Here is a 72,089-nt window from a genome sequence, read left to right on the forward strand (position 1 = left end):
CATCCTCAAGTCAAGCATCAAGAAAAGGTGATGAGAGTTAGGGAGGCTCCCCTGACATTTGGTGCACTGGCATCAGCCTATGCAATTATGGGCCACCTTTCTAGCAGACGGTAATTGAAAAGTGTGAACCACATGGGCTCTAGTCAATAATGGCGTCAGCATACAAATGACACTCTGAGCTTTCTGTGTTCCCCATCCACTATTTTTGCTTTTCACCTTTTATCCTTCTCAGCATCATGACTTAATCCACTCTAATGAGGTGAGCTCTATTGCCAAAAACCAGCTGCAACAGAACTCTCTTTTGGCATTGCTTGAGATTTGTAAGGAGTCAAAAAAGAAGTGACTTTGTCAGCCTTCCAGAAAAGAGGACAATGCACCCTTTGAAAAGTTTTCAGCTTTTCAGAACTGCCTTTTCAAGTGCAGATTTCCTCCATACCTGCCTAGGAATGCGTATAAGCTTGGTAAAACTTGTTCGCCATTGAGGTAGTACAAACCCGAAGTAGCCAGAACATTTAAATTATTGTAGCTCATGCTTCTCCCTGTTTGAAGGTCATTATTGGTGACCACATGTCACTGTTTACAAACAGCAGGTGACTGCCAACAGTAGCGAGTATGTGAATTTCCTTAGCTTTCTTTTTCTTACCCATATGTCCTTGTTTCTTGAGTCATAAGTACATACTTGTATAGAAATATATATATTATATTATATATATATCTATATATATCTATATAGATATATATAAACAATTTGTAGAGAAAATAAAATAGTCTACTTCCAGGTAACTGAAAAACAATAAGAAAGAATTTAAAAGAAAAATGTTTCATTTTATAGACACACATTTTATTTTCTGTCATATGGTGATTTTAATTTAAGTTCATAGGAGAATTCATCACCCATAGAGCATTTACAAATGTCCTATTATATGCTTATGAGGCAATGATCTGTAATTAATTACAATCAAGTTGCAGCGAGTATGGGCCCAATCCTGTTTTGAAGTGTTTCTATTGGCAACAATGGAAGCAGAATCAGGCCCTATTTATGCATCAGTTTTAAATAAACCTCAGATTCACAGATCTTGCATAAGTAAATCAGTGTATTTCAAAATTAAAGCACCTTTAAAAAGAAATAGTGTTATTATTTAACAGCTGTATGGTTTATTTATTAATAATTTTAAACTGCCATGACAGTTTCAGTTTTTAAAAGCAGAAAAGCAGTGGGGAAGAAAAAAAAGAGAAATACAATGGAAAGATTTCCATGGGATTAGACCACATGGCCTTAGTACATGTATACACAACCAAGAGAGGTAGAGGGATTTTGCCTCTTACACTCATTGCACCTCTCTCCTCTTTCTTCAGCACTAATCTGATTTTTGCCAGTTCCTTTTGATCTACCAGGGGCAGGCAAATCAGGTCCACAAGTACAGATGGAGTAAATATGGAGATTAGCCTCTTCTCGTACTGCATTAGCTCCTAATACCTGATTAAGTCCGGAATCATGCAATTGTCTCTGTGTTGGCTATCAGAGTGGCAGAGCACAGAAGGGGGCAGGATGAAGGCTGATTTTGTAATGGATACTTATTTTATCCCAGTGCTCTAAGAAGATTAGGCCTGGGGGTGTCACATTAGCCATGATCTCTAGGCCTTTGGTAGTCTCTTGCAGTTTTCAAACACCCCTGCTTCAGCCTTAGAACAAACAGGCAGCTTGGACTCTGTGGCCCCATGTTGTGGCATGAATAATTGCACACTGCAAACTGTTTGAAGATCACAAAGTGCTGTGTAAATTACCCAGTTTGGGCTTAGTAGAAGTGATTTGTGGTGACTTACTGAATCTTTTCATAGTTCAGAATTAAACTTTCTACATTTCTTACTATCACTGAGATAGAATGAAAGTTGAGTTGTTTCAGCCAGTATTCTGATCAGATCAATCTTTATAAAAGCCAGTTGGTATAAACAGTTGTACTGTATACAGACCCTGCGTGCAGCACCTTGCCTTTGATAAATGTTCAGTTATATTTAGCTGAAACACCAAAAGATGCCTACTCAGCATAAATCCTCAATCAGTTCATGTGAAAAATTAAAGGACGTGCTCAAAATCATACACATAAGATGTACCAGAATGGTACATATAGAAACCTGTGATTTTATTATAAAATTCTGTTTTTACCTGGAAATAAGTTTAAACAATGAAAGAAGGCAACATTGAGGAAAGAAAATTGGCTTTGTGATAGTTTGAATGAATATAAAATTAACAGAATTCAACTAGGGAATGGTCAACACAAAAGTTTTATTTTGGCATCTGAGCCATGCTAGCTCACAGAAATACTTGCAGTACTTGTGCCTCTGACTTGAAAGGCAGCTCAAGCCTTTGCTATGAGCCAACACAGATAAGTACAGTGGTTAAAATTATATAGATACTTTATATTAAAATGTTAGCTAGCAATATTTCTGCTGGCAGATAGCTGACCTCGTAAATCTACAAAGCCTTACAGTAATGAGATTAACTCTATACAAATTAGTTACTTTTTTTGAATATTTGTCTGTTGCAAAATGATTTATGAAATGCTTCAGGAATACATTCAAAATATTGGGAGTCAGTAAACAGCATCACCTTTCAATGAGCCAGTCCATACATTTCAAAGCATTGCAAAATAAGATGCCACCATAACATGTAATTATGAATAGATACTCTCTTAGGGCCAGATTACAAACCCCTACTCACATTAGTGAGTAGTTGCTAACATGAGTAGTCCCAATAGAAATTACTTATGTGAGTAATTGCTTACGAATGTGAGTAAGACATTCACAATCTACCCTTTAATATTGGTCTCTTTCGTAAAAAAACTGCAGTCAGTGCGGTTTTTTGCACATGCATATTTGTTTGGTGTAGCTGTTTGGGACTTTTGCAAAGTGGGCAATTCATTTCAAAAGCTTTAGTTCCAACTTGAAGAAATTCTACCGGAATATTTGCAAATGCTCTAAAGCAATGTAATATAAAGAAGTCAGGAAAATTGGCAGGTAGAATATAAAGGGGAAAGCATAAGTCTGACAATAAAGAGAAAAGCAGATTAATATATAGATTTTCATTTGTATTTTTGCATTGCTGATTATAATCAATGTAGTAATCAATTTTACCACAACTTAAATTGTAATAATTTGGGCTGGTGGTAGGGGTGGGTGGGTTCTGAGTACCTTCCTTCAGAAAAAGTGTGATAATCAAAACAATCCAACCAAAAACATGTTTATTCCATTCAGCATAGCTATTTCTTCCTATATGAGTGCATTAATATTTATTCACTTTACCAGTGAGGAGTAGGCAAGCTAAAAATACACCATCCCCCCCAAAAAACACATGAAATGGATGTGAAATGAATGTGCTTTGTTTTAAAACAGCAAGAAATTACTTAAATAGGAAGAAAAAATCTCTAAAACAATCCCCTAAACTGTAGTTGAAAGAGAAGATTGAAACTGTTGTTGTTTTCTAGTGCCAGTTCAAATCCTACAGGATTTAGCTCAAGTGTTTACTAAAGTATTTTAAAAAAAGCAACATTTGCAAGTTCAATCCATAGCTAAGATAAGTAAGCTAAGTGTGAGATATGATACATCTATAAGCAATGTGTTGTTGTTTTTTTTTACATCAGATAGGTATGTTTTAAAGGAAACAAATGCTGCAAAATAAGCTTTACTGAATTATTAATGCTTTTTTCCAGCTGTTTTATGTATCACAGAAGCAACATTTTCTCTTTTCTTTCTATTTTTCCAAACTAAAGAGAATATAAAAGTTCACCAGGAAAATTGTGGAGCAGCTACAGTAAAAGACATTTTGTAGTTGAATTTTGAATATCAAAATAGTTTGCATTACATAGGAGAATGCCTAAATCTAACATATATATTGCATCAATGCACAAGAAAAGGCCACATGAACATTATTTCTGATTGTGGAAGAGCAAAAGAAATATTTTTTTCTTTCTCAAAGAATCTAACAATGTTGCTGGTCCTATGCAAATAAATGAAATATATAACAAAAACTTTGTAGTGCATAAATACACTTAAAAGTTCTATTAATTTCTTTAGGCAAAATTCATTCTCAGTTTAAATCTGCTAACTATGTCAAGAATTCTACAGATATTCTAATAGGGATGGAACAAATCTAAGTTTCCATTTTCTGTCAACATCTTCTGTCCTTGGACAGACATGACCACATTTTGAAAAATTTCACTGCTGCCCAATTTGCCTGCATGCACATTTGCACAGGCAAAATCTGAACTTGTTCACATGTACATTTGTTCATGCAAATTCCAGCTACCTAACTGAGTTCATAAATACCTATCAATCCCACAATCGTACAATTGAGGATGAAAGCTGCACTAGTAAACAAAACAACCTGGTTTAGAAGGCAGCTATAAAAGTGAAGGCAGCTATAAAAATAGAAAAAAAAAAAGTACAACAAATGGAAGAAAGGAGAAATATAATGAATATAAATCATAAGTTAGAAATTGCAGCAAATTGATAAGAGAAGCAAACAGTCAGAAGAAGAAAACAGTGGCAAGCAGCGCTGAGACCAATAACAAGAAGCTTTTAAAAAATATATTAGGAACCAAAAGAATCCTGGCAATGGTATTGGACTATTACTAGATGGAAGTGGTAGAACTATTAATAATAAGGCAGAAAAGGCAGAAGTATTTAATAAAAATTTCTGTCTAGTATTTGGGGGGGGGGATAGTGATAGAGTGGCATCAGATGGTGATAATAACACTCTTTCCTCTTCCTAGTATCTCTGTAGAATGTTAAACAGAAGCTATTAAAGTTAAACATTTTTAAATCAGCATCCAAGAATTTTAAAATTTAAAAAGCTGATTTAGGAGGTTTCTGTACCGTTAATGTTGATTTTCAATAAGTCTTAGAGCACTGTGGAACTTTTAAAACACTGGAAGAAAGCAAATGTTGTGTTAATTTTTTAAAAGGGAAACAGGATGACCTGGGTAATTGCCTGACACCAGTCTCTGCAAGATAATGGAGCAGTTGATACGGGACTCAATTAATAAAGAATTAAAGGAGGGTAATCTAACTAATGCAAATCAACATTGATTTATAGAAACAGTTTCTGTCAAACTAACTTGATATCTTTTTTGATGAGATTATAAATTTGGTTGACAAAGGGAATAGTGTTGTCATAATTTACTTTGATTTGGTACCACATGACATTTTGATTAAAAATCTAGAAAGATATAAAATTAAGATGGCAAACATTAAATGGATTAAAAACTGGCTAACTAATAGGTCTCAAAATATAATTGTAAATGGGGAATCATCATCCACAGGGTGTCTTTCCAGTGGGATCCTGCAAAGATTGGTTTGTGGCCCTACTCTATTTAACATTCTTATCAATGACATGTAAGAAAACAAAATCATCACTGATAAAGGTTTCAAATGACATAAAAATTTGGGAATTGGTAAACAATGAGGGGGAGAGGTCACCAATACAGAGCGATCTGGATCACTTGGCAAGTAAGAGTGTTGTCACATGATATGACTACATATAGATACAAATGTATACCAAAATTGTCTACACTTGAATCTTTGTGACATCTAAACATGAACTAAATGTGATTGTATATTAATTCATATATATTACTTCATTACTGTGTATTAATTAATCAATATTATTTATGCCCTTTGACCTTGCAGTCCCTTCTAAACTTATAATTCTATGACAGGAAGGAATCCAAGCTATGACAGTTGTACAAGAATATAGTAAATCTTTCCTAACAGAGATATTATTTGTAAATTACTTAAATGGATGTTAGAACTTAACAGCTCTCAAGTTAAAGATTAATACTTTCAATAAATTCCTGGCACTACAGGGATATTACAGTATCACTCACTTTTGTGAGCTTTTTCATGGTGGAACTAGAATACAAATTTCTCAGAAAAGCAACTAAAACCTGTTCAGGGAGAGAGAGCTAGATAACATAAATTCAGTGAATAATCTTTGCCATACTTTGGCAGTTAGCTATCATGATGCTGACTTTTTGTATGAGCTGTTCTGTCCAAAAATTATACTAATACATAGTAAGTACAATTTTTAATTTCCATTAAGATTGAAGACTGCAGTTGCTTGGAAAGTCTGGAAGCACTTGATGCTCTTTTTTTCCAGCTCATTTTCTAATGTTATGTTCTGCTTTTCTAAGAGTCCTTAGCTTGTGTATTTGTTTTGTGTATCAGTTTGATGGTCACCCCATGCATCACAAGGCTACCGCATCTTTAAATGTGACCATGATATCCTGCATCTTTAGTAACTCATCGGTTTAGGAACTAGCCCTGGGCAATAGGAGCTCTGAATTTTATCCCTATATCTGTAATTAAGGCTACTGTCTTTTTTCTTTCCACACATTCAACCTTCTCAGTGATTCTTCCTAGCACATGACCTTACCACAAGGAAGAAAAACATGTGGGTAGCTGCCATAACCAATACAATTCTTAGATCTGTTAGCAGGTGGCATGAGCAAGCAGAGTAAGGAAATTACTAGGGACAAAGCACAGTAAGTCTGACTTTGCTCCCACTGGCTACTTTTGCCATTGATTTCAGTGGAGAAAGGATTGGGCCCATCATTTTCACAATGCTATTCATCCTCTGTCACTGGAGCCTGGGAGATCCATTTCAAGGCTCAAGCCCTAATCTTCTAGATGACAGCACAGTGGCTCTGCCTGATTACACCAAAGGGTCGCCTTATACTTCATTTATCTTTGCTTTTGTAAACCTTTTGTTTGGAAAACCCACTGGTTTTTAAGCTTGTTTCCAGCTGATTGTGAGCATCTTCTTAGGTGGCAAGTGATCAGTTAACATTTGCTGGGATTTGGAAACTATGGAGTACACTGGTCAGGGTAGAATGGGTGTCACATCATTAGCATACTGATAAGCAGACCTGAAATGACAATCACTGAAGGAATGTAAAGACAACCCAGTTTTAAATAATTCCTACTTGATATGTTAAAGTAAATTGAGTATAATATTGTCTCATGGTGTAATAATAACTATTAGTCACATGTTAATTACTCAACTCAAAATAAGGGTTCCATTTCAATTTCATAAAAACAATTATTGCATATTAAATGTCCACTTATAATTAAAACCATATATTGTGGTTTTAAAACTGTGTAACAACAGAATCCATGTATCTATCACTTAGCTGATAATAAATATTTTTAATAGTTTGTTGATACAAATATATAAAATATAATGTAAATACACAGATAAGCATCATTAGGATTTACACTGTAATTAAGATATATTTTAATAGCTCAGTATTTTTGAGGAATTAAATAATTTATTAAATTTATGAGACTGTAGCTACTGTTTAATTTCCTTGCGTTTGAAACCTCACAATTTGGAAATCCCAGTATGGTAGAGTCCCAGAAGTAGGACTAATCAGTTAATTCAGTTTCTTAGTACCACATGTTAATCCCAGTCTAAGGACAAATAAAACGTAAGAAGGGAAATTATAATAAAATAAGGAAATATAATGGCCCAAATTCAGCCCTGGAGTTACTGTCTTGAAGTCAAGACTTAAATGCAGTCTTTAGTTTAGCCCAATATCTTTCACTCTGTGAAGTCTGATGACTCTTTCTATTCAGGTACTTACCATAATATCTATTTAAGATCGCAAATGTATTTCTTCTGCTGCTATGATAATTGATTTATTTCATCTCAGGACATAAAAAAAATAGTTAATACCAAATTTAAAATAAGAGTATAAACATTTTGGGAGAATAGTCATAGGAACATAGACACTGCCATACTTGATCAGACCAACGGTCCATCTAGTCCAATTCCAACAGTGGACAGAACCAGATGCTTCAGAGGAAGCTGCAAGAACCCCATAGTGGACAAATAAGGAATAATGTCCATACAAGGCAACTTTCTTACCTACCCCTATTAGTTAGGAGCTGTTTTATACACTGAAGCATGATCAGCTATATCCTTTCTAAACATTTTAAAATATTGCACTATGTAACTATGTTGTCATAATTTATATTAATTACATTAACGTCCCATGTTAAACACGTTTATGTGCGATCTATGATCACATTAAATTATTAGATATTATTTTTTCCACAAGCCCCTGCCTCATTCAGTGCACAGGATGGATACTACTCAGGGAATGAGTCAGGGCTGTGTAGTGAATGAGATTGTTGTCTGTGAAACCTTGGCCTCATTTCCTCTAGTAGCTGGAAGGAGTGTAGGGAATGAGCCACTGCTTGCCTCAATATCAAGGGCTAATAATAAATATTCTTACTGATTCTATATATAAGGAATCAAGGAAGTGGTAGGAATTCCAATGATACCAACTGTCCTATCATAACCTCCTCATTAACATTAGAGGCCAGGTGATAAGCAGAAAGATTCATGCTAAGGTCATGAGATGATTTCCTGAGCAAGAGTCTTACAATCAGTGAGTTGAGAGAAGCTGATGTTTTCCCTTATGCAGAGAGCAATAGATAATTTCCACCAAGAAAAAGCCAAACATCTCCTTGCAAGGTATTTACATACAAGGTGTATATCATACACATTGTAAGGAGAGTGATCACTTTAGATAAGCTATTACCAGCAGGAGAGTGGGGTGGGAGGAGGTATTGTTTCATGGTCTCTGTGTATATAATGTCTTCTGCAGTTTCCACAGTATGCATCCGATGAAGTGAGCTGTAGCTCACGAAAGCTTATGCTCAAATAAATTGGTTAGTCTCTAAGGTGCCACAAGTACTCCTTTTCTTTTTAAGGGCACAGTTGTAATTCACAGATTGTCATTTTGTTTCATCTCTTTCACAGCAAACTTAATTCTTCTATGATACATCTGGACCTCGAGACACTTGTCACTCCCCCTCAATTGAAGAAATCCAGATTCTCAAAAGTATTTAGGCACCTACCTCCTATTGATTACAATGGATGAAGGCACCTAAATAGCTTAGAGGAACTGGGCCAGAGGCTCATTTCAAAACTCCTTCCATGAACATCTGGCCCCATCTTCTCCTGCCTCCTTTGGGGTGGCTTACACCTACAGTGGTGCAAGAAGAGACTGAAATTATGACCTAACTTTAAGAGTGGTGCATGAGTGTGGACTACTCCTTGTGCCCTTCCTCCCCATCCCATGCACACCCGCAGGTGCAAGCTATGCTGAATTTGTCTTTTAACCAGGTAGCTCCTCCTACAGTATATCAACCTTGTAAAACTGTTCTTCAGGAGGCTGAAGGAGAGCCAAAGTAAGGTGTCTATCTAATAAACCTCCTCTGTTACGTGCTCACCAGGCTTCAGGCATCAGGTGTGTGTTTAGGAAAAGTTTGTGTCTTTTCAGTTTTGTACAATGTAAAGAAAATATGGACTTCTCATTCCTAACCGCATCCGCCCGCACAAACACACACCCTGCCACCCTTATGTAAAACAATTCATGTGTTCCGCCCCTTCTAACATAATGTGAGCTCATTAGACAAGTGATTTGCATTATCAGTTCCCACCTTTCCCCTAGCCTTCTTCATGAACAGAAAAAAAGTACTGCCATATGAATAGAGACACCGAGATGATTAGTCCCATTAGTGGTTTCTTTGTAATATGTAGCCACTGACCTAAATGGAGTTCTGTGACAGTATCCTTTGTCAGTATCAGCCAGTACGAGCCAGGCCCTCCAGTGACAGGAAATACCAAGCTTTCAAGGGGCTGAACCTCTGAAGCAAGAGGAATTTTCTTGTGTTACCATGGGCATCCTCTAAAGAACAAACCTGACAACAGGGACAAATCAGAGCCAGCACATAACCATTTAGATGTATCCTGGACTGGCATTAACTTTTCAGCCCTTAAATCACACTAGATTTACTTTATTTTTATTTAGATTTATATTTACTTTGAAACTGGGAGCATAACCCATTACCCCCGTGTGAACAGAAGACTAACATGTCCTCACATCAGCCTTTTGAAAATTCTTTATGCACCTATTAAGTCTCTGATTAAGTCTTGTCTTCCATTTAGGAACATGGTAGGCACTAAAAACTCCAGTTCTGGAACAGATCTTTGAAATCCTAGCTAAACTGAGTGCAGAATGCATTTGCCTTTTTCATGTATTACAAAATCACCATGCAATGAGATGAAAAGACTCTAATGTACTTCCTACGTGTACAAAGAATCAATCCCATAAAAACAACTGAACATTTTAAATTCAGGAACCTCTTTATGAGGCTAATTTTAAAGACTTATTTTTTCATTAATAATTTGTTACTTTGGTCTGATTCTTCATTTCTTTTCTACCCAAAACTCCCACTGATTTTATTAGGAGTTTTGGTTTTACAAAGAGAGATAGAACCTAGGTCCTTACACAGTTTCTAGTTAGTTCTAACTATAGCAAATCTCCCATTTTAGTTAATGGACTGAATCCTGTGGTCATTTTTCCATTTTTACACGTCTGCTTGTGTAAAGACTGTAAAAGCTAAATAAGGACCTCAGGGTTTGTCCCATAATACAGCATCAGGCCATGTCTTATTCTAAAATCACAAAGCTGATGAACTTAAAAAATGTTTCACAAGATCCACAGCTCTAGTTATGAAAATGAAATGCCCACAAATACACAAGAATAGAGAGAATGCAAATTCAAAAGTCAGGTACAGTTCTGAAGTGAAAGGAGATATTGTTAGGACTGGCACAGTAAGTTCAAAGCTGATTTACTTTTTTTCCATGTTTATAATTTTCAGATACACTTTTTTTTTGTTTCCAAATGCTCCAATGCTCTTTTGTCTAAAATAGCCAAACACTAAAATCCTAGCATCAGCATCCTCCCACTTACAAGAATATTATGTATACATGATGGATGGAAAAGTGCAGATTTTAGTTTCAGAACTACTAAGAAATACTATAAACAACTTTTACTAAAAAAAATTATGAAACAAAATGTGTCTGCATCAAAAATATCTCTACTACAATCAGCACTAATTAGCACCCTGGTTGATACTGTCAGTAGAGAGGCAAAGACAATGAAGACAGAACAACCCTTTCAATCCAGGTGCTCCCTCCAGGGCAGGATTGAAACATGCTGGCAGAGGAGTGTGAGGAAGCTTGCCCTAGCACTGTCTGGGCTGTGCCTAAGGATGTCACTTTTCATGTGCACTAAATTTACTCAAAATGTTATAAAAAGAAAAAAAATGATGAAACATTTTGACAGTCACCTTTTAAGTTTCTCAAAGATTTAATAAACCACTGGAAGTGCAGTGAGCCTGTCAAGGTATGGATGGCTGCATGCCTGGAAACTCTTATGCACTGTCCATTACTGTTGCTAATCCAGCCCCAGGCTGGATTAATTTGTGTGATGTTAAAAAACCCTTCCAGCAAAGTGAGAGTATCCAAGCAGGGGATTGAGAATAGCACAGACAGAATGCTTGGAAGTGAGCTATAGCACCAGGGAAAACAAGCAGGTGTTCACTCTCTTAATCCTATACAGTAGTTTTTCTACAATATTAGGGCCCAATCCTGGTCTCTTGTGCAAAGACAGGGTAAACAAAGATGGAGGGGAAAACATACTGCAACCTTTCAGCAAAGCAAGGAACACCTGTACAGCTAGTGTACATCATCCATAATTTCAGAGAGTCCAGGACTCACTCCATATGCAAGGAAAACTCCTGCTAATTTCAACAAGAATAAAGTGTGTCCCTGGGGTCTTGAGGGAGAAAACTTGTAAGTTAAAGTAACATTGTATTTTAGGCTATTGCCCCCACTTTTTTCCCTCTCCAAATTCCAATAAATCTTCACAAGTATCTGATTACTAATTGTGCTGAAGAAAGTAGGAAAATAGTTAGTCTAGAGTTACTTCTGATAGAAAAATATTTATGTGATCATCCCCATAAATGCCTGTGATTAGTGCAATTTTCATTAATTTAAGGATGATTATCATGTGCTTAAAGTGTGAAACAAGAGGAGACCGGAGAGCTGGTACTGCAGGGGGTGCATGAGTAGGTGGGGAGTGCATGCCTCGGGTGTGTTGTGAGGCATGATGCCAATGGGCAAGGATTTTCCACCACCCAAAAAGTTCACCAGTCATTTGCATATGCAGTGGCATATGCTATTATAACACAGATAATTAATTTTTACATTTCTTTTTTATTTTCTTTTTTATTCTTCTGCTATGAAAAATGTTCCTAGTGAAATGATGAACAAATAATAGGAGAAAGGTTCTAAATACCTTTTCTCTATTATTTTGCAATACCATTAACCTCAAGTTCAAAATCATAAGTCCAGCTACAAAATTGACTTAAAAGTCATGAGTCTTTTTAACAATAATAAATGTTGGTTCTTTTTTCTTTGCCTTCTGGTCTCTGACCCTTCAAGGTGCACTCATTTCACATTTTCAAGATTCTCTTTGCAACTATGAGGGCTAAAAACTTACTTTTAAAAAAATGAAAGCTGGGGTTCTCATGCAATCTCTTCACTGAAGAAGCTGGACCTTTAAGAATAACACCAAATATATATCACAAGACTCATAATGAAATCATGATACTTGGTGACACTATTTTTGATTATCTTTATTGTTATTTTTTCCAAACATGCCCTATCTTCTCTTAAAGATTACCACATGATTTGGACTCCTTTCTTTGTGTCCTCTTACCAGAAGGCTAGTTACCCTTACAATAGTAGTTTGCTACACAGCTGCCAATTTTAACTCAATTTCTTTAATGGAAATTAAATGTGGAACATTGAATAGTTCTCCATTTTTCTTTTATATTAAAAAATATTTTAAAAGTGGCTGGAGGAGACACATGCTACACACCAGCACAGTGTTAGTAGCTGACAATTTAGAATGGTCATTTTATCTCCTTCAGTGCCTCCCTCCTGACATCTGCTTCTCTTCACCATGATACCAACGTGGGGCTTTATTTGTAAATGGTATCTTGGAAATCTTCATTTGTGCTGTCAATGTCTTGAGTCTTTTCCATACTGTTTCCCATGAAAATAACAAAGGTAATTTGTGGGAGACTATCCATGCTTGTAGCTGTGCTGAGAAGCTGAATACATTATTGGAGATGTGCTAGCTATTCTTTAGAGGCTGCTAGAAAGGAGAAGGGGAAGCCTGCAAGGTGGCTCAGTGCAGATGCTGAAAGGGAACCCCACTAAATTCCACTAAGCTGTCATGCTGGATATATGATTTTTCAGCAGGGCTATGGGGGGCCTCAGGGTGAGCAGGGAAGGGAAATAAAAGTCACAGAAAAGCAGTGACAGGTATGAAGAAACATTGGTTTCAGGGACCATATGTCAGGAATTGGGTCTGCGGCACAGCCAGAGTCTGGACAACCTCATTAGTGCAGCTGGCTTGTAGTAGGTTGCCTAATAAGCTATACCACCTGATTGACTGGAAGAGCCAGGAGTCCAGCTCTTAAGCCCAGTAGCAGCAGCCGTTGAGCGGCTGTTCAAAGCATGTGGCTGTGGCAGCTCTTGCACCTGCTTGTTCCCAGCCTTATTCCTGCCCCTGCCCCTGCCCCTGCCCCTGCCTTGCCTCACTTCAGGTAACCTGGTTCTGACCCTTGGCTCTGGCACCTCGCCTCTCAATCTGGTTCTAACCCTGGGCTCCAATGCCTGGCTCCTGACTCTGGCTGTGACCCTTGGTTCTGAATCCTGCTGCTGGTGCCTGTACTAACCAGTAGGCATGACCACCCATGTCCTGGTCACTGACACTGTGCATCCCATGGGGCTGGTGAGGTGTTTGGATTAGTGAATAAGGGATTAGAGGGAAAGAACTGGAGAAGTTGAGATGTTGAAAGAAAGAGAAGAAAAAATTAGGGTTATGAGGACAATGATGAGAAAAGAGGCCTTGGCTATATTCCTGCCGGCTATATACTTCCTCTGTGACCTTTGACATGACATTTCCTCACTCTGAGCCTTGATTTTTTATCTCTAAAATGTGATAAATGCAACAGAAAAAGCCTATTAAATAAATAGTATGTAATATAGAAGAAAGGTAAAGAAAAATAGGAGAAAGAGAAGGCACTAAATACCAAAGGAGGTTTAGAAAGTTACATTATTTTATCTGATTAAAAATGCCACAGTAAAATGTACCTGTTTAAAATACATAGATTTCTATAAAATATTTTGTTCACCATCCTCACTGACTACCTGACCTTCTTATTAATTAAAAAAATAAGTTCCTACCACTGAGAAGGCCCCAGGATATTTTGGATCCAGAAATATAGGATATGAATTGCTTCTAAGCAAAAAATATTTCTGAATACTGCTACAATGCTTTGTCAAGAAAAGTTAGTTGAAATGTGGACAACTCATGAGCTAACTGATGTCTAATTTAGAAATTTACAAAAGGCTGAGGAATTCTTTAAAGATATTGAGACTCACTCACCAATTTGTTCTCCTTCTGTCTTCCCTTCTGCTTTGTCCCCATCATCCTGTAGAATTTAGATGTCTCTTGCACTTCTAGTTAGTAAAGCATTCTTGGACTCCTGTAAACTATCAAAATAAAGTGGTATAAACAAATAACAAACAGGAAAAGCCTCTATTGTTACAGGCAATCATTTTATATATGGCATATCATGGTACTTATTCCAGTACTGAATGAATTAGCTATCCCTGACAAATTAATACACTAACATCATAAAGATTTATGACTGTTCCATTGTCTAGCTAATTCTGTCAATTGTTAGTCATATGGTGCCGTAAAAAGAGTATGTTTGACTATTTCCCACTTGTGTTTTAATACACAACGAATTAAAGTTGCCTGTAAAGACATAGACCCTGATCCTCAACTGAGGGAACAGCACAATTCAGGAAGGGGGCTGCAAACGTGGCCATCACCTAGCCCCAGCATCATGCCTTCACTGTTCCTTTCAATGGTCCCAGCTCCAGCAGTGGCGGGAGTCCTGGGTGCTGGATCAGGAGGGAAATGGTATTTTGCATTGTCCCATTCAAAGTTAACCAATGGGCAACATTAATTTAACAAAACAAACAAATAAGCCTTATTCAAAAGAGATGAAAAATCCTTCAAAGATTTAGCCATAGCAAATAAGTAAAATCAAATGCACTTTGGGAACTTGCCTCGGGAAGTTATTTTGTCTGATTGTGGTCTGAAGATTATGTAAAATGCCAGATAAATTTCTCATTTCTGCTCTTTCCTAGTGTTATCAACTCTTTCAATAAGGGTTTTCAATTAGTATTTCATTAAAATTGGCATAGGAATAGATGCTAAATAGTGCAGGCCATATCCTCTGAACTCTCTCACCATACAACAGTTAGAGGCCATGCTGAGAAAAGGAATTAAAGTCCCAACTTCCAGTCCCCAGCTCTAACCAAAATACAATACAGCTTCTTCCTTCAAAGAAGACTGATTTCATTCAAGAAGGAAGCAACATATTTAGGTTCAGATTATGCCTTGCTCCACACAGGTAACCCAGGAGCATAGAGAGTGCCAAGACCATTTCCAATTACGTTTCCACCCAGGGACCAGAAATGAACAGTATTTGTGCTCTTCTCATTGCAAGGACTGAGGAAGCTTCTACAATGGCATGAGAGGTGTTGGATGGAACCACAGTGGAGCTGACTGGATGCTCTCTGACTGGGTTATACAGTGGCCATGATTCTCCTGTGAGCACCAGAGCTCTGGGAACATTCTTCTTGCCTGATGCAAAATATCTGACTGAGATAAAGTGCTTCCAAACTTCGCCCAATATACTCCTGTGCCTTGAAAACCCAATCAATCCTTTGACACTGGAATATTTAGTGATAGTTGGAAATCACATGCAGCTCCTCTGCTCATAATAGGAGTGTTTGAAGGCATGTGCACACGCACATGGGCTATTTAATAAAGTTACATTTTCCTTTTAAAATTGTATTTTGAGGAATCTTTCTATGGTCTTATCTGGCAAACCCAACTTATTTTGATGCCAATGGAAGGAGAATGAAAACAAAGCACATTATTTCTATTTACTTTGCTGGATTGTCTGTCCAAACCAACGCATGGCATTAAACACATATGATGTACAATAGCTAAATCTGTGTTTGTGCCCCAAAAAGTGAAAATAAGAAAGGAAAATGGAAAATGGATATAAAAGAGGATAATCTCAGCATTCAAAGCACAAGAGAATTGCCTTTACTGCAACAACCAAAGAAAAGTGGAAAAACTGAATCTGAAAGCAATGTACTGTAGCCAGAGGTGTCAGCAATAATATCATTTGACTCAAGCTTGACAATTTAGTGCAATGGTAAGTCTCCTATAAACTTACTGCCTTCATAGATTTCTCTGTGCAATCCTGTTCTCCTGTTGTATTACACAGACTGCATGTGCAGTTGTATGTGCCTCCTTCTCTTTAGTTACTTTTATGGTTATGACCAGCGTGTAATGCATTTTTTCTCAATGTTCCCCACGTAATGATCCTTGTCTCCCACCAAGTCAACAGTGTAAATGAGATGTGACATTACTGTAGTGCAGTAGTGTTTAAATTGAAATATCATAGGAAGAGCAACACACTTCAGACTTTTGATGTTACAATACAGTACTCAAGAGTTATGTATACAACATACATTGTTTACTACTTAATAGGGAGCTAGTGTTCAAGCAAAAGAAAGTGGGCAAGGGTGCATGATAGCTAATAAAAGCCTCTAAGGTTTGTTATTGTGATGAACGGGGAAATCTCAAATTATGGCCTTGATACTGCAATGTAAATTTCTTTGCAAAACACTCTACAATAAAAATGTATTAGTAATAAATAGATTTAGCACACTTCTGTCTTGTTTAATGAGTAAATATATGATGATAGAGTTTAAGGACAGAAGGGACCACCAGATCAGCTAGTCCAACCTCCTGTATATCACAGACCACTAACACCACGCAGCACCCACACACTAAACCTAACAACCAACCTTAGACCAAAGTATCACAGCCCACAGGAGACTAGACTATTATGTGCCACAGGCAAAGAATAGGAAGGACTGTGGTGCACCAGTACCCAAGGCCCCTGCAATGGAAGAGAAATAAGTAAGTGAAATATACCCAGATAATCCTGGCAAGTGACTCACACCCACACCCCAAAAGTCACTGCCAATGTGACCTCAGGGAAAATTTCTTCCTGACCCCCTCATATGGGCAATCAGTTAGACCCAAAGCATGTATACAAGAACTAGAGAGCCAAGCACCTGAGACAGAGAATGACCAGTATCATTTCAGAGCCCTGGCCCTCCTTATCCAATATCCCATCTCCAGGCGTGGCCATCTCCTGATGCTTAGAGGAAAGTTCTCTTAATTCCATTCCCTACAAAAAGTTTAAAAATAAGAGAGGCTTAAATGAACTGGAACAATATTTAGATATATAAACAAAAGGAACATCCTGATTATAGTTAGCACAGACATTTTATTAGGGAGGCATCGGTAGCGATTGCATAGGTAAGAACACATTCAGTTTTTCAGCTAGGGAAGATTCATTCTACCCACATAAAGCCCATACATTCAAGCTTTATGTGGGTGGAGTGTGGGGAGGCTGGGAAGTGTAATTCATCTCACAACCCAAATTTGAGGTGTGGTGCTACAGTGCAGCCCTGCCCCCACATCCCTCCACCCAAAGTGCTGTGGGCTAGTGTGCCTGTCACAATCCTTTCATATTGGTTGAGTGAGTCACTAGGTCTAATGGACACTTATAAACATGGATCTGTGAACACTCCCCTTTCTTACCCTAGCCTGATTCACCCCCAAAGTGACTTTCCTCTCTAGCCCCATAGGGTATATCAACACAGCGAATGGCAGCCTTTGGCAGTGAGTCTCAGACCTGGCTTGACAGACTCATGCTCACGGGGCTAGAACTGTAATGCTAAAAATAGGTGTGCAGACATTTAGGCTTGTGCTCTGAAGCCTAGCGATGGGGGTGGGCTTCAAGGCCCAAGCTCCAGCCCAAGCCACAACATCTACACAGCCGTTTTTAGTGCCATAGCATGAGTCCCACAAGCTGGAGTCTGACAACCCAGGCTCTGAGACTGGCTGCCATGGGCTATGTAGAGGTACCCACACAAGCCAGCATGGAAGCCAGTTTTGCAGTGCACAGGGGGTATAAAAACTCCCCTGTATAGCTGTTCAGATTGCAGATCCCTGGCACAATCACTGTATGCAGCTTAATTGGTGCAAAGGGCCCTCCTCATGACAAGCAAATTTCACTCTGAACAAAGTTTTCAATCCATTTGCTAGGCAATGAAAAATAAGTAAAATTACACCACTGACTCTTAGGAAATACATTTAATTCTGGAAAGCTGAAGGGAAAGGAGTAAAATGGGTCCCGCTGGGGCTGTGCCTTGCCCCTGGATTCCCGCAGACCCAGAACTGTGCAGGGGAGACCTGGAGCATTAGGACTCAAGTGATGTGTTCCCTCCCCAGACCAGGTGGCACAAGGGAAAAACTGCATAGAGGAATCAGCCAGTGACTCCAGCTTGTGGTAGAAGCAGCCAAAGCAGAGACCTTCAGACATTCAGAGAACTTTCTGCAGTTTTGACTGGACTCTTTCTGCTCTGTATTGATTGGCAGTTTGCTCCAACCCTCTTCCTCCCTCTCCCTCACACTCTCTTCCCCTCATCTTCTCACCTGTCCTTCAACCCTCTTCTCCCCTACTCTGTCCCCTCCCTGCCATGTTCCCCTTCCTTCCCTTTTCTTTTAATTTAGCTTATCCTCTCCTGACTAATCACACACAGATAAACAAACAAAACCACAATGTGCAACCAACATGCTATTTTCAGCCATCACATTGTTCACTCCGATTGGGGGTCAGACCCCTTCCATGTTTCTGTCCTATCTATTTAGATTGTAAGCTCTTTGGGGCAGGCACTGTCTGCTACTCTGTGTTTGTATAGTGCCTAACACAATGGGGCCCCATTTTTGGTTGGCCCTTAGGCACTACCATAATAAAAATGATTAATAACAATAAGTCTATTCAATGGATTAGAAGAATGAAAGAGTTAAAATAACTAAGTCTGGAAATACAGGGCACATACCTAACTTTTATGGACACCTCTAACTTCAAAATAGCTCTCTTCCAACACTTCCCATTTTAGGTACACATGGAGCTAAACAAAATATTGTGCATCAGCTAATTCAAAAATTATTAGGAGTTACACGCACCCACTCTTGAAGGGGTTAACATGTTAATTTTTGAGTTAGGTAGGAGAGCTTGTATAGTTCCCAGCGAGCCGACATTATAGATTCCAAAGCCAGAAGGGACCATTGCGATCAGATAAATATGTTCTGCCTGAGTCTCTACTTTTAGTCTTCCCCCATTTCCTTCATACTCCTCTTTATATTCTTTTGCCCAACCTTATTTTAAACCTCTTGTTTAGTTATGTAATATTATTGTTGTTGTTTAAAAAAAACAACAACCTTGCTATTGTCTTTAACCTCAGAACTGATATCTTTTGTAAAATTTCCCAACTCCCAAGTTTAGAGAAGTGTCAGATCTGGAAGATCGGAATTTTATTTACCTTGAGCTATAATGTTTTGCCAACTGCCTTACCTTCTTTCATTATACTATCTTGTTGCTGAAAATAGTTCAGTCTGGCTATTATGTTTCTGGCATGGTTACCACTTGCAGCAGGAGGAGTTAAAGTTCTGTGTCCTGTTCACTGAGATTTACATCTAGATTTGTTACTAGTTTCTTTTCTCTCTGTTCTGATCATACCTGAGATAGCACCAATTCCAGTTTCCACCTTTGTTACCCTCTCCTGTAACAGTGTTACCTTCTTCTATATAGCACTGGATATTAATTATATGTCAATTCTCATTTTCTTAAATGCCCTTAGAAGTTCATTAATGGATGTTCCTAGAAGTTTCTTAATGCCTTTGTAGCTAGCATTGTTCTTTCTTTTTCACCTTTAGAGGCTTTCTGCACAGTCTTCTTTGTTTCCTTAGACAGGCGGAATTGTCTTGTAGCTATGAGCCTGCATTTTTGACCAATATTTTGCTTTACATTTTGAAATATTTTTGGGGTAGTCATTTAACATGGGGGGGAGGGGAGGAGAAGCGAATTCAGCAGGGTGCCCAGAGAGTACCCAGTGAAGACTGATATTATAGTTGCCTTCTCAGATCAAATCTCCTGCATGTCCATCTGAGGAGGAACAATCTGGGCTAAGAAGAGAATTGCCATGAATTCTCTTACTTCACAATGTTATTGCCTAGCAGGCACAAATGAAGAAAATGTCTTACACAGCCTGGAGGACCTTTCTTCTAAAGAGGTCATTCATTTATCCTAGAATAGGAAACCACAATCTTTTGTAGCTTCCAAGGTGTGGAAGGCTGAGAATCATTGCATCTGGGCAGTGCCTATGTTTACCAGATTGAAGGTTTGCCAGATGCCTACAATATCTGGTCAGGAAAGGGTGAATTAGCAACAGTCTACTATTTCTTCACAGAACAGAAGTACTGGCAACAGCAATGCAGGATTTCCCACATTGAATCACCAAAATGCCTCAACCTGGTGCAGAAGGACTATTTCTAATGATGAAAGAGAGTTCACTTTCAGACTGTTCTTGACTTCTCTGAGGCCGGATTAGTGAAACAGGCACTTGTCTACTATGATCTAGAGAGAAAGCACTCATCTTTTTTTTTTTGCCATGCAATAATCCTTTTGACTATAATCTCTATTAGAACAATCATTTTACATACTGTTGTTTTTGTTTGGGAGGCAGACCGATTCAACAAACTCACAGTGCTGTATTTAGATAGCAAGTAGGGGTAACTGAAACTGCAGTAAGATAAGTTAGACAATTCCCAGGGTAAATATTTATTATAAATACCAGTAAGAGGCACTATAGTGTTATTGTACACTCAATGACCTTTCTCATATTCAAGCTGCTATCGAAGACTCATCAGCTCTGAAATAGCAAAAATAATCCTGTTAAAAATAGAACCATAAAGAATTATTTTAATAACAATAAGAAAAGGAGTACTCGTGGCACCTTAGAGACTAACCAATTTATTTGAGCATAAGCTTTCATGAGCTACAGCTCACTTCATCGGACGTATACTGTGGAAAGTGTAGAAGATCGTATTTTTTCATGCTTTTTGGGTGTATATAATAAGATCTTCTACACTTTCCACAGTATGCATCCGATGAAGTGAGCTGTAGCTCACGAAAGCTTATGCTCAAATAAATTGGTTAGTCTCTAAGGTGCCACAAGTACTCCTTTTCTTTTTGCGAATACAGACTAACACGGCTGTTACTCTGAAACCTTTAATAACAATGGAGTTTTATCATCTGAATATTTGGTCTGTGCAAGGCATGTTTATGAGAACATTTCAATATTAGTGTTTTAGAAACATGGGCCCTGATGCCGCAAGCTAATTCGTGCAGGGTGACCTTACAACCACAGAGGTCAATGGGGCTTTGTACATGCAGAATATCCATCTGCACAGATCAGCTTGCAGGATCAGGGCCTTGATTTTTAATTGGTAATTATGCCATCATAGCACCGCATGGCATCTATTTTCAAAGCTGCACTGACACACCTGCACATAGAGGTATAACAGCTGCACATTCAGAAAAAGTTTATTCTATTACTATCCAAGAAGAAAATGTAAAAATGTAAAGGCCCCACTCCTACAAACACTTATACGTACACTCTGAGAGTGGCACTGGCCACTTTGGGGCTCAGTGAGGAATTAAGGTTCCTTCTTGAATCAACCTGCAGCCTCAGGGCCCAAGTTTCTAATACTGACATCCTCATAAACATGCCTTCCAAAGGCCAAAATATTTTTTTAGATGGCAAAACACTTCTCCTATTACAATTTTTTATGTTTCTACTTTTTAATAGATTATTGAAGTCAATGGGACTACTCCCAGTATGTAAAGTTAAGCATTTAAATAAGTGTTTGCAGGATTGGGACCATAGATACAATAGCTCTAGAAATTCACTATATTCTGGCATGGATATGCAGGAATTTTTTTCATCTATTGTCCCATATGAAATGTAATCAGATTTTCAACAATAAAAATGTATTTTGAGGATGTTTTAGTTTAGGTACTGTGTATTCTCTACACCCTATAAACTGAATAGGTTTGGAAAAGTAACTGTTAGTTTTTTATACTAATGTATACAGTTCTGCAGAGCACTATTGTATCAGTTTCCTGATTGAGAATAGTAATGTATAAAATCTGATGCCAAACAGTGAACTAGCAATCTAAAAGGTGAAGGACTCATTGATCATGATATTAAACACTGTGTTAGCAAATGAACTGTTGTGCTTTCAAAGTTTTACTTTAAAAGTTAATATGCTTAAGCTAATCAATCTCAGCTGCACTAGACCTTCAGTAATTTTGTTCCCTTCATCAAAAAAGCCTTATGGGGTTGAATATAGTGATAGTTCATAATGAAGCACTTCATATAGAAGCAGCTGTCTCCTCACCTGTTTCCCAGCCCACAGAGAGGCCTGAAGAAATTCTTCAATTTAGCAAGCAAACTTAAGTCATTATTAGAAATGACAGGGAAACCTGATGAAATTGTACTTTCAATTGGAAAACAAAATTGCAATCAGACCAACATGATTTCCTCATGGTCTGACCATGCTAATGCCAAGTTGAGACATGGGCAAATGTATTTAAAAGTCATAATGGAGTATTACCATGCAATCTCCTTTTACTGGCCCTTATTAATATAAAACTTCAATTTGCATGTAAATGCGGTCAACTTTCATATCATCAAAATACATGAGGCCTGGGAAAGTAATGAATTGAAGTTTGATGCGGCAATTACTGACGTTTATAAAGAATTTTAAAGAGGTCATTCTAGCCTTGGCTGAGAAAATGAGGAAATCAACAGGGAATATTGTCAATATAGCAACAGTGGGAGTTGGAGTCAGTCCCAGGTGTTAGAAGGCCAGATGATGATTAATAGAGAGGGAGTATGAAGCCTCTCACCCAGAAGGACTGGGCTGGACCTAAGGCTCAATAACAGAGCTCTCATGAAAAGGTTCTTGCTGGGTTCCCACTTTAGCTGCCTCGAAATGTGTTCCAGAGGGAATAAAGTAGCAAGTGTTTATGAGACAGAGCAGTGCTGAAGGTTTAATTGGGCTCCACATCCTTTCAGCTCCCTTCAGTACTTGATATGCAGTTTAACCTTTTTTTCCCCACCTCCAATACCCCAGTGCCAGTGGGATTTTAATAAGGCACTAGCTTGATAGCTTGGCAAAACATTGACTTAGTTGCTAAATTGAGTTAAACTCCCTTATTGCATTGTAATGAAAATTTATAATTCTCTTCCTTTTTAAAAAAAAAATATTTATTCTGCTGGCATATTTTATAAATCTACAAAAATAGTCAGTGATTTTTTGCATTTTCTTTCTCTGCTCATTAAAATAATTTAACATGGAACACAAATTCATAACTTTAAACATGGATGGATAAATCAATGCAAAAATGAAAATAGTTTTATGCAGTTGTTTTATTGCATTTAAAAGACCATTAGCCTTCAATAAGGAGAAAAACTAACTTAAAATTATTTTACTTGAGTTATTTTGTCTGATATTTAGTGTCACTACATTTGGAACAGGAGCGAGACGTGGTCTGGTAGTCAAAGTACTGGGATAAGAGTCAGGAGATCTGGGGTTTGATTCTTCATTTCCACACACTTTGTGTAATAATTTATACCTGTGCAAAGTGAGTACAAATGTGTTTGTAAAATGCTACCCTTCAGATCTAGTAGCGCTTTACAATCACTCTGCGCAGGAGTAAATGACTATACAAGGAGCAGGGCAACGGCGAACCAGGTGCCTGAGTTCTATGTCTGGTTCTGCTTCAGACAGTTGTATGTGCTCTTGGGCAAGTCATTGGATCACTCCAGGCCTCAGTTTTCCCATCTATAAAACAGAACCCATCTATTTCCACTGTGGTGATCTGAGACTTAATTAATAAATATTTGTAAAGTGATTTGAAATCTTAAATTAGAAAGCAATAAAGATGTTTCTAATTTCTTTCAGGGATTTTGTTTTTCTTTTCTCACAAAAGTAATGCCATATAGTGCTGAAACCGCTAAGCTGTTTATTCTGCACAAATATAATCAAGGTCACTGTTAAGGATCAAATAAGAGTAAATAATGGAACAAAAATCAATTCATCTAGACAAAATTAATTTGAAGATTATTGGGTTTTCTTATTTCTTTCTACTTCTGTTTCTTGCTTTTGATTTTTTAAACCTAATTTTCAGTTACACTATTTCAAACAAATCTCCAAATTATTTAAACGTTATAGGTTACATTAATTAAAGTAAGCAGATAAGCAATTACATTCAAGATGCATTCTGTGTTACTCTGTATTATTTTGAGATTATATGTAGTGTAGAGTAATATTCTTCAGTGAAGTTTAAGAATCAGAGAGCAAGCAACCTGGCCTGCATTTGAAATATTAGTATGAAAAGTATTTATTATTGTCACTTTCATTTTTCACAGGTATGTGTCTCAGGTTCTATAGCTTGAGTAGACATTTGTAAATCCTCACACCAGCTAAAATCCTCAGAGCTGAGCATCCCTCCCTCTATTACTTTACCAGGCCTATAAGACAGACTACCCCCTTAGGGGATGGCACGGTAAATCAATGTTTATATTTCTCTAACCCCTGAGACTCCTTGACCTAAACATTTGCAATTTTCACTAATCTGGATGGTGAGTGATAAAAGGAATGTTGTTTTTGTAAGAGGCAAGCTTGAATGGTTAAGGGACCAAATTTAAGGTGCTTTACACTATTCTTGCTTTCTGATCACCTGGTATATTTTAAAATGTTTTTTTTTTAATGGCCCAGAGGGGGAGGGGAGAAAAGGTATGATTTTCAGAAAAACAAAAGAGTCCTGAGTAAAGAAAAAGAAATATGAGAAATTCTACAACATTCTATCATTTTAAATAACCAGAGTAACATAGACAAGCTGCAAGGCCTGTTCTGAAGTTTTACACACAGATTTTAGATTTTTTTTTTTTGGCACTGGCATTTATTGAATATATATTCAAGAATGAACAATAACTAATAATAAATAATATAAGATTTATTCTGCTTTACTCGCAGAATTAAAAAATACTAACACCAGAAACAATTAAGAATAGATTACATTTATTCCAAAAGTGGAAAATTCTGCTTTGTAGAAGAGAATACTACAACATTATTTTTCTATGTAATGACTCTTCAATGGCACCTTTAAGAGCTATCAGCTGAGGCACAGAAGATCGTGTGTGCTGAAAGTCTGAATTCCCCTCTTCGTATTTAAAGGGCTTTTCTCCAATAACAGATGATTTTAAAAAGAGATACATGCACAAAACAATTGCTAAGGAGCCAGTAAAACACAAGATGAATGGCTCCAACCGGAAAGAAAATTCCTTTAACATGGTACAAAAGAGAAGAAATATAAACTCTGTAGACATAGGAACATAGGTTTTGAGAGTGAAATAACATTTGTAAGAGAGACTACTTCTCTTCCACACATAAAAATATGGATAACAGGGAATATTGTGTCCAATGAGACTTAGCTGACTACAGATACCACAGTTCAATAGGGTCAAGAAACTGTATCCACAGAGTCCAGGAAATATCATGCAAGGACTTTTTCAACCAACTGCTACTCTTCTGTGAGAAACATTCATCTACCCATTTTAAGGATTATTTGTTAGTTAAATAACTTAGATTGCACTTATAGTGAATTAATGTGACTAAAGCAACATTTGTTTATGATACTGAGTAAAAAGGTATAAATTAAAATATAAGTTAGTAAATTTGAGGAAGAGAATGTAATGTATTGGAACAAGTAATACAATTTCCCCAATATGCTGCTTTATATGTATAAAGAATGTTCTTGTGTACTGCTCTTCCTGCTGGTTTTTGCTCAAGTCCTTCCAGCTAGCAGCTCCACCCCAGGAACCACCTAAGGCCCTCAAGCCAGGAAAAGAAAAACCTCCTGAGTGACAGCATCTGGCTGATGTGCTTTAGTGCTGGATAGCCAGACTAACAAGCAAATGGATCACATGTGAAAGTCACTGGGAGTGAGTATGACCTCAGTGCTGCTGAGCTTTGGGTAAGCAAGGCCAGCTGGTTTCTAAAACACCTAGAAACCCACAAGCCCTTACATGGAGAAGTGCTCCCTATTTTTCAAAATGTTGACAACTATATACTGAGAAAAAGATGAGCTCCACTTCTGCAACAGTGGAGGCTGATGTTAGTCCAGAAATTTGGGAGTGACACAAATAAACATCTTTCTAAAATCCTAAGGTTGCTGCTATGTACCCTGAAATAATCACACAGTGAAGAGGGGGACATGTAAAAAAATATTTCTCAGGCCCACCACAAAAAGATAATGCTGTCTCTGATCATTTGTAGCTTATCTGTGGAATCCCAATCAGTGTAACCACAGGGGGGAAGAACCTTGAGGGGACCAGAAGGGGGAATTTTGATCCACATTAAAAAAAAGCAAAATTAGGAGAGAGGCAACTAAGGTGTGTCCTCAGCAATTTATGACCCTACAGCACATTTTATCCCATCCCTTTAATTAATTAATTAAAAAGCTCAAAATTAGTTAGTTATTACAACTGTATATCACAGTACCCTCTACTTTTCCTTCCATCCCCCAATCCCTCACATATGCTACAGTCTTCCCCTCAAAATCAAGCCAATGCACAAATACATGCAGACTCCTCCAGTGTCTACTCACAAGCACAGGCTCCACCTCTCCCAGCCAGTCCCACAGACAGACCAGATCCCTTCAAACCCCAGACCACACAGAATGTGTTATTTACGCTCCCTGGCTAACTCTCTTATCCTTAGCCACCCAACATGTTCAGCTTCTCCTCCCTGACCTGAACAGCTCATTCTGGGCTCACCCACTGCAGCCCCCTCACTTCTCCCCTATGGCGTCACCCTTGGCTTTCCCTGCTGGTCTGCCCGCCCCAGCTCCATGCTCTCTCACACTCAAATGTGCTCTGGCCTCACCTTTCCCTTCCACTCAACCCAGCATGTTCTTCCCTCCTTGGCCTCTTTTACTGCTCCCCTGGGTAGAGCAATTCTGGGGGGTAAGGCTGTGTCACTGCCCTGCTGGGGCAGAGGTTGCTCATGGGACGCTGACAGCCAGTCCCATCCCAGAGAATTAGGGAGGGGCTGCGTGGGTCCTATCCCAGGGATTGGGGACAGCAGGCCATGGGGAATGTCTCACTAATGGCCTGGGCATGGATCTGGCCCAGTCCCCTGCTGTTACCTTCTCTGTGGCCAGGGGAAGGGGGAGCTGACACCACAGCAATTAGAAGACCCGACTTGGCCTGCCCCACATGCCTAGGGGAGGCATTGCAGCGCTGGCTGGTGAGGAGCTATCCTGTCCCATAGCAAATGATGCCCCTGTCGCTGGGATGCTCTCTGACTCCCCTTCCCAGCCCTCCCAGGCTCACTACTCTTTTTTCCTCCACTTCTGTATCTCCTCGCACTCCCTAGCTCTCCCCACCCCAAACTGCCGCTCAATGTGAAGACAGGGAGGAGGAAGTGCTGGAATATCTGCTTTCACCTCCCACTAATGGCTCAGCTGGCTACAGCAAACCAGGAGCTGGCCAGCACCAGCGGGAGCCTGGCTAGACTCTTGGAGCATTAAGTGGGGAGGAGCAGCAGCTGGAAGAGACCATGTTTTAGAAGAAGGGGGAGAAGTATTTTCATTTTTAACTCCCCAGACATAGGGCAGGCAGATATATCATGGAGGTACATCAGCAGGGAGGAGTGTTTGAACTTTATTGAATCACATCCAAATATTTCTTGTTGTCTGCAGAAGCAGTCCTTAACAGCTCAGTGGTGGACAGTCTCTGTCTTGCTCTTTATCAGGAATAAAAACAATTTGTGATCAGTCAAATATTTAAAGGAGAGTAATCCACATTAGTATAACAAACAGAATTATTGTGCTGGCTTGGCACACCTCAAGGCACCCTTAAAGGATGTGATTCCTCCTATGTGAGAAGGATGCCTGTCTCAAGAAGTATTTATGAGACAAACTTCAGAGCTAAGTCTGACCTTCCTGCCTGGGGGAGGTAGTGGAACTATTTTACATAGCAGCAGGAGGGGAGCTGCCTCTGGTACCCTCTTCCACAAATGAGTAGATGCAGCTCTGTTGTTTAATGAGCTCGTAACTGTGTCATTATTCTGAGGACTTGATCTGGCTGTGCTAATCCACCAATAAGTAGATTGCTAGGTTGCATAAAACAAGCATTTGGCAAAATTTTCACAGGCTTTTACTGAAAGAAGGGACTCCTCTATCTGATCTTAATAAGTCTTGGCATCAGTTGATATTCTGGAGCAGTAGATATCTGACCTTGCTGTTCTATTCCACCAATCCATAGGTACTGGAATTTCTATTTACAACAGTTGGCTCACTGGCACCATTCAAATACTGATGCTTCAGATAAGAATTGTTACATTCTGCTGATTTCCTTTTTGTTTTGTACTCTGATTTCAGTTTTCAGGAGTTCATTCAAAGGATGCAATATTACTGACAGGATGGGTATATATCTACCTAGACAGTGAATCATACTTAGGATTCTTTTCAGTTCTGGAATGGTTTCAGGAGACTGCACTTCCTTAATGGCTTTTACTTTATCTGGACGTGGCTTTATGCCTTGCTCATTTAGTATCCAAGAAATCTGGTGGTTTTTGACATAACAATGCTTTTCCGTAATATTAAGCTTTAGATCTACATACTTGATAGTTTCCAATATAATAGGGAATCTTTTATGATGCTCTTCTTCTGTTCTTCCGTATATTAGGATGTCATATATATATAAGCAGCTACTTTTTTTTATTTGCCACACTGGTAACCAAAAGAAAAGCAACTGGCCAGTAATATTTTGAGTGACTGTTCTACAGTGCCTGTTCTGACAAGCTTTGAGTTCTAAAGGGAAATCTAGGATGTTTGTTGCAGCCAATTAGTTCATTTTATTATCCATTTATCATTATGTTATATGGTGTTATGGTCAATTCATATGCTAGTTCACTTATAATCAATATATGCTAAATAGTTTTAAATTGTAGGATCATAGAAGTATAAGATTGACAAGTAGTTTGGAGTGATGAGTGTGTGTTAGCTATATAAGTATATCATGGCTGGAATGCAAGGCCTACAGGCTGAGGACTGTAAGATTTTAGCTTAGTCATAGGCCACAGGCTTTAGAACATTTGACATGAGTGGGTGACCTCAGAATGACCCTATGCCAGTAAGGTCACAAGATTATTGTTAAGAGATGTGCCACTAGGCTATATTATGGAAAATTAGATTATAATAAACCACAATGTATTGTCCAAGATCATGAGACACAATGATTGAAACATCATGGAATGCCCTGTCCTGACCACAGGGTACATGTGCATAGATGCTAATAAGAATAAGAGGAACTAAGAAACAATCTATGAAAAATGGGGCACCCCAATATTCATGGAGTATGGAAGTACCAATAAGGAAAAGAAGGCTGAAATCCTTATGCATATGTGTAGGGTGTCAGATGTGTTCAGAACAACAATATAAAAGAAGTCCCTGGCTGGCTAAAGTGGGAAGACCCCACCGGAAACCTCAGCAGACACCATCCCTCTGTTGATGATGATCTGTTGAAATCATCAAACCCTAGAATATCTTTGCATGGGTTTTTGTAGGGTTTATATATGCATGGGTAATTGTAACTTTAATTATTGCTTTAATAAAACTTGTAGTACAGATAAGACTTTGTACTTGTGATTGAGTCTGTGGTCACTACCCTTGGACTTCATGTGTTCCTAGAGTCTCTAAATTTGAGAAAAGCACCAGAGGTGATATTCACTCTGTTGGGCTTGAAACTGTAGTAACAGGAGGTGAACTAATGGTAGTTTAATACTAAAGTACTACATTAAATTTAAATAAAGAAAAAATGCTACAGTGTCATGGTCATATCACCAAGCAATATTGCAGTGAGGAATAATGAAAGACTAGATCCCACAATGAGGGACACAATGTGTGATTTTACTCTTTACATCATTGTGGCTATCCTTTCCCCCCCATTGTATCCCTGCTTTTTCTCTCTCAATCTATTGCATTCCAATCTCATTCCATTTCCATCTTTTCTGTTTCCTTCTGTTGCTTCATCTCCCCCCCTTCTTTATGTTTCTCCACAGTCAGCTCCCATTTTCCCTCTCTTCCTCCATTGACCCCCTCACTCTTCATACTTTGTCCCACTCTCTTCCCCATTTGTAGCAGTACTAAGGGAACTGCAGTGGGAGGGTAATGCAGGCCCACTCCCTGAGGCCAGTGCAGCAGGAGCAAGAGGAAGGAGATGTATACTGCCGACCACTGCCCTGCTTTATACTGTTCAGCTAGCCCTGTAGACTGCAGGAAATGTGCACTCAGTCAGTCCTGCGGATGGACAGCAGCACAAGTGTTCATGTAGGCAGGAGAAAAGGATTTAGGTAGTTCAGAAGCTTGGCAGGATGGTGGGGTATGCCTCAAAAGCCTGCCTTGGAGTGATATTCAAGAGAATTCAGGACACTTGGTGGGTGTGGTATGAGATATTTTAAGCATACATTATTTTTGCAGCATTTAAAAAACTTTACCTTTTGTACTTGCACTGACATGACTTATTTAGGTTGTAGCTGTTTCCTAAAAATGCAGCATTTCGCTCATATGAGTGCCATTAAAATCGCCATCAAGATGGGACAAAATGATAGGAAAAGAAAAGAGTTGCCAACAAAACTTTCTACAGTCACTCTGCCTTAGTTAGCTAGCATATATATATATATATATATATGACTGTCATTCTGCTTAACTTTACCAGTAATGCTTTTCAGTGTCATTCTGCCTAGAGACAAATATATATGAGTTTATAAACAACTAATTCTGTTTTGTTCTGAATTAGTTTTTGTTTGTTTCATATAAGAATACTCACCTTCTTGCAACACTGATGGCATGAAGTGGAATTATTATAGAATTCAAAGATGTTATATCTTTGTTGACAGTTGCAGTGGTGTATATTGTTTAATTTTTAATCTGATGAGCAGTGTGCTGCTAATCTAATTTGTATGTAAGCCTTCCAATAATTGTTTATTATTTTGAAAATTCTGAATCAAATTATCCACGATGACTCCACAATCTCTTTCTTGAGTGGTAACAGCTAATTTAGACCCCATCGTTTTGTATGTATAGTTGGGATTATGTTTTCCAATGTGCATTACTTTGCATTTATAAACACTAAATTTCATCTTCCACTTTGTTGCCCAGTCACCCAGTTTTGTGAGACCCCTTTGTAACTCTTGGCAATCTGATTTAGGCTTGCCTATTTTGAGTAATTTTGTATCATCTGCGAACTTTGCTACCTCACAGTTTACCCCTTTTTCCAGATCATTTATGAATATTTTGAACAACACTTGTCCCAGTAGAGATCCCTGGGGGGGTCCTGCTATTTATCTCTCTCTATTGTGAAAACAGACCATTTATTTCTACCCTTTGCTTCTTATCTTTTAACCAGTTACTGATCCATAAGAGGATCTTCCCTCTTATCCCATGACTGCTTATTTTGCTTAAGAGTGTTTGGTGAGGGGCCTTGTCAAAGGCTTTCTGAAACTCCAAGTACGCTATATCCACATGCTTGTTGACACCCACAAAGAATTCTCCTAATAGATTGGTGAGGCATGATTTCTTTGCAACACTGCAAACAACTCTCTATTCTGTGATTCAAACTTTAAAAGGGCCTTTTTAACTGCCAGCAGACATATTTATGATGGCAGTCTTCACTTAGTCTCTCAGCTGCAGGCTGGAAACCCCACATTAAGAGATAACATAGTCTTAACATAGACTAAGTACAGTACTTAGCCAGGAAGAAGACTCGATTGACAACTCTTTGTAAAGGCCTGGGTTGGGGAGTTACATTGTCTAGTACAGATTGCTGAAATGGCTAAGCCCAGTGTTGCTTTTAGTTATTATTGAAAAGCTGTTGCAGTCATGCTTTCTGAAGTGAGAGGACAAAGAATGTCTTATGAATAATACTCTATGCTTAGTACCAAAAGCATTTTCTAACCCTAGTATTTTGGTCCACTAGATAAAGTAAAGAGGACTGCTTTGTCCTTGTGGAAATTTAGTGGCCATGTTGAATTAAGCTGCAACCTCTGAACAGGTTCTGCTCTGTGTCCTGTGTCTTTTGTGTTTCATAGGTCATCCTTCGCTAGACAGCAAGCTTGGTGGCTTGAGGTAAACAGGGATATTGAAGAGTTCATAGAGAGTGTGAATCTTGGCATTTTGAATAACTGAGGTATTGTCCTGAACTAGAAAATCCTTGGATGTAGCCATTATGCACACCACAGAGTGTTTCTATTGATTTGTTGGCCTTTTCTCAGTTGAAAGAAGTTTTCTGTACGGCTTCAGTTGATGCAGACTATCATTAATGCTTTTTGCTTTGTTTTTTCAACTCTCGCTGTTATAAAAATGACTGTTTATTAAGGATCCCAGATTACATCTCAATAATTCAAGAATTTATTGCAAGTCAATAATATTAGGTATATTTGATCTCCCCTTGCTATCTAACTGGGAAGCCTGGAATGTAAAATTCTTATTTTCTATCTTAAAATCAGAAAATAACCTCCTTTCCACTATATTACAGAACAAGGGTACCTAACTTCACAAAATGTACTCTTGTTGAACTACTAATAGGAAGATGGTTATATAACTGACTGGAAGCTAGGAGACCTGATTTGAATGCCTATGTAAATAAATACCCTCCTTGGAAGAAAATAAGGTTTTAAGAAGCTAGAGACCTTATACTAATGTGTGACTGGAGAAGAAATGTAGATTTCAGATGTCATCCATAAAAAGAAAACTAGATCCACCAATATGCCCTGTACCAATAATGAGAGCTTACCTGATTCTCACTGGTGAGGGAAAAACTTGACAGAGAATTCACTTCCAGAAACTTCAAGGTGGAGTTAAGGTTCTGCTGTACAACATTGTTCAACAACTATTTTCTGTACCATTCTAGAAGATAGGATTTCAATACCATAAATTCAAGCATTAGAAAAACAAGAAACGCACAGTTACAGCCTCCGACATGTCCCTTAACAGAACATGTATAATGTGTTCTCCCCTCCAGTTTGCCTGAGGTTGTTAAGGGTACAGTCTAGCTTTTGACAAGCACACCTCAAAAGTTTCAGTTCTGATAAACACCCGGAAGTTATGTTGTTTATCAGTTCTCTTTATTATTTTTATTTTATTACAGAGAAAGTACATGCCAACAAAAGAAAGGTACATATGCTGGCATGAACTTCAATGTTTTACAGTGAAATAAAGAATGATCTGCTGAATTTTTTGCTGATTTTGTCCCATGCTTTATATGTAATGTGATACTTTTCAGATTTATAAAATGGAAGCTTTATGAGGGTGGCTTTTTGGAGAGATTATTGGGTTGGGAAAGGAATACTTTAAGAATAAAAATGTTTCATTTATAATGCTGAATAAAGAATCAAAATAGGTGTTTGAACACATCTAATACCCTACTAGCCAGAAACTAGAAGTGCACAGGCATGTAAAAAAAAACAAAAAAAAAGTATCACCAATATTATTGTATTAGAATATAAAAACATAAGAACAGCCATATTGGGTCAGACCAAAGGTCGATCTAGCCCAGTATCCTCTCTTCCAACAGTGGCCAATGCCAGATGCCCAGAGGAAATGAACACAGCAGGTAATCATCAAGTGATCCATCCCCTGTCGCTCATTCCCAGCTTCTGCCAAACAGAGGCTAGGGACACCATTCTTGCCCATCCTGGCTAATAGCCACTGATGGACCTATCTTCCATTAACTTATCTAGTTCTTTTTTGAACCCTCTTATAGTCTTGGCCTTCACAACATCCTCTGGCCAGGAGTACCACAGGTTGGCTGTGCATTGTGTGAAGAAGTACTTCCTTTTGTTTGTTTTAAACCTGCTGCTGATTAATTTCATATGGTGAACCCTAGTTCTTCTGTTATGAGAAGGAGTAAATAATACTTCCTTATTTACTTTCTCCACACCAGTCATGATTTTATAGATCTCTATCATATCCCCCCTTAGTTGTCTCTTTTCCAAGCTGAAAAGTCTCAGTCTTATTCATTTCTCTTCATACGGAAGCCATTCCATACCCCTAATCTTTTTTGTTGCCCTTTTCTGAACCTTTTTCAATTCTAATATATTTTTTTTGAGATGGGGAAACCACATCTGTATGCAATATTCAAGATGTGGGCTTACCATTGATTTATATAGAAGAAACATGATATTTTCTTTCTTAATATCTATCCCTTTCTTAATGATTCCTAACATTCTGTTAGCTTTTTTGACTGCCGCTGCACATTGAGTGGATGTTTTCAGAGAACTATCCACAGTGATTCCAAGATCTCTTTCTTGAGTGGTAGCAGCTAATTTAAACCCATATTTTTATAGGTTAGTTGGGATTATGTTTTCCAGTGTGCATTACTTTACATTTATCAACATCAAATTTCATCTGCCATTTTATTGCCCAGTCACCCAGTTTTCTGAGATCCTTTTGTAGCTCTTTGCAATCTTCTTGGGACTTTACTATACATGGTTCATCTAACATGTCTAGTACAGAGAAGAAGTAAAAAAAAAGTTAACCACATTTTTTTGAACCTCAAAAATATTCTGTTTTGGGTTTTTTTCAAATTTTGGCAGATTAGAAAGATTCCTATTTTATCTGAACTAAAGATTAAATTCCTAAAATGTTAATATTTTTAAATAAATGTCTGAATTAAAAATTCTATAATTCCTTATTAGTTAAAGTAAAACATTGGGGAACAGATTCTGATTGAATCAGATGTGAATGGAGTTACTCTAGTTTTACATCTGTGTTTTTGATATAAGAATCTGTCTTCATAGTAATCGTTTCCTCATTTGTCTCCATAGCTTAACAGGTAAACTTCCAAAATAATGTTGGTTGATGATGCAGTGTAAAGAATAAGGAGTCCCAGTGTTCCCTTTGAAGACATAGCAACAGGATTTACTCATAGGAGATACTGTATGTGAGCAAGGTGGATATCATTAAAAACATTTTTCTCTCAGTCTCCCTAGGATTCATGTCTTACTTGTTAACTGTGCTACTAGTGTAGAAAATTTGTGATGTCTTTCTCAGACAAATTATATTCCCTCAAGTAGAAAACAAATTTTACCCTCCATGGTACTGTGTCTTTTTATTGTTTAAACAATTAAATAATACTGTGTTTTAATATAACCTCAATGAATTTAAAATTTCACTTGTGTCATTCCTGCTGTAACATGGGTCCCCTGCAGTAACCAAAGGAAAGTGATTCTTAATTTAATGACAGATAAAAAAAAATGTTGTTTAGTGAAGTTGTTTTCAAACATAATTTATTCATGTTTATTTCCTATGTACAAATATTATTTTTAATGTAGCAGGTATTCAAATATTTCATGATTAATACCCTAATTAATATTCTAATAGAGGTTTCCTAATCAATATTCTACTTATTACAGTACTTCTTAGAAATGTAAACCAACAATCTAGTACACACTATAGTACAGTAACCAATAAGTAAAGAAACAAAAAAGCTCTCCAAAACAAATACTTCTCCCCCCAACAAAACTTTATGGTGATTGTTGCTTGCAACATTTTTGAGAGTGTCCTGAAGCATTTTTGGTAAAACCCCACCCCTGTACATTTCAGCTGACACATATTAATTGTACAAATAGTCTGGGAGCTAAAGTGTTCCACCTAAATATGATGAAATATTTTATATATTCCTTGTTCTGGTCTGAAGGCAAAATTCCACATTCTCCTCTAAACCTGTGTGTAGAGATCAAGCTGGTCTTGGGCTGAGAGTAGAAATGTCCCAACTAAAGTCTTCCTACTTTACATTCTCTACCCAGCAGCTTTCATATTGAGCCCCTGATCTTGCTCCCATTTAAATTAATGGCAAAATGGCCTTTGACTTCATGGTACATAATCAGGCATTGGATCATCGGAGGCAGAAAAGTTACTTCATCATCTGACCTGCACAGTTGCCAGATGTGACAAGAGTTTCCCTTAGAGAAAAAATGTAAAGATTCCCGTACTAGTACACACAGTGAAGCCAACAATACATTCATTCATCCCTCAAGAGGAATGGGCATTGACAGCACTGTGGAATATTACAGTAGGATCCTGTGGGAAATCAGGCATAGCACAGGTTTCAGAGTAGCAGCCGTGTTAGTCTGTATTCGCAAAAAGAAAAGGAGTACTTGTGGCACCTTAGAGACTAACCAATTTATTTGAGCGTAAGCTTTTGTGAGCTACAGCTCACTTCATCGGCATAGCACAGTGCATATCCACTGCCAGATGCCAGGCCTTCATATGGCAGTAATGGTGAATATAGAATGGCCATACTGCGTCAGACCAATGGTTCATTTCACCCAGTATGAGCCAGTCACATTATTAGTCATTGATAGTTCATGGCCATATTATTCTAGCCTCAAGGAAAACAGGGTATCCTTTTGTTGCTGCCAGAGGATGACAGGTTGCTGAAACACATCCTTCATCCTAAATGTGAGGATTAGATACCCTTTCCCTTGTTGAGACTGGAGATGATCAGCAAGAGTGGCAAGGAGTTAGGTTCATTGGTGTGGTCCTTTGCTAATGCTGTGCTGTGCCGAATTCTTAGTAATCTGAGTGGTAGAATCAGCCTGACTAGGTCTGTTTCAGTTTGTGAGCAGATAGCTGACTGAGGGGACAATTTAGTAGAGTAGTTGGCATTCTAATGACCTGGATTCTTTTTGTTTATAGACCTGATTAATTTTGTTTACTGTTCACTTCATATACACTCTCAGGTTTGTCCAAGTTATATCTTCCCAGTCTTTACTAGCTGATGGCTGGTACAGTTTGGGAGGGGGGAGGGTTGAGTGTAAGTCATACATTGCTAATGGGTGAAGAGAGAAGAACCTGATGTTTCATACTCACTGCTGAAACTTCTGCCTTCCACGTCTTCATGAACTAGTATTGCCAGATTCCATCATTACTAATTTAAAGGACTAAGACAGATATGCTCCTGTGGTACACATTATCTGGTATCTTTTGGCCATTTATTGAGGGGTTAGGGGCTATGCTGCCACAGCAAGGACAGGATGATTGTTTATAGGTACAAATTCATCATGGAATATCGGGTATTATGGATCAGCCAGGCACATCCTTGGGTGTATTTTCCAGCTGCCTATTCATCCAAAATCAGATGCTGTTACAGTATATCTGCTGGTAACTCCTTTGTGGAAACAACACGAAAAGCTGGAATGGTGATTGTTGCCAAACCTGGTTAAACATTGTACAGGCAAATCTCTTGGCAAGAGCATCAGTTTTGAAACTACCAACATATACTGCAATATTTTCAATAATGAGGCAGAAAAGAAGGAAGTGTTCAATAAATATTTCTGTTCTGTAGTTGGAAAAAAGCAGGATGTGTACTTCTGTCATATGAGAATGACAAAGTATTTTCAAGTCCATTAGTACCTGAGGAGGATGTTAGATAACATCTACTAGGGATAAATATTTTTAAATCAGAGGTCTGGATAACTTGCACCCAGGAGTCCAAAAAGAATTGACTGAGGAGATCTCTGGAACATAGATGTTAATTTGTAATAAATCTTGAAATAGGGGAGAAATTCCAGAAGAATGAAAGTGAGCTAATCTTTTGCCAACATTCAAAAATAGCCCACAGGATGATCTGAATAACTGTAGTCTGGTCAGCCTCACATCAGTCCTAAGCAAAATAATGGAAAAGCTGTTATGGGATTCAACTGATAAAGAATAAAGGAGAGGAATGTAATTAATGCCAATCAAAATCAATATGGTTTTATGGAAAATCCAGTCTTGTCAAACAAATTCTGATTTCATTTTTGATGAGATCATAAGTTTGGTTGATAAAGGTAATTACATAGATGGAATATACTGAGACTTTCATATGATGTTGGACTTAGTACAGCATGACATTCTGATTTTTTTTTTAAAAAGTACCATATAATATCAATAAAGCACATGTTAAATTGATTAAAAACTGACTGACAGACCTCACAAAGCAATTGTCAATAGGGAATCATCACTGCATGGAGGTGTTTCTAATGGCATTCTTCAGGGATTGGTACTAGGTCTGATGCTATTGAACATTTTCATCAATGATCTGGAAGTAAATATAAAATCTTTGCTGATAAAATTTGCAGACACAAAGATTGGTGAAGTGATACTTGATTATAAAAACAGGGTAGTCTGACAGAGGGATCTGGATTTGTTCAGTAAGCTCATTCCATTCAAACAATATGTGTTTTAATTAGGGCTGTCAATCACAGGTAACTCAGCAATTAAGTCAAAACAAACTAATTGTGATTAATAAAATAATCGTGATTAATTGCATTTTTGATCGCACTGGTAGTACTAATTGTTGTTACCTTTTCTTGAATATTCCATTCCTTCGCAACATCCAAAAAATGTTCTACACATTTCAGCACAATGTCTCTTCTCAGTATGCATTATTATTAAAGCAAATGACCGCAATATCCATGCAGCATCAGTCAGTGTGCTGTGACTCCAAGATAGCAGTGGTTGCTAAAGGATGTCCAGTGATCACCAGTCAAAGCAAGCAGTGCATTTTTCAGAAGCTCCAACTTTGTAGTCTTCTCATTGTGATATAGGTCATGTATTCATGATGCAATGGTTCCTTGGGAGGGCAAGGTGTGACTGATTGGAAGATTCAATTTGAATAACATGTCTTGATCCTCTGTTATTTACAATGTTGAGTGGTCTGCAGTCCATAGCTATTCACTTTGCAATAGCATTGGTTAAGCTGTTGTACATTGTTTGATCCATGGGCTTGTAGCGATCTTGAAAATCTGTAAATATACTCTGTCACGGCTGGCGGGATTCATTTGCTGTCGGTGGGTTATCTGTAGCGCAAGAACTGGAGGCGAAAGCATGTTTAGTGCGTAGGTGGTACTGCAGACTAGAAGTACTTTGATGGTATTGGAACTTAATCTTGCAATAGCTACAGATAACCGTCTTTTTATCCATGCGATCAAAACTGTGATTAATCGGGACTAATTTTTTTAATCACTTGACAGCCCTAATGATCAAGCTCAGTCTTGAAACAAGCTAGTTTTTTTGCCCCCTCTATTCCCCTTGGAAGGCTGCTTCAGAACTTCACTCCTCTGATGGTTAGAAACTTTCATCTAACTTCAAGCCTAAATTCATTGATGGCCAGATTATATCCATTTGTTCTTGTACTACCCCAGCCCTTAACTTAAATAGCACCTCTCTCTACCTGATGTTTATTCCTCTGACATATTTATAAAGAGTGACCATACCTCACCTCAGCCTTTGTTTTATTAGGCTAAACAAGCCAAGATCCTTAAGTCTCCTCTTGTAAGGTAGTTTCTCCATTCCTCCGATCCTCCTAGCAGCCCTTCTCTAAACCTGTTCCAGTTTGAAATGATCTTTGTTAAACATGGGACACCAGAATTGCACCCAGTATTCCAGATGAGGTCTCGCCAGTGCCTTGTACAATGGTAATAACACTTCTCTATCTCGACTGGAAATACCTTGTCTTTTGCATCCTAGATTTGAATTAGCCTTTTTCACAGCTGCATCACATTGGCAGCTCATAGTCAACAACCAATATACCTAGGTCTTACTCCTCCTCGTTAACTTCCAACTGATAAGTCCCCATGATCTTTCACTTTGCACTAGGGCTGTCAATTAAGGATTGATTCACAGCATGATTAATATGTTAATTTTTGTAATGTGTTAATTGCACTCCAGAGGCAGCAGGGGGGCTGGAATCCCAGCCCCAGAGTTCAGCAGTGGGGCTGGAATTCCAGAGTCCCGAATCCCCAGAAGCCCTGTGCCCCTAATGGGGCTGAGGGGGTCTAAAAGCCAGAGCACTCCACCCAAGTGGGGCTAAAGACCAGAGCCCCCTGCCCCAAGGGCCCCATGAGGCCAAAGCCTTAGGCCCCATGAGGCTGAAGTTAGGGGATCACAATTTTTTCTAATGTGGGGGGATCATGATTTTTTTTTCAAGTCCTAATGGGGTCTCCAGCACAAAAAGTTTGAGACACACTGTCAGAAGTTTTCATTGTTTTATTTTTGAGTGCTATGTTAAAAAAAAATTCATTTGTAAATTGAATTTTCACAATAGAGATTGCACTATAGTACTTGTATGAGGAGAATTGAAATACTTTCTTTTGTGTTTTTAACAGTGCAAATATTTGTAATAAAAAAGAATATAAAGTCAGCACTGTACACTTGTAACAAGTGTACAGTGCTGACTTTATATATTGTAATCAATATATTTGAAAGTGTAGAAAACATCCACAATATTTAAAGAAATGGTATTCTATTATTGTTTAACAGTGCCATTAAAACTGCAATTAATCATGATTAATTTTTTAATCGCTTAACAGCCCTAGTTTTAATACAGTCTAATACAAAGTTATACATCTAAGAACAATGAATATAGTCCAGAACTACAGAATGGGGGACCATAACCTGGAAAGCAGCATATATAAGAAGAATTTAGGCATCACAGTGGACAAGTCAAGCACGAGTTATTGGAATTAACATAGGTATAACTGGGTGAAATTTAATGGCATGTGATACATAAGAGGTCAAACTAGACATTCTAATGGTCCCTTCTGGCCCTAAAAGTCTACTAAACTATGAATATGATGGTTTTCTTGTGAGTCATGGGGAGAGAGATTTGCCCTAGCCTTTACAGGTTTATCTTTCTGATATTCTCCGCCCTTCGCTCCTCTGCAGCTCTGACTTCATTCCATGGGAGGAGTTTTATGAATGCAAAGGAAGCCTAATTTTACTTTATTTATGCCAACTGCTTGTGCTTCCTTACTTTACACACACACATACACAATACACACACAAAAAATGCCAATTATATAGGAATAACCTCATAAAAATAAATTGAATGGAACCAGGATTGAGAATGTATGAGTCTTGCAGTCATACTGAAGAGGTCATAGACAGGAGTGTTTACAATTCAGGGGAGCAGTCCATCTAGAGTGATTGTGCCTATGGCACACTGAAAGCACAGGTTTCAGAGTGGTAGCCGTGTTAGTCTGTATCAGCAAAAAGAACGAGGAGTACTTGTGGCACCTTAGAGACTAACAAATTTATTTGAGCATAAGCTTTTGTGGGCTAAAACCCACTTCATTGGATGCATGCAGTGGAAAATACAGTAGGAAGATATATATATATATATATATATATATATATACACAGAGAACATGAAAAAATGGGTGTTGTCATACCCACTATAATGAAAGTGATCAGTTAAGGTGAGCTATTATCAGCAGGAGAAAAAAACCCTTTTTTAGTGATAATCAGGATGGCCCATTTCCAACAGCTGACAAGAAGGTGTGAGTAACAGTAGGGGGAAAAATAAGCATGGGGAAATAGTTTTATTTGTGTAATGACCCATCCACTCCCAGTCTTTACTCCAGCCTAAGTTAATGGTGTCCGGTGTGCAAATTAATTCCAATTCAGCAGTTTCTCATTGGAGTCTTTTTTTTAAGGTTTTTTTGTTGTAGTATTGCGATTTTTAGGTCTGTAATCGAGTAACCAGGGAGATTGAAGTGTTCTCCGACTGGTTTTTGATTGTTATAATTCTTGACGTCTGATTTGTGTCCATTTATTCTTTTACGCAGAGACTGTCCAGTTTGGCCAATGTACATGGCAGAGGGGCATTGCTGGCACATGATGGCATATATCACACTGGTAGATGTGCAGGTGAACAAGCCTCTGATAGTGTGGCTGATGTGATTAGGTCCTATGATGGTGTCCCCTGAATAGATATGTGGACAAAATTGGCAACGGGCTTTGTTGCAAGGATAGGTTCCTGGGTTAGTATTTTTGTTGTGTGGTGTGTGGTTGCTGGTGAATATTTGCTTCAGGTTGGGGGGCTGTCTGTAAGCAAGGACTGGCCAGTCTCCCAAGATCTGTAAGAGTGAGGGATTGTCCTTTAGGATAGGTTGTAGATCTTTGATGATGCGCTGGAAAGGTTTTAGTTGGGGGCTGACGGCTAGTGGCGTTCTGTTACTTTCTTCGTTGGGCCTGTCCTGTAGTACTCTTCTGGCTCTGTCAATCCATTTCTTCACTTCAGCATGTGGGTATTGTAGTTGCAAGAACTCTTGATAGGGATCTTGTAGGTGTTTGTTTCTGTCTGAAGGGTTGGAGCAAATGCGGTTGTATCTTAGAGCTTGGCTGTAGACAATGGATCATGTGGCATGGTCTGGATGAAAGCTGGAGGCATGTAAGTAAGTATAGTGGTCAGCAGATTTCCAGTATAGGGTGGTGTTTATGTGACCATCACTTATTAGCACTATTGTATCCAGGAAGTGGATCTCTTGTGTGGACTGGTCCAGGCTGAGGTTTATGGTGGGATGGAAATTGTTGAAATCATGGTGGAAATACTCTAATTTTGGTTATTTGTATGTATATGTATACATTTACAACCACACTCAACCGCTTTTAAAAACCTTAGAAAATATGAATAGGCATTTTAGCCTCTAAGCTGAAAGTGAAAATTCCTATTTTATAAAGCAGTAAAATTAAATTTTCATACTCACTACTGATGTATTTTAGTCTAAACAGCATAATTACTGAAGTTGAGCTCTATTTTGAATTTATGATGTCTAGATGCCTTATCTAATACTATATCCACAGTCAGTTTTCATACTGTGGTTGAGTTAAAAGAATCCATCAATTTCCATTCCTTTTCAAATACATGTATAATATTGCCAGCACTCAGAAGAAGGAAGGAATATTATTCCATTTTCACAGTTGGGTTCAACTGATAGCGATAACAGTGCCCCTGTTGGGATTTGTTCCTTCCCACAGAGAATGGGAGGAATCAGCTGTTTGTGGAGCACCATTCCCTCTTCTCTCAAAATTGACTGAGGTCCCCTCTCTATGTGAGGAGTAAGTATGCTGGTGATGGATCAGGAATATACATAGTATTTCCCCACTAATTTCAACCTGGGGCTGTATTATCTTCTGAGAAGAAACCTTTATGATAACCTCCTTTACTGAGGGACTCCCTGAGGGAAGTGGACAGTAAAGGAAGCCGTACTTACTGGAAGACACAATGACTGGGAGTTGCCTTCAGGGGGAATAGAGACAACTTGTCGTCCCAGGATCTAGACAAGCATCCATTCTATGGGGCTGGGTGGATTTGGACAACCCATGTTTCCTGATAGAACAGTCTATGGAAAATTTGGCGAGAGGAACTGCATGAAATGTTCCTACTACTTGACTTCTTCCTGTGAGTACACAGGGAGTTCTTTTAGCTCAGCCGCATTGAATGTGGCCATTTAGACATTTCTCTATACATAGGATATATAGGAATGTTACAGTTCAATTTAAAAGCAGAAAAGTTTATTAAACTGAGACTTTTTATCTATGTCAAAACACTATGTAGTGTTATGAATCAACAAAGGACTAGCAAATTATTTACTTTTCCATTTGTGGCAGTTTTTGACAAATCTATTTACAATGTGTTTTTCATATTTCCCCAATCTAGCTGGGTTATAGAACACACCAGTTATTATGAAAATGTTCCTTTTATTCAATAGCTTTTTGACAATTTGCTTTTGGTCATTCTGAACATAATGTATTATACTGATATAAGCAATTAATGGCATAGTCTCCAATACAGTACTTTTCCCCAAGGCTTCAGAAAATAGATAGTTTCAGGTTCACTTTCATATCTGTTCAGCTGACATTCCAGGAAGAACTATAAAGGAAAGTTTTATGCTCTAAAGTGAATAATGACTTGATCCACATCATAAATACATTAATAAGTAAGAAGAAATGAAAAAGCAGAAATTAATTTGCAACATTCCACAAAATATTTGTTTAATATTCAAGTGTTAGAACTGATCAGAGTAATTTTTTAAAAATTCTTTCAAAGTATTGTGAATATGTTTAACACAAAGTGTCATTCACAATCCACTCTAGGAATTTGGACAATGTCACAAGCATTTGAAATAATTTTTAAAAACTTTGTTACCTATCAAGAAAAAAATTCTGGGTACAAGAAGTTTGTATGAATTCAAAAGTTCCCCCCCACCACCACCTTTTTGAGTTAGTAGTGGATAAAACACTAAAATCTGATATTTGTTTTGGGTCAGATAGAAAGAATTGTTAAATTTATTAGTAGATTTTTGCTTCTGAGCAAAATAGCCAAGCACTTCAAAAATATTTACCATTTTTTTATTCATGTTTGCCTTTCCTAAAATGTCCAGAATTGTTTCCTCCATCAAGAAACATTTTATAAACTAGTTTGGAAGTCTTTATATTTAACAAATAGTTCAAAAGTCAAAAATTTTAGAAAGTTTGGGACTATAAAGTAGAGCCAGTTCCTTAAATCTTTTCATATTTGAAGTAGAATACTTTATTTTCCATTCAATCTATGCATTTTTAACATCTGTTTTCCAGGAACCCAGTTTAAACCTTTATTATTCATGTAACAGTGCTTCCTGTATTTTGCTGCAAATTTGTTTTTCTCTGGATCAGTGAGTACTTTACCACCATCTATGCTGAACTGAAAATATGGTAGTAACTTGGGTTGACATTATGTTTTCTAGTACAATTTAATGTTCCAGTACTACAACAAAATTGCTTCCCAACTCTCCAATTTCAGAAAATAAATCTACATTTTAGCATTTTTTATAGCTTTTAGTAGTTTAACCTTCATACTTTGATTTCATTGAAGTATATGCATTCTCCGTTTGTTTACAGGAAACATATTTCATATCTAACTTTGTCAACCTTTTGTCGCATTCCATAATAGTAGATTTTTAATTAAGGCTCTTACATGTAACACATATGTCTGCCATATTTTTGCCTTTCTGAACCCTTTTAAATGATACAAATTCTATTTTCATAAACTATTTAAGCCAAAACATGACAGACTATTTAGAATGAGACATAACCACACAACACCATGCTCACATAATTTCCTCAGATTTATTGCCTGTGGGTGCTAGGATTTATACATATAGTCTCGCAAATTGGAAATTGCTTTTCCACATTGTCCATTATATTTACAGAGAGGTTCATAATTACCAGAGTATTCTTTTTCAAAGTCCTTCAGATTTGGTCCAATCTTATTTATTATGTGCTTGCTTTTTATTTTTGCAATGCATATGCATCTACTCAACTCTACTCAACATTAAAATTAATTTGCCATGTGTCAGCCTAGTCACATAGCAGCCTTGTGAATCTTATCCTTTATATGTTCCCATTTCTCTTGAAATTGAATTAGACAAAACTGGTCTTCAGATACAAACACACATACACACACACAGAGGGAGAGAGACAGAGAGTGAGAGAGAGAGAGAGAGAGAGAGAGAGAGAGAGATTACAATGTGGTATGGCATAAACTTTTTAACTGGCATGAGTTTAGGATAGGTGCATTATTAATGAATGGCAAAGCCATGGCTGAATTATACAGATCAAACAAAATGAGTGATACAAATATTCTTTGGGACATTATTATTATTATTATATTATATTTCTATAGCACCTACATGCCTTTGTCAAAGACCAACCCCTGCTGTGCTAGACACTGTACAAACACAGAACAGAAAGATAGTCCCTGCCCCAAAGAGCTTACAGTATTCATATAATACAAGAGGCAACGGATGAACACAGATAGACAGATGGATAGAGACAGACAGGGGTACAAGAAACAAGGGACAATATTAATCAGTATGATAGGCAGTGGTATCAATGCACCAGCAGCCTAACTATTCTCAAGTTCTTTGTCGACATCACAGCACAGGAGATTTCCTTCCAAGAATGAGGGGCAGCCTGGGAGAAAGCACAAAGGTGCATTTTTGAAAATTTAACAAGTGGGCAATGGAGGCTCGCATCCTTGGCCCATCAGAAGCAGGAGTTAACATTTTAATTTGAGAAATAATAGGGTGGGTATAGCCTATGTAGAACCTTGAAAGTGAAAACAAGCTACTTATGTTTGATGGGATAGAGAAAGGAGACCCAATGGAGAGATGGAAAGAGGAGTAGCATGGTTAAAGTGACAGTCCAGGAGAATAATCTTTACAGCAGCATTCTGAATGGATATGAGTGGGAAAAGATTTCATTTGTCAAGGCCAGAGAAAATGATATAGTAATTGAGATCTGAGATGATGAGAGCCTAAATGAGTTTTATCTGTGTGAATGGATCTTAAATACGTTATGCAAAAATAATATGCAAGATTTAAACGTAGCCTGGATGTGAGGACCTAGAGAGAGATCTGAGTTGACGATGACATCCAGGTTAAGGGCCTAAGTGAAGTGGTGGTGTTGTCCACAGTGATCAAGAAAGGAGGTAATGAAGAGAGTTTTCTGGGGGCAGATTAAGAACTCTGTTTTAGCCATGTTGAACTTGAACTGAAGGCTAGATATCCACAAGGAGATGTCAAAGAGACTGGCCAAGTCTATAGTTTGGACAGAAGAAGATAGGTCTGGTAGAGAGGTAGATCTGTGAGTCACCGACATAGTGACAATAGTTAAATTTGTGTTTGCAAATGAGATTACCCATAGAAGATGTGTAGAGGGAGAACAGAAGGGGACCAAGGCAAGAACCCTGTGGATCCTTTAGAGAAAGTTGGAGGGGGTCTCAGGAGGATCCTCCAAATGACATGTTGAAGGAGTGATTAGGGAGCTGGAGGACAAGCAAGAAGAGGCAGAATCATGGAAGCCAAGGGAGGACAAGATTTCAAGAAGAAGGACATGGTTGATTGCAACTGACTGCTCAAGAAGGATAAGGATGGTGTACTGGTTCTGAGCGTTGGCTAGGAAAAGGTCATTAGAGACTTTGGTGAGAGTCATTTCAGTGGAGTGTAAGGGGGTATGCCATATTAGAAAGGGTCTAGGATGGAATTGGAGGAGAAGAACTCCAAACAGTATTTGTAGACCATGTGTCAAGGTTCCTTCCCCACTCTGAACTCTAGGGTACAGATGTCGGGACCTGCATGAAAGATCCCCAAGCTTATTTTTACCAGCTTAGGTTAAAACTTCCCCAAGGTACAAACTTTTACATTTTGTCCTTGAACTTTTATGCTGCCACCACCAAAGTGTCTAACAAAAATAACAGGGGAAGTGCCCACTTGGAAACATCTCCCCCGAAAAAAATATCCCCCTAAGCACTACATCCCCTTTCCTGGGGAAGGCTTAATAAAAATCCTCAACAATTTGCATAGCTGAACACAGACCCAAACCCTTGGATCTTGAGAACAATGAAAAAGCAATCAGGTTCTTACAAGAAGAATTTTAACTAAAGAAAAAGTAAAAGAATCATCTCTGTAAAATCAGGATGGTAAATACCTTACAGGGTAATCAGATTCAAGACATAGAGAATCCCTCTAGGCAAAAAGACACAAAAACAGGAATATACATCCCATTCAGCACAACTTATTTTATCAGCCATTTAAACAAAACAGGTTTCAGAGGAACAGCCGTGTTAGTCTGTATTCGCAAAAAGAAAAGGAGTACTTGTGGCACCTTAGAGACTAACCAATTTATTTGAGCATGAGCTTTCGTGAGCTACAGCTCACTTCATCAGATGTTGAAGTGAGCTGTAGCTCACGAAAGCTCATGCTCAAATAAATTGGTTAGTCTCTAAGGTGCCACAAGTACTCCTTTTCTTTAAACAAAACAGAATATAACGCATATCTAACTAGATTGCTTACTAACTCTTTACAGGAGTTCTGCTCTGGTCCCAGCAAAAGCATGATACAGACAGAGAGGACCCTTTGTTCCACCCCCCCCCCCCAGCTTTGAAAGTATCTTGTCTCCTCATTGGTCATTTTGGTCAGGTGCCAGTGAGGTTATCTTAGCTTCTTAACCCTTTACAGGTGAAAGGGTTTTTCCTCTGGCCAGGAGGGATTTAAAGGTGTGTACCCTTCCCTTTATATTTATAACACCATGCATGCAATTAGCTTAAAGATTAAAGGAAGATGGGAGATGAGGTGGTAATTGAAGAAGCAATTGGGGTCCAGTGGTATTTTTTTAAGATGAGAAACACTAAAGCATGCTGACATTGCTAGGCGCAAAGAGCCAAAGGAAATTGAAGGTTAAGGAGAAGTGTAAGGGAGAGGATGAAAGTGGATACAAGTGAGATAAAGAGATGAGATGGTATGTGGTCACTGGGGCAAGTGGAGATCAGATTACAAACTTTTGCATCTGTGACAAGGGAGGAGGAGAGAGTTGTGGGTGGGGAAGGGAAGCGGAAAAGAAGGCAAGTCAAAGTATGGGGGAGGGATCTTGTATTTTTTCAGTTATCTCTTGGCAGAAAATGGTGAATTCCTGTGCAGAGAGAGAAGTGGAAGCAGAAAGAGGGAAGGTTTATAAGAGTGAGTCAAAGGTTGCAAAAAAGACAGGTGAGATTGTGGGCATGCAATTCAAATTAGTTGGAGAAATAGCGTTGTTTAGCTAAAGAAGACAATAGAACTGAAAGAGGAGAGAATGAATTTTTAAAGGAAGAAGTCAACCTAGTCACTGGATTTCCAACACAGATGCTCTGCAGTGAGAGAAGGATGTGAATTTGGTGAACCAGGGCAGAGGACTGACAATGTGAGAGTGGGGCAAAAGAGTTGTGGGGAGAGAATGAACCACCAAAGCAATTGAAGAAAGGAAAGAAGGCAGGGAGGATTGGGCAGTCAGCAGATGAGAAGTCATCCATACTGATGGATCTGAAGTCACAGAAAGGCTAATTGACAGGACATGAACTGGAGGGCTGATGGGTGATGCTTCAAGAAATTAGGTGATAGTTGGAGAGGGGAACCTTGGCAACAGAAAAATCAGAGAGAAAACAGTGCTTGGTGAAGACCAAGTCAAGTGAACAGCTCTTACAGTGAGTAAAAGAGTTGAACAAGGACTGTAGGTCGAATGAGATCAGGGAGAGGAAATGTGTGGTTAAGGGGATCAGATGCAACATCAGCATGGAAGTTGAAGTCACTGAGGATGAATGTGGAAGATTGTGAGGAAAGGAAGAGAGAGAGGATGAGCCAGGAGTCTGAATCAGAGAATAAGGCTGATGGGGATGAGTTAGGTGGAGAGTAAGTGACAGCAAATTCTAATTTTTCCATATGCTGAATTTTTTTAGATTGAAAATGTTTCTCTTATTCAGTAGTGGAATAAGTGACATTAGGAGCTTTTAGCACTCAAGAAAGCAAAGGGGGAGGGTTTGGTTTATGGTTTCAAGGTGGCAGTTGAGGCTGTTAGGGGGCTTATTCCTTCACCCACTTACTTCCCTGGTCCTTCTTGCATGAACAGAGAGCAACAATACCCGAAGTCCAAAGGTGAAGACAATTCGATGTTTATTGGGGTGAACTTCCAGCAAGCATGATTCCAGTTTACTTCCTTAGTATTCTCCTTCCCAGCTCTGACACCACAGAGCCTTACACCTGTGTCCCTGTTCCCATTCCTGCTCTTAGCCAAACGTGATTCCAATTTCCCCACCCCCATTCCCTGTTCCCATTCCCCCCCCACACACACACTTCCTGATTGACTGCAGACTATGTAGTAAAACTTGAGTTCTGCTTACTATACCTTAACCAATCATTTTACTGAAATTTAACTAACCAATCCTAACATATTGTAACATGATTATGTAACCAATTATATCCCACCCCTTAATTAGTTTACACCCAGCAAAATTAATTATACAGCAGACAGAAACAGTCACAGAACCAGACAGAGATTATACAGACAAACAATAGCAAAGTGGGAACTATAATGACAAAACAATACAGAAGTGAGGATTTCACATCCCAGCTATTGATAGGTGAGTTCTTGCCAGACAGGAAGCTATCAAACTAAGTTTCCTTTTACATCTTCTAGGCACTTCTCTTTCTCTGGAGGGGATAGGCACGATCAGGACAGGAGTGTATTCCTAACAGCCCAATAGCACCTTCTTTCAATGTGACTAGTTTGGAATGTGAGGAGGTGACCGGTCGCTTCCCAGTTTATGGCTGCCTCTGCTGCTTAGCCACAGGCCTTAGCCTAAGAACAGGGCCTCAGACTATCACAGTACGAGAAGGACCTTACACTGGCAGACAGTGATTTTGATTCTTTCTTTTATACCTCTATAACTAGCAAAGTGATAAGAATACACCTAAATACTTAGAGTACAGGCCTTTACAGACAGGCCTGATATCTATGTCCTAACAGAGGCTTTTGTCATTCAGCGAGAGATGTGTCTCCTCTTTCCTTCCCCCTTTTGAGGAGGAGCACAGGTGACTTAGAGAAGGGGCTGAATACATTCTTACTCAACCAACACTTGCCCGCAACTAACTGCCTCAGTGCATTTCACCGCCATATCCAGTAAAATGGCTAAGCCCACTAGGTGCTAAGATGATCAGCAGTGAGATAGTTAATAATGAAAACATTTTAAATATCATTATTAGGTTTCAGAGTTATGTACCAATGAGATTAATAGGAGCATTCTATAACCATCAGGGTGAGAAACAGGTCTTTTCTTTCAAAGAAACCCTAATATCTGGAGCACAATTACATGACGATTTAAAATATCCAGAAAGTATGCATCCCTCTGTGCAGCTGTAAAATCACATTATACTTGGGTCCTGCAGCTTGTATTAAATGTAATGACTTTCCCTGAAGTTTGCATGATACAGTGTAGCTTCTAATTGAGGGCAATTTGTAACTGAGGGTGGCTTTATTAAAACTTCACGTTAAAGATATATGGCTTGATTCTCCCTCTTTTAAACAAATGTAATTCATGAGTAATGCCAGTAAAGTCAATGGGATTACACTGGGTGGTGGATCTTCTAACCCTGGCCCTGCCTTCCGCCTCTAACTCCCATTGTGTGTTGCTGCTCAGGAAATTGCCATGGGGCTGTACTGCACAGAGAGCAATGAATGAACATTTGCAGCCCCTTTGCAGCCACCCAAAATCCTGTCCTCAAGTTTTGCAATGGAAGCAGAACAGATGAAAATTCAACTAAAACAAGACATACCCAAGGGTTATTTCATTAATGTTTGTGAGAAGTTTTTAAATCTTATACTGGGAATTTATTTATTTATTTGCCAAACCAGAGACACTTACTCAAAGACTTCTTCTTTTGATTCTCCACATAATCTGTAGTTTCAAAGAGGAAAGCAAGCTCTTGTCCTTTTAAATGAGCATTTATCCAAAGGTGAAAATAGGCTGCTCACCATTTACCCTGGAAAGAGTCAGAATCTTTCCTCTCTTGACAGCCTTTTTCGTATCCTCCAGGGAGATCTCAGATTCAGAATGAAGTATTGGTTTTCCACAAAAGACAAGTAAAAAGGCATAATCCTTAAACTCTTTACTGCAGATGTTATGCAAGCAGAATCCCGCAGTGCTAAGAACAGTTTTTGTTTTGGTTTGTTTTGGTTTTGGGGTGTTTTTTTAATAGCAAGGGGTTTTTTTTTAATACTTGTCACTCAGAAAAGTGTACAAGAAATCAAGAATATTCTTGCAACATGTGCTTTAAGTAAACTGCTAAACTTTGCTTTGCTAGGCAAGATAGCATTAAAACCTCTAAAGAGCTTTCGTTAAGTAAAAAACACTCTGAGTTACTTGAGCCAAAATCTTTGTACCATTTGCTTAGAATAGCAATGAAGGATGTCAAACGGCATTCCTGCAGCTCAAACAAGCATTAATAGCACCTCCAATATATTTGCACACATATTTCTTCTTTTGAAATCTATATGGAAGCCAGCAAACTTGATCTAGGAGCAATTCTTGTTCAAACTCTTGAGGGTGAAAGAAAGATCATTACATATATTTCTAGTGTGCTGATTTACACACAGTGAAATTATCTGGTCTTTAAAAGCAATAGCCGTTCCAGTTATAGTCAAGGACCTGTAACAACATGACCTTTCTTTCTCTAAACTGCAGTTATTCGCAATGCCAGGATGACACCCACAGATTTGACTCCACCTTCACTTTTTATTCCACAGGAACTTTTAAAAATCATGGATTCAATATGCTTTTTATGGAAATAGCTCACAACCCTATGCCTTATAGAAAAATGATAATTTAAATTTTTAGAGGGTACATTTGAAAGTGATCACACATGAATTAATCTCTGCAATGGGCATTTCACACTTTATACCCAGCTCTTCCCTAACTGGATATCTAGGCAGTGCATCTCAAAGACTTCAGTTTTAAGAAGTTATAAAGAGCAGAAGAGCTACACGCAGTACCAATAAACTGCAAGTTCATCTCTCCTTCATCCATTTAGATTTATGAAAGACTTCTTTTTGCCACAATTTTAATATTGTGAGAAAGGGCCAATAATTGGATAACCATGTGGACTAAACTGTCCTCTTACCTTTCAGGGTAGAGTTAAAAAAGAGAGGAGAAGTCTGATGGACTTAAAGACTCTTCCATTTCCCGGGTTTTCAATCTCTTACCTTTTGCAAGCACAAAATTCAATCAACCCACCCAATACAAAATCTCCCAATCTTTGAGATGTAAAGATCACAATAATTTACAAGAAACCACCACAAAAAAGTCAAAGGGAATGGGGGAAAAACCTCAGACGTGGTGGAGTAGATGTGGTAGAACGACTTATGGCACCTTAGAGACTAACATTTATTTGGCATAAGCTTTCGTGGGCTAAAACCCACGAAAGTTTATGTCCAAATAAATTCATTAGTCTCTAAGGTGCCACAAGTACTCCTCGTTGTTTTTGCTGATACAGACTAACACGGCTACCACCCTAAAACCTGAGATAGAACTGTAAGTGACAGGATCTCTCCTCTACTAAAGCACTGTGTCAAGTACAGGAGAATGCCTGCTAAGAGTGGTATTTGCATATATTAACCATATCTAGTTAACCTGTGAGTCTCTGCCCAGATTCCTATGCTTCCTTAGGATACTAAGGAGAAGCATGAGAAGCAAAAAGACTTAGTTCACCTCTTTTCTCCTCTGTACTAATTCATAATCCCTGTCTCCCTTTCTTCTTTCCTCCTCTGTCTCATATCTTTCCCTTCATGTGACAGAACTCCCTCACCCCAGAAAAAGAGATCTCTCTGAACAGACTGCCAGACTCAGTCAGCTTGCTCACCTCCACTAAGACCCTTACATGCATCTTCTGCCCGAAACAGTTCTAGGCTCCTTGCCCCATTCGACTCTGCTTTTACTGCTGCTGGGTTTTTTTCTGATGTTTTCCTTTATGAAAGATAGGCATGGGGGAGCAGAGGGAGCACAGTGAGAGGGTTCACCTGGAGAGTTGAGGTGGTTCTTGAAAGGCTGGGGATGAGTTGGAATTGTGATCAGACATGGTACTCCTCTTAGTAGCCACAGACACTCCTTTTTGACTGCAACAGTGCCTCTAAACATACTGCAAACAACAGAGGTCACCAGGAGCTGCAAACAGCAATACAAACCTGGTCAGCCCTCATCTGGTAGTCTAAATTAAAATAGGATTCAGGCTTTCATTTTAAATTAATTTAGGGTGACATTTTCTACAGTAACTACTGATTTCAACTATTTTTGGATGCCCAACCTTAGACACATTGGGCCCGATTGTCAGGGAAGCTGAGCACCCACAACTTGATCTGAAATCAATGGTAGATGCATGTTCTCAGCCCTCTTCTGAGTCAATTTATGACCCATTATTTGAGTCATTCACGATTAGTGGCAGATTTTGAAATATTTGGTTTTCATTTCCAATCATAATGGCTGTGGGAATAACATTCCAAATATGAACAGAGGCTATTGCTGTTTGACTTTTTCAGCTAGAAAGACAAACAGAGTAGATCTAAGACAGATGTAAAATAACTTCATTCACCTCAATTAGGTTTTAATTTCTGAGGCTAATTATGACCATTTAAAAGACAACACTGTTAGCTATTTCACTTCTGACATTTTAGCTCAATTAGCCAGCTTTTCTGGGACTGTGTGCAAAGCCTGAGATTGAGTTTAGAATCAGGTACATTTAATAAGAACCATGAGTCAGATGAGAAGTCGCACTATTTTATTGATTTCATGAGCAGTCATCCTATCTGAGTCTGCTTAGGGTTCTGGAAACATCACATTCACCTGACCACGGTCAGAGGCTTAGCATAGGCATTAGCTAACTACACTTGCAAGTTAGAGTACATTAAAGCAACCCAGTGTGCTCTAACTCAGGATGCATCCACACTGGCAAGGCACGTAGAGTGCTCTGATTCTGCGGCTAGAGCGCTCTTGGTACTCCACCTCGGCGAGTGGAATAACATTTGATGTGACCCCACTGGACCGCCGCGGTGCAAGTGTGGACACCCTGGTCTGTTAATGCACTCTGATCGGCCTCCAGAAGTGTCCCACAATGCCTGTTCTAGCCACTCTGGTCATCACTTTGAACTCTACTGCCCTGGTGACCAACCATCAGACCCGCCCTTTAAATTCTCTGGGAATTTTGAAAAATCCCTTCGTGTTTGCTCAGCCAGGAGTGGAGTGCTCTCAGTGAATCTTTCCAGGTGACCATGCCTCCATGCACCAGGTGATCCCCAGTATGGAGCAAGGTGAGGTGCTGGACCTCATCAGTGTTTGTGGGGAGGAAGCTGTCCAGTCCCAGCTGTGCACCAGCCATAGGAATTACAATACCTTTGGGCAGATATCAAGGGACAGCATGGAAAGGGGCCATGACCAGGACGCACTGCAGAGCAGGGTTAAAGTGAAGGAGCTTCGGAATGCCTACAGCAAAGCCCGCGAGGCAAACCACTGCTCTGGTGCTGCCCTGTGACCTGATGTTTCTACAAAGAGCTGGATGCAATACTTGGGGGCAACCCCACATCCACTCTGAGGACCACCATGGACACTTCAGAGCACAGTACAACAAGGCAGGAGGAGGAGGAGAAGCAAAGCGGGAGCGAGGGTGCTGAGGAGGAGGAAGACACTCTGGCATCCCTAGATGCATGCAGCCATGAGCTGTTCTCAAGCCAGGAGGAAGGTAGCCAGTTGTGGTGGCCGGTGCTTGGGGAAGGACAAACACCAGAGGAGTTCCCGGTAAGTGGCTTTTATTTTGGGAGGGAAGTTATTCGGTGCGGGTTCTTGGGGCAAGGAAGGTTAGGGCTGCATGCATGCCTAGATGCGGAATAGGGCCTTGATGTGCTCTCTCACATTGTGGTAATCGGCCTCAGTGATCTCTTCAAAGGTCTCATCCAGAACTTGGGCAATCCGCTTGCGCAGGTTTCGTGGGAGAGCCACTGTGGTCCTTGTCCTAGTCAGGCTAACATGTCCATGCCACTGTGCCATGAGGGGTGGGGGGACCACTGCTGCACAAGGGCAAGCTACATATGGGCCAGGGCAGAAGCTGCATTGTAGTAGAAGACCCTCCCTTGCTTCCCAGGTCACCCTCAGCAGCAAGATATCTTCCAGGACGAACTGCTGTGGAAAATGTGGGGACAGTGTTCAGTATAGGGGCCCCCTGCAGCTGTTGGCTCTCCCTAAGGCACAGAAACCCAGAGGACAGTACAGCCATGAAAGAATCAGTCCCCCTTGACCCTATGCTCACTCACCATTTTGGGGCTCCCATGGGTTATGTGCTCTCACTTTGGGATGGGCAAATTATGCTATTGTGTAGACTGTGCTTGCACTTAAGTATGGGAGAATCATCGCTCTGTCTGGTGTGAACAATGCTGTCTGTTAAGTGTTGCATTTTGCCTTTACAGATGCAACCTTGAGATCTCAGCCGTCCATGTTATCACCGGCTGAGAGGCTGCAAAGAATCAGGAAGAGGCCATGTAGAAGCAAAGAGGACATGCTGCATGAAGTCATGCAGCACTCCTGTCATAAATATAAAGGGAAGGGTAAACACCTTTAAAATCCTTCCTAGCCAGAGGAAAAACCCTTTCACCTGTGAAGGGTTAAGAAGAAGAGAAGCTGAGAAAATAAGCTGTGCTGAATAGAATGAATATTCCTGTCTGTGTGTCTTTTTTGTAACTTAAGATTTTGCCTAGAGGGATTCTCTGTGTTTTGAATCTAATTACCCTGTAAGGTATTTACCATCCTGATTTTACAGAGGTGATTCTTTTTACTGTTTCTTCTATTAAAATGTTTCTTTTCAAGAACTGAATGCTTTTTTCATTGTTCTAATATCCAAGGGTTTGGGTCTGTGGTCACCTATGCAAATTGGTGAGGATTTTTACCAAACCTTCCCCAGGAAGTGGGGTGTAAGGGTTGGGAGGATTTTTTGGGGAAAGACGTTTCCAAACAACGTTTTCCCAATAAACCCAGATAAACATTTGGTGGTGGCAGTGGAAGTCCAAGGGCAAAGGGTAAAATAGTTTGTACCTTGGGGAAGTTTTAACCTAAGCTGGTAAAAGTAAGCTTGGGGGGTTTTCATGCAGGTCCCCACATCTGTACCCTAGAGTTCAGAGTGGGGAAGGAACCTTGACAAATACCTTACAGGGTAATTAGATTCAAAACATAGAGAATCCGTCTAGGCAAAACCTTAAGTTACAAAAAAGACACACAGACAGGAATATTCATTCTATTCAGCACAGCTTATTTTCTCAGCCATTTAAAGGAATCATAATCTAACATATATCTAGCTAGATTACTTACTAAGTTCTAAGACTCCATTCCTGTTCTGTCCCCAGCAAAAGCATCACACAGACACAGACCCTTTGTTTTTCTCCCTCCTTCCAGCTTTTGAAAGTATCTTGTCTCCTCATTGGTCATTTTGGTCAGGTGCCAGCGAGGTTATCCTAGCTTCTTAACCCTTTACAGGTGAAAGGATTTTTCCTTTGGCCAGGAGGTATTTTAAAGGTGTTTACCCTTCCCTTTATATTTATGACAACTCCCTTAATGAAAATCAGAAAGTGCAGGAGTGGTGGGAGAGTGAAAGGAGGTTCCGCCAGCAGAATGCAGATCACCGGTACCAAAGCACAGAGCAGCTGATATGCATCAGGGAGCACCAAGCGGGCTCGATCCAGGCGCTCGTAGCCATGCAGGTGGAGCACAACCAGCCCACCCCCCCTGCAGGCTTGTCCCCAAACTCTTTCCTTTGTGCCCCCATGTCACCTCCAACCCACTTTCCCCAACATCCAGGTTCTTATCCCCACCAGCTGCCTCCAACACCTGTAGCTTCACCACCCAGCCCTGAAAACTACGACCCTTACCCACTGCACTCAACCCCCATCACCATGCAATATAGCCATTCTGAAGTGCAGCACTCATTACACGGCACTCCAAACAGGAAGGCTGAGTATGATAACAGGACATATGCAAACCTTTGATTGTACCATTCCCCACCCCACCCCCTTGCCCTTTGTGTTTCCCAAGCAGTTGTGTTTCTTTTCAATAAATGCATTTTCTTTTCATTAAATAGATTTTTTGCTTTGAAAACTTTCTTTATTATTGCATAACATAAAAGATATCTTAGCCCAGGAAAGCAACAGGCACTGCAAGTCAGTGTATCATACATAGCAAACACAGATGCCTACTAACATTGGAACCACTGCACTTCACTACTGTGCAGGGCACCAGACATTACTGGTGGCTTTCAGAATCAAATTGCTCTCTCAAGGCATCCCTAATCCTTGCAGCCCCGTGCTGGGCCTCTCTAATAGCCCTGCTCTCTGGCTGTGCAAATTCAGCCTCCAGGTGTTGAACCTCCGAGTTCCATGCCTGAGTGAATCTTTCACCCTTCCCTTCACAAATGTTATGGAGGGTACAGCACGCGGATATAACCATGGGGATGCTGTTATCAGCCAGGTCCAACTTCCCATACAGAGAGTGCCAGCAGCCCTTTAAACGGCCAAAAACACACTCCACAGTCATTCTGCACGGCTCAGCCTGTTGTTCAACCGCTCCTTGCTGCTGTCAAGGCTCCCTATGTAGGGTTTCATGAGCCACGGCATTAAAGGGTAAATGGGGTCTCCAAGGATCACAATGGGCATTTCAACTTCCCCTGTGGTGATCTTCTGGTCTGGGAAAAAAGTCCCGGCTTGAGGCATCCTGAACAGGCCAGTGTTCCAAAAGATGCGTGCATCATGCACCTTTCTGGGCCAGCCTGCGTTAATGTCAATTAAACACCCACGGTGATCCACAAGCACCTGGAGAACCATAGAGAAATAGCCCTTCCGATTAACATACTCGGAGGCTAGGTGGGCTAGTGCCAGAATTGGAATATGCGTCCCATCTATCACCCCTCCGCAGTTAGGGAAACTCATTTGTGCAAAGCCAGCCACAATGGCATGCACATTACCCGGAGTCACAGTTCTGCTGAGTAGGATGCGATTAATGGCCCTGAAAACTTGCATCAACACAATTCCAATGGTCGACTTCCCCACTCCAAACTGGTTAGCGACTGATCGGTAACTGTCTGGAGTTGCCAGCTTCCAGATTGCAATAGTCTCCCGCTTCTCCACTGGCAGGGCAGCTCTCAATCTTGTGTCCTTGCACCTCAGGGTGGGGGAGAGCTCCTCACACTGTCCCATGAAAGTGGCTTTTCTCATCCGAAAGTTCTGCAACCACTACTCATCATCCCGGACTTGCATGACGATGTGATCCCACTACTCAGTGCTTGTTTCCCGAGCCCAAAAAGCGCCGTTCCAAGGTGGAGAGCATGCCCGTGAATGAGACAAGCAATTTCTTGTTGTATGCATTAGACATAGTAGCAGTATCCTCGTTGAAGTCCTCAGTGTCACTTTGGATCTTAAGGAGTGGCTCGACTGCTAAACGTGACGTGCTGGCGAGACTGGTCAGTATCCTCCTCAGCAGTTCAGGCTCCATTCCCGCAGACCGAAAGGGAAGACAGAGCGTGCAGTACAAAAAATGTTGAAAGATAGCGCCAATTGTGGATGGAAGCAGAGGGATTGCTGGGATGCAAACTGATGCATCAGAGAGTGCTGGGACAGGACCCAGAATGCCCCACACCCTCCGCACCCTTCCCACAAGCCACAGCACCAGAATGGGAAGAAGTGCTCTGTGGAATAGCTGCCCACAATGCACCGTTCCCAATGCCGCTGCAAATGCTGCAAATGTGGACATGCCAGTGCGCTTGCAGCTGTCAGTGTGGACAGACTGCAGCGCTTTCCCTACTGCGCTCTACGAAGGCTGGTTTAATTCCCAGCGCTCTACATCTGCAAGTGTAGCCATGTCACTTCCATGCTAACATTAAATCATCTCTTCCTCAGGGTAACTCAAACACTAGTAGCATGATAATTATCCTCTGCAAATACCTTTCCCTCCTACCAAAAGTCCTTAGGAAGATGACTAGTCTTGAAAGTGTAATATTTATACTTATATTTTTGTATTTGCCAGTGTCCTAAGGGTAAAAATATAGCATAATATAGCTTATAAACCACTAAGAGAAACACTGATGACCAGATCCCAAAGTAATGGTAAGAATGTACATGAGCTGAAGATCAGCCCATAAGACTTTTAAAAAATATGTATGCCACTGTCACTGAAGGTATGCCAATAATGAGATCATATATGTGAATCAGCAATTCACAAACTGTCCTCCATAGACTGCCTCTGGTTTGCGAAGCACTTGCAAGTGGCTAGCAGAGCCATGACTGGTCATGTAGTGCTGGTGCTCCTCCTTCTTTCCAGTTGCTAATTACATTAAGATATATATTGAAAAACAGCAAAAAACTACATTGCATAGTTTCCTAATATTACTTGTCCATGTAAGCACTCACTGAAGTTGTCATAAGGATCTTGTGTTACCAGCAGTGGTAAGGGAATTGTCCAGGAGGTAATATCTAAATTAAAATGTGGTCTACACTGTAAAAAATGTTTGAAAATCCACATCTAGATCTGTGTTAAATGTAGCCTGACTTGACAGTTTACCAGAAACTTGCAGGGTCCAGTACAAGATAGGAAAGTAAATGAACCATATAAGAGGCACTGCGTAAATCTCATGAGCCCCTCTCCGCAGCTGAAAAGAAAAAGGGTATATTTCTAACACTGTGTATGAGAATTTAACCATAAAATCCCATTAATGCTAATTTGGTATTATTGGGATTGTTACTCCAAAATTACATTCCAAACTCAATGCTCATAATACACCCCAAGATCTGTATCTTCTTGTTGTATTGACATATTCTCTGCAATTAGATCATTTTCCTTGAAAAACAGTAAAACCTCTAAAGTAACAGACTCTTTTATAGGACACATTCATATGTTGGGGGAATCTCATGTATCCAGTGTCAGAAAGAGGACCTTATTAAAGCCAGAGCCTGAATTGAGTATCATGTGAACTTTGTAGAGAAAGGTTCTGAAAATTACCATGATTTAACTACTGCCGACAAACTTGTCAGAAAGGGTTAAGGAATATAAATACTTCAGTCATGAATAGTATTTGTTATCTATGAAAGATGACCCTGAAATAATAGGAGCACTTACTGTAGAAAATGTTGTTATATTTCACTCCTTGAAACCTCCACATGTCCAGAGCATGGAGTGTAGGGGGGAGGGGAGGGGAGGGAGGATACTCTGTATAGCAATGCTACACAAGAAAAGCAATATGTTTGCTAAGCTGATCAATAGCATGATTAACTTGGCCAAGTAAAAGACTGATCAATCTTATTATTGATCAGTTTAGCAAACATATTAGTGTAGCAGCCTACCTTGTATCTACGGCAGTGTTTCATCAGGATATACATGCATTGAGCTATTCAAATGAATTAACAACAGATGCACACTTTTTGTCCAAAATCAAAGAAGAGAGGAAGCAATCACAGCCTCTCGTATATAAGGTAGTAAACCTGCAATTATTAAAACAAGCTAAAGATCATTTACATTTATAACAATAGAAAATAAACCACATATTCTGGTATATATAATTCATATTTCAAATCCACAACTATAATTCTTAAAATAATTAAATTATTGCTACACGTTTTCAATAAATCACATCAAAAATGAGTAAGCCCAGCAAGCCAGAGATAGTATTTTCACTGTAATGACTCTGAGCTGGTAGCATCAATGGAAGATTCTCTGAGAGTTTTGTTAAGTTTTGCCAAGGCAATGTGGTCGTAAAAGCCATACTTTGTAAGAGTGATGCAGGCTGTGGATAAAAAAATTGAACTGGGATTGTGTAAGTGAGTTGGAGTTATCCAGCTGGACTCCAAAATAGTCAATCAGCTCTTGTTCAAGGTCAGATTCCAGTGAAACTTAAAAAAAAAAAAATACTTGGAGCATTTGTTTGTTTGCTGTGTGCCCCTACAAGCTCCACACAATGGCTTTCAAAAGGTTTGCACATCTATGAGGCTAAATTATAAAGACATCACCTGACTATTTATTTGTATTTCCAAAAATGGAAAGATTTAGCCTTTGACCTACATGCTCTGTCTCTCCTTTTCTTTCACTCTTTCTCTCTGTTCTTCTGGGTCAAATTCAACCCGAGTGTAATTTTGTTGGCTTCGATGCAGTTAAACAAACAATGAATTTGGCCTCCTGTGTTTTTATTGTAAAAAAACTTAAAAGAACTTGAAAAGATGTCACGTATTTCCATGACACTGAGTGTTTCACATTTCCTTCAATGGTTATCACGTGTACCTTTAGCAACATCAGTACTGGACAAACTTATTCCTAGATTCCAAGGCCAGAAGGGATCATTCTGATCAGATAGTCTGACCTCCTGTGTAACATAGAACTTCCATAGAACTTCCCCAAAATAATTTGTAGAACATGACTTTTAGAAAAACATCCAATTTTAATTTGAAAATTGTCAGTGATGGAGAATCCACTATGCGCCTTGGTAAATGGTTCTAATAGTTAAAAATTTACTCTTTATTTCCACTGTGAATCTGTCTAGCTTCAACATCTAGCCGCTGGATTGTGTTTTACCTTTCCTTGATATATTGAATATTAAATATTTGTTCCCCAAGTAGATACTTATAGACTGTAATCAAGTCACCCCTTAACCTTTTCTTTGTTAAGCTAAATATATTGAGCTCCTTGAGTCTATCACTATAAGGCATGTTTTCTAATCCTTTAATCATCTCCTGGCTCTTCTCTGAATCCTCTCGAATATGAGGGTTCCAATGCATAGATATTGCCACAAGATTGCCACGCTCTGACTTTAAAGAAGTTAAAATAAAGTACCAGCTGGAAATAAATAATGGAAATGTGAATGGGCTGTTTCAGGACACTTGTAAATGTAAACAGCCCATAACAGTGACAGAGGAACTGAAAAGAAAAGTTTTAAAATATCAGATTCCAAATCCTGAGAAATAAATTAATTTATTCTTATACCACAGATTGGTGTGTATCACTGAGAAATACTTTGGAACTTGTAAAGGAAGTTGGAATGAATCAGTAGTTGAAACCTTTAAAGCACCAAATTTATTTCCCAATGAAGAAGTTTATGGGCAAGATTCCGATTGCAGTAATTCCTTTGAAGAAAATGGCCTTGATCATGCCCTCTGATACAAAGGACACAAACAACACCTCCTTGTGCCAGTGAAAGAAGCTGTATCCCAGGGAGGATCCAAAGAAGGGCACTCCATTCTCTGATGAAGAACTCCAGGAAAGCATAGCTATAATTTGTAGCCAGCACTTGATAGGAATCCTGCCAATAGAAGATAGATTCATCGATGACGAGTCCAGAAGGGACTACTGTGATCAGCTCACCTGACCTCCTATATAATACTGATTACAGAACTTTTCTAATAGATCATTTTCTAATTGAGGGTTTGAATTGTGACATTAATACACAGCCCTCCACTAGACTTCTAAATGAAGAATTTGACCCTGTATTTGTAACATGGCACACATGAGAGATTATGATGTTAGCAGTAAAGGCTAAATTTACTTACTGTTCACACACTGCTTGAAAATCCAGAGTAACTCCATGGACATAACCCAAAGTCATACTGCCTTCTGTAAAGAAATCCTAGGGCAAAGAGCCAAAAGTCCACTCAAAAGACTGCAGTAGTACAAAACGCACAAAACTCCAGTGGAGCCTACAGCCAGGCACTACAGCTCCAAAATGAAAGGAGATGGCTGAGAAAAGGGTAAGGTTGGACCAGCTGGAGGATGTACTAATTAAGTACTTCACCACTGAGTTAGCTGATCACATTTGTAATGTGCAAACAGAAAAAAAGTCCAAACCAGTAATAGATATATACCTGGTGCTTTAAAAGGGCCAGTTTCACAAAGTTAAAAACAAGTCTAAGCAAAATAAGTTGTGAATGATAAGTGAGAATTGTTTAAGAACACTTTACTAAAATCCCCCAACGCCAAAATTCTACAATCAAGGAAGAATCCCATAAAAAACTGACCTGGCTTACAGGAGGCTTACAGGAGGACCTGACTTACAGGAGGAATGGAGTGAGCTATAAAATAATAAAACCCCAAAGGCTAATGCTTTGATGTATAAGAGGGAATCTTAAATAGGAGTAGAGAGGTTATATTACCTCTGTTTTTAGCACTGGAGTAGTGTATCCAATTCTGGTGTCTGCAGTTGAAAAGGCTAAAAGTGGAAGTCAATAGTAATGAATATAAATCAGAAGCTAGGAACTGTAGAAAATTGATAAGAGAAGCAAAGGGATACAAGAAGAAATCTATGACTAGCAGAGTTATGGACAATAAGAAGGAGCTTTTAAATAATTAAAAACAAAAGTACCCTAACAATTATATTGGTCTATTACTAGATGGAAATGATAAAATTAGTAATAATAATGCAGAAAAGGGAAAAGGGAGAAGATAAATATTTCTGTTCAATATGTGGGGAAAAGCCAAATGGTGTGCTGATGCCATGATAATGGTGATGAAATTCTTTCCGTTCCACTAGTATCTCAGGAGGGTGTTAAACAGCAACAAATAACATTAGATTTTTTTTTTTAATTAGCAGGTCTGGATAACTTATATCTAAGAGTTTTAAAAGACCTGGCGGAGGGGCTCACTCAACCATCAGTGTTGATTTTCTAAGTCGTGGAACATTCAGGAAGTTCCATAAGTCTGGAAAAAAGCTACTGTGCCAATATTTAGCCCTGTCAGTCTGAGACCCATCCTGAACAAGATAATGGAGTGGCTGATATGCGACTCCATTAATAAAGAATTAAAGGAGGGTTATGTAATTAATTCCAGTCAACATGGGTTTAAGGAAAATAGATCCTGTCAAACTAACTAGAAATCTTTTTTTGATGAGATTACAAGTTTGATTAATAAAGGTACTATTACTGATGTAATGTAGTTAGACTTCTGTAAGACATTTGACTTGGTACTGCATTACATTTTGATTTAAAAACTAGATATAAAATTAACATGTCACAGATTAAATGGATTTAAAATAGGCTAACTGATAGATTGAACAAAGATTGGGGCAGTGGTAAATAGTGAACAGGATAGGTCAGTAATGGAAAGCTGTATGCAAGCAAACAGCATGCATTTTAATATGGCCAAATGCAAACACATATATCTAGGAACAAAGGAGTAGGATATACAAGATGGGGGAACTCTATCCTGGAAATCAGTTATTCTGAAAAAGATTTGGGGATCAGGGTGGATAATCAGCTGAATATGAGCTTCCAGTGCAACACTGTGGCCAAAAAGGCTAATGCATTGATGTGCAAGTAAGAATCTGAAATGGAGTACAGATGTTATATTACTTCGGGTTTTGGCACTGGAGTATTGTGTGTAGTTCTGGTGTCCACAATTGAAAAGGTACCTTCATACGTTGGAGGGGGTTCAGAAAAGAGACACAAAAATTATTATAAAATTGGAAAACATGCCTTATGGATATGGCTACACTACAGCGGGAAGCATGCTTCCCAGCATGGGTACTCAGATGTGTGTTAGCTTTGCTCAAGCTAGAGTGCTAAAAGTAGCAGTGTGACTGCAGCAGCACAGGGGACGGCTTGCGCTAGCCACCCAAGTATAAACCCACCCAAGTATAAACCCACCCACCTTATTTATTTAACAAAGAGGGAAGGTCAAAAGGTGACTTGATCACAATCTATAGATATCTACACGATATTTGATAATAGCTCTTCAGCCTAGCAGACAAAGGTATAACAAGATCCAGTGGCTTGAAGTTGACGCTAGACAAATTTATACTGGAAATAAGGTGAAAACTTTTAACTGTTGGAACAATTTAACATGACTTGTGGTGCATTCTCCATCATGGGTAATTTTTAACTCAAGATTGGATTTTTTTAATATATACTCTTGTTCAAAAGGAATTATTTATGGGGAAGTTCTGTAGTCAGTATTATACAGGAGGTCAGGCCAGCTGATCACAGTAGTCCCTTCTGGCCTTGTCATCGATGAATCTATCTTCTATTGGCAGGATTCCTATCAAGTGCTGGCTACAAATTATAGCTATGCTTTCCTGGAGTTCTTCATCAGAGAGTGGAGTGCCCTTCTTTGGATCCTCCCTGGGATATAGCTTCTTTCACTGGCACAAGGAGGTGTAGTTTGTATCCTTTGTATCAGAGGGCATGATCAAGGCCATTTTCTTCAAAGGAATTACTGCAATTGGAATCTTGCCCATAAACTTCTTCATTGGGAAATAAATTTGGTGCTTTAAAGGTTTCAATTACTGATTCATTCCAACTTCCTTTACAAGTTCCAAAATATTTCTCAGTGATACACACCAATCTGTGGTATAAGAATAAATTAATTTATTTCTCAGGATTTGGAATCTGATATTTTAAAACTTTTCTTTTCAGTTCCTCTGTCACTGTTATGGGATGTTTACATTTATATGTGTCCTGAAACAGCCCATTCACATTTCCATTATTTATTTCCAGCTGGTACTTTATTTTAACTTCTTTAAAGTCAGAGTGTGGCAATCTTGCCATCCATCATTGTCTGGGAGCTCTTAATTTGTCTATGGGAGGGTGTGAAAGTGGAGTACAGTGTTGTGGTAAATCACAAATATAGGATGAGACAATTCTTTACTAAATTTCTCAGTAATTACTAAAGCTGTTTCAAACCAACTAGTTTCAGTTTGCATGGGTTTGGGTGAATTTACTGATGGATTCCATTTGGACATTTTACAAATCTCTGGCTTCCTTGAACTCTGGGTTCATATGAACTCAAAAGTAGAGTGAAATATCTATGAACCCCAGAATCCTATTAGTGCACTGCACTCCAAAGCATCTGTCAGTTCCCTAGTTAGGTAAAGGCTACCGACAGAAGCAGGAGTAGCAGAAATGGAGAAAACTTACCTGGTTCTGCAGCAACTGAATGGACAGGTGGAGGGAAGCCACTCATTTATGCCAAGGTATTTACTGGAAAGAGAATTTAGAGAGGAACATATCCATCTTCCCACCTACAAAAAAGTGGGATAGAGAGATAAAGTAAGTCATCTGTCTTTGAAGACTTTGGAAGGGGATGGAGTAGATGGCTACCCAGCTTCTCCCACAGAAGTGCTTTCTCTACACAAACTTGCCAAGTTCATTAAAATATTAAAATATTTCTTGGGTTAAAATATCAGTCCCCATAATCCAAACTTGTTTTGCCTAATTTTGAATCCACCTGAAAAATATGGATACAAAAGTTCAACTCAGATTTGAATATTTGAGCCCCACCTGATGTTTGAAGTAACTCCCCTGTTGCTGCGCACCCTAAAGTGTACATGCTTCTGCTAGTGCCATTTCCCCCACTGGCACAGGGAGTTTGAAATCAGAAACTTCCATAGCCATGTGAGTGAATCACTACAATTGATTTAGAAAAGCTGTGCTTGGAGTCATTTCTGTTCTCAGTAAGGGTCCGAACTTCTTTAGTATAGGATATTACCCTATTAATTCTATCTAACTTTGGAACCAATACAACTAATCAATTTTTTTTTCATCTTCACATACGGCAATCACCATTAAAAAGTCAACATTTGCCAACTTCCAGAGATATCATAATTTCCTCCTATACCAAGGAGAGGAAATAACTTATTACCTCAGAGACCAGTGTGCAGAACCAGTTGATAAATATTGACTTTTTATTGCTGAGGACTGTAATATGAATTTTTTTTCTTAGCATATGCCGGACATAGATCCCAGGATACTGAGATTAGCTAAGCACCTATAACTCCTCATGACTTCAGTGGGAGTTACAGGTAGTCATCTTTCCTCAGGATCAGGTACAAAGTCTTCAATATTTATCTCTTCAATTCTCTGTAGCGTTTGCAGCCTTCATCTTTATTTCCAAGGTTTCTTGACTTTTTACCTTATTTACTTTCCTTCTTTGCTGTTGGAACTACACAACAATAAACAGAGAGGTAGCAAACAGTGGCCTAATTTCCACTGAATTGTACCTTGTATGAGTGCAAAGCATGGGTAAAACACTAACACCAGTGTAAGCTAGTATATATCAAGAAAAGTGCTAGCTTCAGCTTGAATGTTTTAATTTGTGCTGCACAGTAACACCTCTGTGTGGATGCTGTGGACATGAACCAAAAGGTTCCTAGTTTGCATTAATGTAGTCCTGTTTGAAGAGAATTATATTAATACGAACTAGGAACCTTTTAGTTTTCACCCACAGCATCTACACAGGGGTGTTACAGTGCAACACTTTGGTGTACACTGATATTCACATCCCCATAGTATGAACTGTGGGGCCGTGTAGACACAAGCTAAGTTTAAATGCTGAAGCTGGCTATTTTTGTGAAAACACCATGACGCAGTCAAGCTTCAATGATAGTATTTAATAATTCTGATCTCCAAACGCCTTTCTGACATTTTCTGGAAGCTATCCAGGCCATTTCAAATGGCACTCAGAGCTGAATTCAAATGGAATCACGAAAGTAGAAATGACTCTTTTTCTCTATCCCTTTTGTCATCATTGGCTTGCCAATAATCTTATCCTACACCTAATGTTTAAAACCATGTAGCAGGTTTAATAGCACACAAAGAAACTCAAACCTTATTAGTCAATATTATTGAAATCTCAATAGATTTTTTCTTCACCCTTCTACTAAAACACATATGGATTTTTTCTTTTTTTTTTTCAATTCCAAAAGTATTGATGATACCCAAGAGCTATAACCTTATCTTATGATATAGTTGTCTGGTATTGCTTTCTGTAATGCTTTTATCTCCTGATATAATTAAAAGAGCTTGTGTATCTCTTGTCTAACAGAAGCAAAATAGCTAAAGGTGAAATATTGAAGTCAAACACTAGTCATCTTCATCCATGGAAAATAGGTCAATATGTTCATGCAGAAAATCAATTAACTAATTCCATTGATCATCAGACATTTCTCCAATATTTAATCTACTGGTAAATCTAGATTTCTATGATCAGCCATATTCATAGTTGTCTCTCATATGTAGTAGTTACTCATAAGGTGTGCTGTTATATAGCATTCACTTCTGCATTTATGTTATACATGTGCTGTTCACTTCCTTTTAAATAGAACACTCCTTCTTTACAACTGCCCCTCATTCATCAGCTTCACAGACACCATTCTCCATTAAACACTAGATTATGACTCAAGTGACTATGACTTCACCCAATTTGAAGTAGTTCTAACACTGTTTATACTTCTCTTCCAATATCATTCAAACTATGGGCCTGGATAATCACTTTGGTACTAAACAAAATTATTGCATAACATAATAAGGAATTGTTATTAGGTCCAGAAGAACTACTCTCAGATATTCTAAGCCCAATCAAATATGGTGAATTTGAGAAAAACGAACCATAAAAATATTTTTCTATGTACAGGTTATGAGCAGTTGTACCTTCTTTCCTAAATCTTCCCCAGAAGACACTGTATCATACAATTGCTGCCATATGTGTTTGATACAAATTCATAGCTAGCAAAAGAAACCTTTTGTTCTTTAAGGCACAAAAGATGTCACCCAGGTCTGAAAAGAATTTTTAAAAGAACTTTTGAGCCAACATCACACTCAAACCATAGATTTTCCCAACCCTTGTCTTATTCTATCATCTATTCTATCTACCCATCATTAACATAATTAATCTTACTTCTACAAGTTTACATTATCTCTGAGAAAGTTCATTAGATGACAATTCAAATGATAAAGTATTAGACACAGCTAAAATAACTAAATATTGATCTAATATTGCCTGCCTCCAATTCATTGGCTCAGGATTATTTTATAGATGTTGTGCCCAACTTTCTATGGTTTTGTTTTGTTTTTTATTTGGACTCCTCATTTCATTGCTTTTGTCCTTCCCCCAAATCCATATAATAGGCTTTAGCAGTGTAATGAATTCAGAGCTCATTGATGATGATGGAATGTAGTATAGTTCTTTACATTATTTTCTTTTCAGTGTATAAAAGCTGTTTTGCTTCCCTGTCCATTATTTTCCATAAATCCTCCTTCCCCCATTGGCTGTCCAACAATCAATATGTTTTGTCAGAGGGGAAAAAAAGAAAACTACGATAAAGCCTGCACAGCTGAAGCCCTTATATGAATAAAACACTTAAGATGAAGACTGTATAATTAAGTGAAGACTAAAGTCTCCCATTCCACAGAGGCAGTTATTCAGATGAGTGAAACCCACTATCATTATCCAGTAAAGAGTATGATGATTGGCTGGTCTGTGTCAGGCCTCTGGTGGCCAGCTTTGTCACAAATGTGGAAAGGAGAGTTCACTTTCTGTCAAAACTGGCTTTGCCAAATGTTATCATTTTAAATGCTGTGAAAGAGAGGGAGCTGGGCCTAGGGGTATACACAGCCCCATATGCTGGTGACAGTGATACAAGTGTAATTCTAGACTATTAGAGTGACACATAAGATCATTTCTGCCCCAGAACATGAGACAGCTGAGGGGATTATGCAGGACAGGCTGTCACGCAATAAAATTTTCAGAAATCTGTTAACCCCAGCTCAGACCCAGTGAATATTTTATTGCTTAACACTGAGAAAAAGTATATTTATTAACTATAGAAATATGTAGCCAAAAGGCTGGGCAGATGAAAGATTACAAGAAGTCAAACTCACTTGATATTCTACAGTAAAAGCAGCGGAATGATTGTGGAAATAAGTGGAATAAAAATACCCTCACTGATCCATCAGAGATAGAAGACACAGATAAATATATTACATTAAATATATATGTATATATGCATTAAATATATTACATTCCATATATTGCATATTACACAAAACTTAAAAATATGCTCTCAAGGTAAACTATGGTGTCTGTAGCACTTAGTGAATTTCACATATACTCTAATGTTCAAAAATTTCCCAAAGACACTTATACTTAGAGATTAGCATTCCAAATAAATGTATACATTTGGGGGCTTAAAACACACCAGGACTAAACATTTGAGCTCGTTCCATTGTATTTTTACAGTGGAACTACTGGATTTATTCTAGAACTCTAAAATAACAGCATTTTCCATGTTGAAGAGAGCACATATTAGCCAAACCCTGATTAAAACCCTGATTAAAATTCATAGAAATGCATTAAAAGCACCACAAAGAATACACAAGGAGACTGATTATCTGGTTATTATTCAACCACTATATAATGTTTTCATGTATCAATCTATTATGTATACACAACTGATACAAATATAGATATAGATATAGATACATATGTACATCTGTGAATTCACACACAGAGAGATGATTAATTTTACTTGCTGTTTAATGCTATTTGTGTTTCATTTTGTACATATCTATACTGAAACTATAGATGCTGTTTATAACCTATGCTTATATTCAAATGTATATTGACATACAGCAAATAGCAAAAAATAATGTATAACTAAATTAGTTGACATATATCGTATTATTTCTTAGGTATTTTAATAGTTTGTTTAATTTAGAAACATTAATATGTATGTCAATGAATGGATTATTTCCTTTCCTGGAAAAGAAAATTAAAATTAAGATTGGGCTTCAATACATGAAAAAAACAAATCAAGAAAACACATCAGTGCATGTCAATTCTAAGTACTGTTATTTTCTTATTAAAACAATAAAAATATTCTGCACAGTTTTAATGCAAGTGTCTATGATTACATGAGACAGCATTTGCCCAACAATGTCAGAGAGGTCAGGAGAAAAAAATAACATGATATGCTTTTTCAAAATCCCAACATCTGAATGCTGCATCCAGGGTGTAAGTGGAGCCCATAGGGGTGCACTTGAAGAACAAAAGCAGCCCTTCTGCTAATTGACTGAAAAATTAGCCAGGTCCCCCTGTGGGAAGCACACAAGACAGCAGCAGATGGAGACGGCTCGGACACCATGGCAAAAAAAGCTCCTCAAAACCTGCTGTGAATCTGCCTGCAATTATGGGTCACAACACTTTCCTTGTTTAACAGAACACAAGCAAGACAAACAGAGGACGTGAAAGCTGGAAAGGTCATAATCTGACTGTAAATCTATTATTTTAGCCCACTAAACAACTGGACTTCCTAAAGTGCTTAAATGCATGTGTTATTTAAAGAGATATAAATATCCCTCAGGCAATGGTGCCTTTTCTCAACTTCATTTTTTATTTCACTGATCTGAAATAATTATTTTTTATTCTCTGTCTCACTCTCTTTCTCTTTGAATTTCTCTGTATTGCATAGTATTCTCAATCCCAAACACTCTAGCAAATACATAAATAGGTCTTTGTGTGTTTTTGGTGTAGATGGTTGGATAGATGGATGGATAGATAATTTTCCAAACAAATATAATCTAGCAAATAAAACAAACTTCCATAATGATTTTATTTCAGCTGAAGTCACCATATGCATAAATGTCTAATATTTTATTTGAACTCTGTCACCTACTCTGTGCTTACTTTTGGAAAAATGATTTCTTTTATAATGATTTCTTGTAGTTCTGATATTCTACAATTACACTATCTTTGATTAAGGCTGCGAGTTTGTCACGGAAGTCATAGATTCCGTGACTTGCTGTGACCTCCGTGATTTCTGCAGTGGCCAGTGCACCTGGCACTGAGGCAACCCAAGCAGCCCCTGTGTCAGGCGCACTGGCCTCTGCTGGGGCAGTCTCGGGTCACTGCGCCCGCATCAGCAGAGTTTGGGTGTGAGAGGAGGCAGGGGGTTGGGACATGGGATGGGGTTAGGAGGGCTCTGAGCTTACCTGGGGGGCTCTCCGGAAGCAGCGACATCCCCCTCACTCAGCTGCTAGGCGGAAGCATGGCCAGGCAGCTCTGTGTGCTGCCTCTG

Source organism: Caretta caretta, chromosome 2, assembly GCF_965140235.1.
Source record: "Caretta caretta isolate rCarCar2 chromosome 2, rCarCar1.hap1, whole genome shotgun sequence".
In the NCBI taxonomy this organism is placed as follows: domain Eukaryota; kingdom Metazoa; phylum Chordata; order Testudines; family Cheloniidae; genus Caretta; species Caretta caretta.